Source organism: Galeopterus variegatus, unplaced genomic scaffold (assembly GCF_000696425.1).
Source record: "Galeopterus variegatus unplaced genomic scaffold, G_variegatus-3.0.2 Scaffold1996, whole genome shotgun sequence".
NCBI classification, from domain to species: domain Eukaryota; kingdom Metazoa; phylum Chordata; class Mammalia; order Dermoptera; family Cynocephalidae; genus Galeopterus; species Galeopterus variegatus.
In genome coordinates, this window is record NW_007728107.1 from 4,352 (window position 1) to 68,424 (window position 64,073).

Below are 64,073 nucleotides of genomic sequence, written 5' to 3' on the forward strand. Positions count from 1 at the left end.
AAAAAAAAAAAAAAAAAAAAAAAAAAAAAAAAAAAAAAGAAGAAAAGTAATCAATAAATAAAGGCAACTTAAGTGACATTTCAGCACAGTTCGGAACTGGCTGCAGAGGCCAAATATCAACGTCTCTGAGACCAGAAAGAAACAAGATTAAGGACATAAAAAATATTGCCTCCTTCTGCAAGACCAGAGGAGAAGGCTAGTGTGCTAAATAAAGTCAATTCCAAAGATCTAGAGTCCTGTGATAGTGGCATTGAGAGTGGTGTTGCTGGTCACCGGGGAAATAGACTGAGGGTGAAGACGGGTGGGTCTGTCGCGAGGGCTAAGGCAAGCTGCGGCGACGGGAAGAGACCGTGCAGGCAGTTTTGTGCGCAAGGAGGATGTAGGCATGTGCAGGCAGGAGGAAATACCCGCAGGCTGATATCCAAAAGAACCCCAAAAGAAACGGATTTCAGGAGTCCGGTAAACACAGGCTTCTCGGGTCGGAAATGCCAGCTTTAGGAAAAGAAGCAGTGGAGAATGAGGCAAACACCTATAACAAATTAAGTTACCTTCCTTAAGGACAAACCTGAGACTTCCTGGGGGCCTGTTAAATACCTGTGGCACAGATGAGCAGTCGACCTGTAAAAATCTCAGACGGCCATTGTGCCTCAGTTTACTCATCTGCAGAATGGGAATAATAGAACTACACATATCCCACAGAGTTATAAAGATGATTACAACGAGATAATCTATGGAAAATGCTCAGAAGAAAGCCTGGCACATAGTAAGTGCTTTATGTGTTTGCCATTATTATTCTGCCACTAATTCTGATTTAATTTTAATGTGCACCTTCTAAGGGCAAGTCCTTGGCATTTGTAGAGGACAAAAGGATTGTCCAGCATCAGGACAATGAAAGAGTAAGGTTTCAGGACCACATAATACACAATTACTTCATTTCTTTACTCCCAATTAAGGATGCTTCCGGCTTCTGCTAAGTTTGGAAAATTCGTGATGCTGGTGGTGGATGTTAGGAAGGGAAAAGATAGAGAGGGAGGGTGGTGGGAGGCACAGAGCTAAATTGAGTTTTGAAGACCTAGTCCCATATGAACCTCATTTTGACTTGAACTCTGTTCAAATAAAGTCTTCACACCTTCCTTCTTTCACTAAAATTTCCTTTTCATTTTAATTTACCCATCATTTGTAACTTTTTAAAAACTACATATGAGTGTGATCACTTTCACCTCCTATTTAATATAGCTCACCCAAAATATAACTGTGCAGGTGCCAAGATGGATTCATGGGGCATTTACTAGCCCCTTCAAAACAACTACAAGGCAGGTAAGTGGCCTCCACAGACCACGTCAATACTCCTTTTCTTTTGGGGGTTGCTGAACTCCCAGCGGAAGCTATTAACAATGAATATTTTTGCATCTCATTGAGCTGTAGATTGTAAACACCTCTCCAAGTCCCTACTGTTCTTCCCACATTTACCCCCTCTGAGCACTATGGCTAAAAGTTCCAACTAGCTAATGAGCTCTGTGATCCGTTTACTTCCTAAGGCAACAACACTAACTCTGTGAATCTTACTAGTAACACTGGGCTTGCTAGAAAAATAAAGCAGTCTAATTTTAATCCATAATCCACAGCTAAGTATGTCTAAGATGCTTAGTATTGTAGCAATTAGTACTTAAGATAATAAAGTCTTGCTGTAGCTCCTTCCTTCCAAGAAATAGCTGCTATGGGAATAGATAGGATCAACACACATTTTTTTAAAATGAACTTTTTTATTTTAGAATAGTTTTAGATTTACAGATTTATTACAAAGATAGTACAGGAAGTTCCCATACATCCCATACCCACTTTCCACTACTATTAATATCTTACATTAATATGGTGCTTTTATCACAATTGATGAACCAATATCGATACATCATTATTATTAACTAAAAGCATACTTTGGATTATTTTAGCTTTTCCCTAATGTCCTTTCCTGTTCCAGTATCCATCTAGGACACCACATTACATTTAGTCATCATGTCTCCTTAGGCTCCTCTTGGCTGTGACAGTTTCTCAGAGTTGCATTGTTTTTGTGACCTTGACAGTTTTAAGGAGTACTGATCAGGTAATTCATAGAATATCCATCAATTGGGATTTGCCTGATGTTTTTCTCATAATTAGACGGGAGTTATGGAATCTGGGGAGGAAAATTATAAAGATAACGTGCCCTTCTCGTCACATCATATCAAAGGCCCATACAATTAACAGGACATCGCTATTGATGTTGACCTGGCTGAGGTAGTTTTTGCCAGGTTCCTCCACTGTAAAGCTACTCATTTATTCCTCCCTCTCCATACTATACTCTTTGGAAGTAATTTACTAGGTTCCACCCACACTCAAAGGTTAAAGAGTTAAGCACCACCTCTTTGAAGTGAGTGTCTACATAAACTATTTGGAATCCTTCAATACAGGAAATTTGTTTATTCTCCCCATTTATTTATTTAATTCTTTTTTTTTTTTTTTTTTTTGGTGGCTGGCCAGTGTGGGGATCCGAACCCTTGACCTTGGTGTTGTAACACTGTGCTCTAGCCAACTGAGCTAACCGGCCAGCCCCATTTATTTATTTAATCATTTATTTTTATCAGTATGGACTTATGCATATTTGTTTTGTAGTTTGGGTTAAAATCCAATACTACTTCATTTATTTTGTTGCTCATGTTCTTCCAACTTTGGCCATTAATAGCTCTTTAGATCAGCTAGCTTCTATGTCCCTTTGACATACACTCATCAGGGTTTGTTCATTAGCACTTCCTTACTTTCTGGCACTGTAAGATGCTCCAGGTTCATCCTGTGTATTTCCTGCCCTGGCCCTAGAATAAGCCATTTCTCCAAGGATCCCTGGTGCCTTCTATTGGAGAATGGTATTAGAAATCAAGATCTGGGTGCTGGATGTACTCATTGCTACTGGGGTGTCATTGCTTTTAGGTCCTCTCAGCTGACAGGGATCTACATGTGTATACAAACCATGTATGTACACATACCTGTAAATATTTCTATATGTTCCCATTGTATCTATATTAAGCTAAACATGAGCTCACACTGATGTCTCCAACTCTAATCCCTTACCACATGAATCAGTCTAGCCTCTTCCCCTTGCTCCAGCTGGGCAAAACCTGGCTCCCACCATCTGTCATCCATCTATTTAACTGTTTAATTCCAGTATACAGGTATAATGGTTTCAGAATTATTACCCCATAAACCCTTGAAAAAGTGCTTTATCAACTAGAGTACAGTACTTATGTACAGTTCCTTTTGCTTTTAGTCTTACAGGCTTCACTCGTTTCTGAAATTACTTAGGTCAACACCCGATTCCCCTACCCCCTTTAGTAAGGTTACTTCATACATTTGTAGTAGATACTTTGGCACATTCTGAGTTCCATCCTGGAATCCCCCAACTTCCTAAATCGTTTTGTAAATTTGTGTACGTTAAAGTTAACTCTTTATACTGTAATGTTCTATGGGGTTTGACAAATACTTAATGTTGTATATTTACCATTACAATATCACAAAGAATAGTTTTACTGACTTAATCCTTGTGCTCCACCTGTGCAACCTTCTCCCCACTCCCCAAACATCTAACAAACCATAGTTTATCATCTTTATATAGTTTTGCCTTTTCCAGAATGTCTTGTAATTATAATTATACAATATGTACTCTTTTCAGACTGGCTTATTTCATTTAGCAATTTGCATTTAAGATTCATCTACGTCTTTGCATGCCTTGACCATTTAATTCATTTTCTCACTGAATAATATTTCACTATATAAATGTACCACAGTTTGTTTATTCACTCACCTATTGAAATACATTTTGGTTGCTTCCAATTTGGGGCAATTATGGATAAAGATGCTATAAGAGTTCACAAGCAAGTTTTTGTGCAACGTAAGCTTTCAAATCAGTTGGGTAAATACCTAATAGCGCAATTACGGAACATGGAAATACTAGGTTTAGTTTTGTGAGAAACTGGCGAACTGTCTTCCAAAGAGACTGTGTCATTTTACATTCCCACCAGCAATGAGGGAGAGTTCTTGTTGCTCTGCATCCTGGCCACCAGTTGGTATTGTCAGCTTTTTGGTTTTTAGCCTTTCTAACATGTGTGTAGTTGTATGTCATTGTTTTACTTTACAATTCCCTAATGACAAATGAAGTAGAGCATATTTTCATATGCTTATTTTCCATCTGTATATCCTCTTTGATGAAGCGTCTGTTCAGATTTTTTGCCCACTTTTTAGTTGGGTTGTTTCTTTTCCTATTATTGAGTTTTAAAGTTCTTTGTCTATGTTGTTTATATAGCCTTTTTCAGATATGTGCTTTGCAAATACTTTCCCCCAATCTGTGGTTTGTCTTTTCATTCTTTCATTTGTCATTTGCAGAACTTGAAATTTTAATTTTAATAAAATCCAACTTACCACTTTTTAAATTTATTCTCATATTTAAAACCTCTTCACCAAGCCCAGAGTTACATGGGTTTTTTCCTATTCTTTCTTTAAGAAGTTTTATAACTTTTTATATTACATTTAGGTCTACGATCCATTTTGAGTTATTTTTTGTGTAAGGTCTGTGCCTAGTTTCATTTTTTTGCATGTGGATGTCCAATTGTACCAGCACTATTTGTTGAAAAGTCTATCCTTTCTCCATTGAATTGTCTTTGCTCCTTTGTCAAAGATGAGTTGACTATATTTGTGTGGGTCTATTTCTGGATTCTCTATTCTGTTCCATTTATCTGTGTGTCTATAGTAAGTTTTAAGTAAGGTCATGTGAGTTCTCCAACTTTGTTCTTCTTTTATAATATTGTGTTGACTATTCTTGATCTTTTGCTTTTCCATATAATATTTAGAATTAGTTTGTTGATATCTACAAAACAGCTTTGTGGGGTTTTGAGTGGGATTGTGTTCAATCTATAGATGAAGTTGGGAAGAATTCACATCATAATAATTGAGTCTTCCAATCCGTGAACATGAGATATTTCTCCATTTATTTAGATCTTCCTGATTTCTTTCATCAGTGTTTTATAACTTTCTGCATACATGTTCTTTGCTTATTTTATTATATTTATCTCTAAGTATTTATGTTTCTTAGGTGCTTTTATAATTTTTTGAACATTTCAAATCCCATTTATTTATTGCTGGTATATAGGAGAACAGTTGACTTTTGCATATTGCAAACTTGCTATTCTCACTTATTAGTTTCGGGAGATTTTTGTTGATTCTTTAGGACTTTCTACATAGACAATCATGTCATCTGTGAGTAGAGACAGTTTAATTTCTTCCTTTCTACTCTGTATATCTTTTATTTCCTTTTCTCATTTCATTACATTAGTTAGAACTATGTTGAATAGGAGTGGGGAGAGAGGACACCCTTGCCTTGTTCCTGATTTTAGGGAAAAGCACCCAGTTTCTAATCATCAAGCATGATATTAGCTATAGATTTTTTTGTAGATGTTCTTTATCCAATTAAAGAAGTTCCCCTCTAGTCCTACTTTGCTGAGTTTTTGATGTTGGGTACTGATTGGAATCGGCATTGGGTTTTGCCAAATGCTTTTTTATATCAATTGATATAATCACATGATTTTTCTTCTTTGGAATGTTGATGTGGTGAATTACATTGAGTGATTGTTGAATGTTTAACCAGTCTTGCATACCTGTCAGAAGTCCGACTTGATTGTGGTATATAATTATTTATATGCATTCCTGGATTTCATTTGTTAACATTTTGTTGAGGACATTTGTTTGCATGTTCATGAGAGATATTGTTGTGTAATTTTTCTTTCTTGTAATATCCCTACCTGGTTTTGTTATTAGGGTAGTGTTGGCCTCATAGAATATGTTAGCAAGAGTCAAGTGTTACCTATTCTATTTCTTGGAAGAGATTCTGGAGAATCAGTATCATTTCTTCCTTAAATGTTTTGTACAATTCACTGGTAAAACCATCTGAGCCTGGAGATATCTTTTTTGAAGGTTTTTTTAAAAATTGAAACATAATTGATTATACATATTTGTGGGGTACAGAGTTAAATATCAATACCTGTGTGCAACGTGCAACGACCAAGTCAGGATAATTAGCATATTCATCATTACACGACATAATCATTTCTTTGTGTTGAGAACATTTGATCTCCTCTCTTCTAGTCATTTGATAACATGCAGTAAATTATTGTTAATTATAGGTGCCTAGGAGGCTGTACATCAAGAGAATTTATTTGTCCTGGCTAGCTGTTTTGTTTCCATTAACCCATTGCTGGGTATTCCCTCTCCCCCTCCCCCTTTCCCAGCTCTAGAAACCACAGTTTTGTTCTCTCCTTCTGAAAGTTCAACATATCATTATGATTGTTGTTTCATCTTTTTGTTCTTTTGTTCTTCCTTCCTTCCTTCCTTTCTTTATAGCTTCCACTTATGAATGAGGATATGTGGTGCTTGTCTCTCTGTGCCTGGCTTATTTCACTTAACGTAATTTTCTCTAAGGTCATCCATGCTGCTGCAAATGGCAGAATTTCATTCTTTTTTATAACTGAGTAGTGTTTCATTGTGTATATATACCAAATTTTCCTTATCCAGTTGTCTGTTGATGGACATTTAGGTTTAGGTTGGTTCCATATCCTGGCTATTGTAAACAGAGCTGCAGTAAACATGGGAATGCAGGTATCCCTTTGATATGATTATTTCCATTTCTTTGTGTATATACCCAGTAGTGGGATTGCTGGATTGTATGATAGTTCTACCTGTACTTGTTTGAGAAACTCCCATACCATTTTCCATAATGGATGTACTAATTTACAATCTCATCAACAGTGTATAAGGGTTCCACTTTCTCAACATCCTCACTAGCATTTGTTATTCTCTCTCTCTTTTTGATAATAGCCAGTCTAACTGGAGTGAGATGATATCTTAGTGTAGTTTTGATTTGCGTTACTCTGGTGATTAGTGGTGTTGAGCATTTTTTCATGTACTTGTCGATCATTTGTATGTCTTCTTTTGAGAAATGTCTATTCAGCTTCTTTGCCCATTTTTCAATTGGATTGTTTGCTTTTTACTATTAAGTTGTTTGAGGTCCTTGTATATTCTGGATATTAATCCCTTGTCAAATGCATAGTTTGCAAATATTTTCTCCCATTCCAGAGGTTGCCTTTTTGCTCTGTTGATTTTTTCCTTTGCTGTGAAGAAGCTTTTTAGTTTGATATAATCCCATTTGCTGATTTTTCCTTTTCTTGCCTGTGCTTTTGAGGTCTTATTCATAATGCCTTTGACCAGTCCTACATCCTGAAGTGTTTCCTGTGTGTTTTCTTTTAGGAGTTTTATAGTTTCAGGTCTTATATTTAAGTCTTTAATCCATTTTGAGTTGATTTTGGTATATGGTGAAAGGTAAGGGTCTAGTTTCATTCTACACATGGTTATCAAGTTTTCCCAGCACCATTTATTGAAAAGGTTGTCCTTTCCCCAGTGTATGTTCTTGGAACCCTTGTCAAAGCTCAGTTAACTGTAAGTATGTGGATAGATTTCTGGGTTTTCTGCTCTGTTCCATTAGTCCATGTGTTTGTTTTTAATGCCAGCACCATGCTGTTTTGGTTACTATAGCTTTGTAGTATAATTTGAAGTCAGGCAGTGTGATGCCTCTGGCTTTATTTTCTTTTTTGCTCATGATTGCTTTGGCTATTCATGATCTTTTGTTGCTCCATACGAATGTTAAGACTGATTTTTATATTTCTTTGAAGAATGTCACTGGTATTTTGATGGTGATTGCATTGAATCTGTAGATTGCTTTGGGTAGTATGGACATTTTCACAGTGTTAATTCTTCCAATCTGTGAACATGAAATGTCTTTCCATTTTTTGGTGTCCTCTTAATTTCTTTCAGCAGTTTTTGTAGTTTTCATTGTAGAAATCATTCACTTCCTTGTTTAAATTTATTCCTAGATATTTTATTGTGGGGGTAGCAATTGTAAATGGGCTTGCTTTCTTGATTTCTTTTTCTCCTAGTTCATTGTTGGTGTATAAGAATGCTATTGATTTTTGTATATTGATGTTTTTATCCTACAACTTTACTGAATTCATTTATTAGCTATAGAAATATTTTGGTGGAGTCTTTAGGTTTTTGTATATATAGGATCATGTTATCTTCAAACAGGGACAGTTTGACTTCATCTTTTCCAATTTGGATGTCCTTTATTTCTTTCTCTTGCCTGATTACTCTGGCTAGTGCTTCCAATACTGTGTGAAATACGAGTGGCAAGAGTTGTTATCCTTGTTTGTTCTTGTTCTTAAAGGAAAAGCTGAACCCATTCAGGATGGTGTTGGTGGTGGGTTTGTCATACATGACTTTTATTGTGTTGAGATACTTTATATATCTAATTTGTTGAGATTCTTTATCAAGAAGGGATGTCAACATCCCTTTTTATCAATGCTTTCTCTGCATCTATTGAGATGATCACATGGTTTTTGTCATTGATTTTTTTTTTCCCCTTTTTGTCTTTTTTCGTGACCGGTAACGGGATCGCAACCCTCGGTGTCACGCCCGCACCACGCTCAACCAGTGAGCGGACTGGTCTCTATATGGGATCCGAACCCTCGGCGGGAGCGCCGCCGTGCTCCCAAGTGCCACACTCTACTGAGTGCACCACTGGGTTGGCCCTTGTCATTGATTTTTTATATGTGGTGTATCACATTTATTGATTTGCATATGTTGAACCATACTTGCATCCCTGGGATGAATCCCACTTGTTCACGGTGTATTATCTTTTTGATGTGCTGTTGAATTCTGTTTGCTAATATTTTGTTGAAAATTTTTGCATCCATGTAGTTTTCTCTCTCTCTCTCTCTTTTTTTTTTCTTTTTTGGTTGTGTCTTTATCTGATTTTGGTATCAGGATGATGCTGGCCTCATAGAATGAGTTTGGGGAAAATGGCCTTTGTTTTGATATTTTCAAATAGTTTGAAAAGGATTGGTTTTAATTCTTCTTTAGATGTTTGGTAGAATTCAACAATGAAGCCATCTGGTCCTGTGCCTTTCTTTGTTGGAAGACTGCTGATTACTGCTTCAATCTCAGTACTCATTATTGTTCTGTTCAGGTTTTCTATTGCTTCTTGGTTCAGACTTGGTAGTTTGTATGTGTCCAGCAATTTATCCATTTCCTCCAGATTTTCAAATTTGTTGATGTATACTTGTTCATAATAGTCTCTAATGATTCTTTGTATTTCTGTGGTATTTGATTTTCATTTCTGATTTTTGTTATTTGGGTCTTCTCTCTTATTTTTTAAATTAGTCTGCCTAATGGTCTATCTATTGTGTTTATATTCTCAAAAAAACCAACTTTTTGTTTCATTGATCTTTTATTTTGTTTGCTTGCTTGGTTTTGGTCTTTATTTCATTAGGTTCTGCTCTGATCTTAATTATTTCTTTCTGTCTACTAATTTGGGGATTGGATTTTTCTTATTTTTCTAGTTTCTTTGAGGTGTAACATTAGATTGTTTATTTGAAGTCTTTTTATCTTTCCATTATTTTCATGTAAACATTTATTGCAGTAAACCTCCCTCTGTACTGCTTTTGCAGTATCCCATAGGTTTTGGTAGATGTGCTTTTATTTTCCTTTGTTTCAAGATATTTATTTTTTGATTTCCTGCTTAATTTCTTCTTTGACTGATAGTTCAATCAGGAGCATGTTGTTTAATGTCCATGCATTTGTGTAGTTTCCAAAGTTTTACTCATTGTTGATTTCTGGTTTTACTCCATTGTGGTCTAAAAAGACACTTGGAATGATTTTGATTTTTTAAAATTTGCTTAGACTTGATTTGTGACCTAATATGTGGTCTATCCTGGAGAATGTTCCATGTGCTGATGAGAATAATGTATATTCTCTAAATACTGGATGAAATGTTCTGTAGATGTCTGTCAGGTTCAATTGGTCTAAAGTTTAGTTTAAATCCTGTGTTTCTCTACTGATTTGTTGCCTATATGACCTGTCTAATACTGAGAGGAGTTTGAAGTCCCAAACTATTATTGTATTGGGGTCTATCTCTCTCTTTAGGCCTAATAATATTTGCTTTATTTACCTGAGTGCTGTTATGTTGAGTGCATATATATTTATGATTGTTATATTCTGTTGTTGGATAGATCTATTTATCATTACATAATGTTTTTCAATGCCTTTTCCTTTTTCTCCCCTTCCAGAACATCTATGATTTGGATTTTTGTGTGTTAAGGCTGTTTGGTAGCTCTCATAAATTTTCTTCATTTTTGAAAATGCTTTTTTTCCTTTTTTTATTTTTATTATTTTGTCTACCTGGGTTATTTAAAAAAGACTGTCTTCCAGATCAAAAATCTTTCTTCTACTTGCTCTAGCCTGTTCCTTAAGCTCTCAGTTGTATTTTTTATTTCACTGAATGAATCCTTCAGTTCTAGGAGTTCTGCTACATTCTTTTTAAAGGGATTTATCTCCTTGTTAAATTCCTCCTTCAAACCCTGATCTATTTTTCTTTGTTAGTGTGTTGTCTGTCTGAGTCTTCTTGTATCTCACTCAGTTTTCTTAACATTGTTGCTTGGAATTCCTTGGCAGTTATTTGAAAGGTTTCTTGCCATTTGGGGTCTGGTACTAGAGAATTATTGTATACCTTTGGGGGTGCCATATTTTCTTATTTTTTTTTATTTCTAGTATCCCTATTTTGAGGTTGGTCATCTGGTGAAGCAGTTGCTTCCTCTATTACTCTGGAGTGGCTTTTGAAGAGAGAGAGTCTCTCCTGTAGATGTGTTTTATATTGACCTTTGGGTAGGGTGTTTTAGTTTTGGTTTCAGGTAGACACAGTTGTGTAGACTATGTGTGGTTACTTCAATTGTATTCAACAACAGAGTTGTCTGTGAGTGCCTCTGTGGCTAGATACTGAGGCACTCCATGGTTCCTTGCTGAAGTGAGTGACACTATATTGGGTTGGCAATGCTGTGAGCAAGATCTTGAGTTCTTGGGAGGAGCACCTGGGTACCTTGTCACTCCTTGGCTGAGGTGAGTGCTCCTGGGTGGACTTGCTGGCTCCCCAGCTAGTGTCCTGTGACCCTGCTAGGTACACTGGGGTGTACTCGATCTCCTCAGCTTGACTGGATGACCCTGGGTGGGGTTTCTCTTTCCAGAAGCTTCCCATGCATCTCTCCCTTGGGTCAGTGCAGTCATGTGGGCTGAATGAGTAGTTCCCATCACCAGGTGTGCAGCTGCAGGGTGTATAGCTCAATTTCCCCTGTGGATTGGGCCACTGGCTTGTGGGGCTGTGCTTGCTCACCTCTTTCTGGCAGCTCTATGTGTGTCCTTCCTGGGTCAATGCAGTCATGTGGGTTCCATGTGTAGTTCCTGCCACTAGGTGTGTGGCCACAGGGGCCACTGGCTCATGGGGCTGTGTGCCTCTTTCTCCTCTCTATTTCACCATCCTGGGCTTTTGTGCTCCACAGAGATCTCCCCAGTCTCCTGCTATATTCTTATGCTTTCTCACCAATGCTGTTGTCAAAATTTAGCCCTCTGTTCATTGTTCTGGTCTTTATCTGTGGGAGGAATGTGTCCTGGTCACCTTTAGTCTGCCATCTTGTAGTTTAAAAAGTGAAAAGAAACAAGTGAATTTTATTTGAATAATGTATTTATTTAGTATGTCCCAGTTACCATTATTTCAACATACAGTTGATATAAAAAATATTAACATGATATTTTATATTCTTTTGCTCATACTAAGTCTTTGAAATATGGTATGTATTTTTTACTTACCATACATATCAATTTGAACTAGCCACACACCAAGTGCTCAGTAGTCCCATGTAACTAATGGTTACCATATGGACAGCGTGTGTCTAAGGTCTGAACCAAAGGTGTAGTTATTGTTGAGTTTTAATAATATATATTTTATTCTTTCTTAAAATATTAATGATGGAATATAGATTCACTATTTTTATTTTCTTTTTATTGATCATGCATGTTCATGGGGTACAAAGCTGACCATCACCACCTGTGTCCAAGATGTGATGGTCAGATCAATACTATCAGCATGCCCATTACCACAAATTGTAATTATTCCCCATGTCCCCAACACAACCTCTCCCTGACCTCCTGCCTCCTCCTCCTCCCCTCCCCAGGAACCCTAAGTATGTTCTCCCTCTCTTCAAGTCAAACGCACCACTGAGATTCACTGTTTTTAAAAGGAAACATTCTTGTACTTTCCCTTAAGAAAAAACCATATTGACCACTATCAGAAAATAAGCCTTGGCAATGAAAAAACAATATGTGTGAGATTATTTCTCACGTGATAAATGCAAATTAATTTTAGGAACTGTCACAAAATCTTCAAGAGGTGAATAAACCAAGCTGCATGTTGGTAACTGAGAAATTACACTTTTTTGTGATAAGGTGACTGCATCAGCTTTAAACCGAGTCAGTATGCTCAGAAAACTATAAAACCAAAGCCATCCACCAGCAAAGTGGCTTGAGTTAGTGCCATTAAGCCATTTATTGTCAGCATAAATTTACAATGTGGACTACTCATCAAATACAGAGCAATCAGCTCTGTTGAATGTTCATCCTTATCTGATGTTGGCTAAGTAAGGTTTTTACCCCTTAATTATATTAACAGCTTTCCTTTTCCAGACCTGTCTCTCCTCTGCCTCAGAAAGCCCAAACATTATACTAACAGGGCATTGACCAATGGTTCCAAAGTATTGCTTTGAATTCAGCCAGGAAGGCAAAAGATACAGACAGCAGTATTAGAAATCTGTAATTTCTGGCTCAGAGGTCCAGGAGTTCACAGGTGTCTTAGCCTCCATGAGGTTTCCCAAATCTTGCCAGCATCCAGCCAAAATCAAGAATTAGATCCTTATCTGTGTTGTGCTCACCATTATACCCCTGAGACCTAGAAGATAAGAGCATATTGTAAGTGGTTAATAAATTATAGTTGGATAGAAGGATGAGTCAATGGACAAATGCATGCATAAATGAATGAATAAAAATAATCTTTTGCCTTCTCAAGTATCTGTAGTCCTCCTGCCTGCCTAAAGGGCAGGCTCCAGGTCAAAGTCTGAAGTTGGGAGGCTTTGTCTTTGATATTCTTTCGTCTCCTTTTCTTGATGCCATTATATCCCCATAAATTCTACCTTGTGTCCCATTCCCACGTTTTCTTCCAATCCTTGGATAGGATTATTATCCATATTATGTAAACGGAAAAATAGAGGCTCAGAGAGAAACGTGTAAAAGTTCTGGATGCTAATCTTGCCTCTGACTTTATCTGACAGGATTATCTTGAACATCTCTCTTTAATATTGGGACTTATTTTTTAAACAGCATTATTGAGGTATAATTGATATGCAAAGAATTGAACATATTTAATGTGTATGATGTGATGAATTTGGACATATGCAAACACCTGTGATAACATCACCACAATCAAGGTAATAGACATATTCAAAATCTCCTGAAGTTCCTCATGTCCCTTTGGGTTTTTTTTTTTTTAGTTGTTGTTGTTGTTGTTGTGTGTGCATGTGTGTGTGTGTGCATATGTGTGTGTGTGCGTGCGTGTGTGTGTGTTAAGAACATTTGTCAGGTTAGGTCTCAGACCCTTCGGAGCCATTATACAGACTGGGTCACAGACCCCTCCTGTGCTGGCCAGGTCACCAGACCCCTCCTGTGCCAACTGGATCACCACACCCCTCACATACAGGTTGTTTTTTTTCCTTTTTGTCTTTTTTCGTGTCCGGCAACGGATCGCAACCCTCAGTGTCACCCCCGTACCGGACCGGGACCGGCAACAGGATCGCAAACCTCGGTGCTGCATCCACACCTCGCTCAGCCAGTGAGCGGGAACCGGTCTATATGTGGGATCCGAACCCTCGGCGGGAGCGCCACCGCGCTCCCAAGCGGCGCACTGTAGCAGTGCGCCACCGGGCCGGCCCCTCACATACAGGTTGTGAGCTAGATAATTGGAAAAAGATCCTGGGAGCCACCGGCAAGGTTGACATGCTTCGTTCCAGAGTGAGCTCAGCCCTCAGCTTCCTCAGCAGCAGCAGCAGCAGCAGCAGCTTACAACAGCCTTCAGCAGATCCAGCAGCAGTGTCAGTCTGATGGCCTCCTGGGGGCATCCTGGGGGGTCCTGGCAGCAACAGCTTATAGCAACAGCCTCCAGCAGCAGTATCAGCCCCCTTATGCCCCCCCCAGGGCATCCCATGGATGGGGGGCACTGTGGATGAGAGCCATTTGTCCTTTATATTCAAGTCCAATAACCCAGGAACACCTGGGTGCCCATGTGCATCCACATCTGACAATAGCCAAGGAACACCTGGGCACACGTGCACAGTTATATTTACATCAAATGCTCGGCAAGATTCTGGAACACCCCCCCCCGCGCAGGGATCCTGACCATTTACTTTCACTTTCCTTGCAATATTTAACATGAGATCTACTCTCTCAACAAAGTTTGAAGTACACAGTCCTATATTGTTAACTATAGACACTATATTCATCTAGCATAACTGAAATTTTATATGCATTGCACAACTCCCTATTTCCCTCAGGTCCTCAGACCCTCAGCCCCTGGCAACCACTGTTGCATTCTCTGCTTCTATGAGTTTGACTATTATAGATACCTCATATAAGTGAAATTATACAGTATTTGTCCTTCAGTGGTTGGCTTATTTTACTTAGCATAATGTCCTTCAGGTTCATCTATGTTGCCACAAATAGCAGGACTTCCATCTATTTTAGGGCTGATTAATATTCGATTGTGTGTATATACTGGGACTCAGATTAATGCCTTCTATTTCAACACAGCTTGGGTGACTGGCACTCACCAGCAGTGTGAATTTGGGCAAATAATTTGCCTTCTATTAGCTTCAGCTGCCTGAGCTGTGAAGTTTGAGTAAAAGTTTGATTTACCTGACAGGTTGGTTTACATGATGGATTTTTTTTAAGTGTAAGGCTCATAAACCAGCTAACACAATGCCTAGCATATAACAAATATTCAATAAACATTAACCGTTATCATTTGTTTAATCTCCCATCTGTCAAATGGTTGTCCTGCCTATGCGTAATAATACTGAAATAATGAAGAACTAACATTTATTGAGCCAGGAAATGTACAAAGCTATTTATATATGTTATCTCACCTAATTCTCACAATAATAATATCTTCATTTTATAGGCGAAGGCTCAAAATGTATAAGTAACTTGCCTAAGGTTACAATTACCAAGTGGTAGAGTTAGTATTTGAAGGTGTATCTTTCTCATTTCAAAGCATGTGCTCTTTCCACTATATTACAAAAACTCTTCTAGTACCAAAAGTCTATGACTTCTAACTATTGTTTGACTTATAAAAATTTTGGAGATTAAAAAAAATTCATCAAAGGCCAACCTGTGCATGGCTGTGCTATGACGGGTACAAGACGAGTAGGACATGGTTCTTAGCCTCCCGTATGCTGGCAGCATAAACTGAGCATTTCATTTTGGCCAGTTTTCCTCGGCCCTCTTTTCTGATATGATCCTAGAATTGAGTAGTCATTTCTCTGACTCTCTCATTTTTATAAACTGTCAGTTTAGAAAATGTGTTACTAAAGAACCACATTTTCTAAATTAACAGTGCTAACAAGAGCTGATTATTTCATCACAGTACGTTGTCAGCATCCACGCTTAGGCTTTTTAATTAGCTTGAAATTATTATTACTAAGTGACCCTTTATGTAACACAATAACAAACCATTTCAAAAACATTTGCTAACAGCCTACAATAAGTTAGATGATGTCCAAAAAAAAACCCCATAAAATACCCCTAAAAGCCCACCCATGTTTAAAGCTTGTGCTTTTTTTTTTCTTTTTAAGAAAGATTACAACTTTTAGGGGCTTCTCCCACTCTCCCATCTGTAAAAAGGTCTGTTCTATGGAACGCCTGCTGTGATACATGGTGCTCGATGTATGTGCTAATAGAAAATATAGGATGTGAGGTATGAGCTTGTTTTCTTTTTTAATTTTAAATTAATTGAGAGATTGCAGTCAATGGCTTATGGTTTGGAAGAAAACAGTCTGAGAAACTGAGCTAACTGATCCACAAAAATCCAGTAGTTACTGTTTAAATGAACAAATTTTTTTAATTGCTTTTTATACTAACATAAACTTATGGCAATTTTTCACTTGTACCCTCAAAATGAAGAGATATAAGCATAATAAAAAATAATTGGGAAATTTCTATTGAATTTGTTCTCCTTTCTTATGCTCTTGGTTTTAAAAATCAGAAAATAAAAGATTTAATCACATTGCTTTTACATTGATCAGGAAAGGTAGATATGCACAATAGGTTTTTATGTAGAAATTGTACCTGTCTACCTCTCCAATCAGAGTAACCCCAAAATTTATATTTTAAGTCAGGGCAGAAGCTTTGTTAACCCCAAAGTGTCTTTCTGTCTCAGAGTCTTTCAAAAGGCAGGTTTTTCTAAGACCTCTGCTCTTTATCCAGTCTCTCCATTATTACTTCCGTTTCTCTGCCAGCAAACAGATACTTACTTGTTGCTTAGGTTATCTGGAACCAGTCATTCTTTATAACAGAAGAGCACTAAATTGTTCTGAGATCAGTTAGGAGATGGATGACTAAAAGTTTGGGTCAGGAATGAAATTCTGCTGAAACCACTTACTGATAGAAAATAAACTACTTTCATTAACAGATACGGACACCCAAACATTAATAGATGTAGAGTCATGCTCATCACCTCAGCTTTCATCAACATTTCCACACCCAATTATTCTTAGATTATAATGTAGCTTTAAAGTTAGTGGGGAGGGCACTGGAAATCCCACTGACATAATCTCGAGGGTTCTCCTCTGTGAAAAACCATGCTTCCCTTTCCCCATCTTCTCTGCTGTTATGGTAATGTCTTTGGAGTCCAGACTAGACCACATCTATAGAACGCTAACCCCTTCGCCCACCCAAACTCTTCCGTTTTCCTGCCTTGTTCAGCATTTTCAGATTTATAGATGACCAGCTGGGTAACAGAAAAAATTACAAAAGATCTCTATAGCCTGGGTGATTGGACTGTGTCTGAAGGAATGAAATGCAACAAGAATAAATGTAAGATTCTTCACTCTGCCTCAACGAACTCAACTGTGCAGGCTTCGGGTGGAGGAATCACTGCTTTGCAGGAATATGTGTAATCAAAGGTGTGGGGGTTAATAAAAGTATGAGGTCTTAGTGTGTTTTCTTTGATCTCTGACAACTGCACTGCATGGACTTTTGACCAAAAAATCAAAAATCAAAAAAGAACTTGGAATGTGTTCAGAGAAAGATGAAGAGGAGGCGAGGAAAGAACAAGGAAAATAAAAGAAGAAGAAAATGGGCAAAGGGAAGGATTGGGGTAAAGGAAAAAGAATCATTGCAGATGATGTGTCTCTCATCTGAATTCAGGCCTCTCAGCTTCTTTCCAGGCCATCCCTGTCCTGCCAGCCCCCTCCCATGTCAAGACCTGGAAGTGTTCAGTTCAGGCAGTTTAGACAGGTGAAATAAAAAGTGAATAAAGGATAAATATCCTCAGTTGAAGAAAGCAGTCTCTAGTAACACGTGAATTCTGTCTTGTAATGTTTTCCTAAAGAAAAAAAAGGTATGAATTTTCAATTTTCTCACAGAGTATCATTCATAGAGAACCATTGCATCAACACACCAGGCTTTAATGAATCCGACTTTTTGTTCTAGGAACCTTGAAACAAAGTGTTTACACCAATAGACGAAGAGGTCTCAATCTAGGCCAGTTATCCATGTCTCAATGGTTCCTAAATAAATATTTACCTAATGTACCTATAAAGGTAATGTCAAAATATAAGTGTTTACATGCTAAATCAGGAGATGAATTTCAGTCTCTCTTGACTTCTTTTTTTTTGAACTATAAGTTTTTTAACTGCTATAAACACACTTATATTTACATCATATTGGGGTTTGGATTTAAATTGCATTACTTTGATCTCATTGTGAATTTTTAAAACTTTTAAGAAGTAGTAATGGGGGGTGGGTGTTAGTGGTATGGGGCAACAGACACTGAAATGATGCCTCACATTTTAGGGTGCATTTTTGACTTTTCGAAACACTTTCATATCCCTGCCATTTAATCATTTAAAAATCCCTGGAAATCCATAGAAAAGAGAACAGACTTTGAAAAGAATGAAATAGGGACACTAAAAAGTCAAGTGGTTTATCTTTGCTATCCCAGTTGGCTATTGGCTAACTTGGAGCCCAAATCCCTTACAATCATTCCACTACATTTCTTACAGTATGATCCTCAAAATGTTATCATGTAAAATTTTCTATAGGATAGCGGACCATGGTTAAAGAAGGACATGCTGCATGATATAATCACCTCTAGAGATTCACAATGAACATGATCATATTAAAGGTTCTGAGAAGACCTATATTAAGGAAACTTTGTCCTGTGAAATACACTGAAAAAAATTGCTCTAGATTTGTGCTGCCTTTGCAATGGGCTAGGTCTGTTCTATCCAAAGTAGTGCCAAGATAAGGCAGAACAAGTTGAACACATGAGTTTACTCTAATCCGGACATCAGGAAACATAGTATTTTATTTCCTATGCCTTAAAGTGAGTTTTTTTTGGTGTGAATCTCATTAAATGGTGTGGTTTAAATCAGTTATGGCAAATGCTAAGAGACTGTTTTAGCACATTTCAATATGTCAAATTGTACTTGGCACTTGGCCAAAGGCAGGCCAATTTTTCTGTTTTCAGAGAGGTTGGTTGGTTGGTTGGTTGTAGGAATTTAAAGACTTAGTACTTTTATGCAGTATGTTGGGATGCAGCAATTGGAAATGTTTGTGGGAAAACATCGCCTTTTCCATAGAGCAAACTTGGTATTTTTTGATGTCTAGTCATACCTTCTTTTATTTTGTTTCAGATTTCATTTTTCCTACACACATTGTTGAATATACGAAAGAAAATTTCTGTTTTCTTAGGCATATGATACACTTATTATTAGCAGGGTTTAAAAAGAACACGATTGCTATCCATTACTTTGGATACCAAAGTATAGGACCAAGGCTCTTGGAAAGCTATCTTTACTTACTGAAATCACTCAGAAGCTTTTTATTTCAAGACCTTTTTCTATAAACATTGAGGACTCTTCTAGCTGGGGAAAACTATTAAAGCTTTTCAAAATCATCTTATTGTCCAGCCAATGGCTTTTATCCCTAAAGAGTAATGGACTGCTTGTTTCTTGGGAGTCTTTCTGGAAGACATAGGGCTTAGAACCCTGTGGCCCCCAAATTACAATGCTAATTTCTTGTCACAAGTTTTCTGGGTTCCACAGAGTGTTAGCTACCTTCCCAAAGAGAAGGTCACCATCCCCTACCCTAGCAGCTGGGGGCTGGAAGTTTGGTAGAAGCAATGGACATTATCAGAGAAATAAACTACATTATCAGCTAGCTATGCTTCTGTTATCTGTAGAAACCTGGGATGTCTGATCCCTCAGGGAATCAGCAAGACCTTTTCTTACTAATGCTAAATAAACCAACCTGCCGAATGTAGGGAAGTTGCTTCTATTACAAAACCTCAGCCCTTAATTTGGCTCTTTTATTTTCCTTCCACAGTACAGAAATACTTCCAAAACCTGAAGTGGTTCTGATTAGTGGTGAAGTCAAGAAGCCTTCAGCTCCAATTAAAATGGGCTTGAAGTCATTTTGTGTAGTAATGGCTGCAGTATAAAAACAACTTAAATTTCTTTTTATTTTTGATCGTAGGTTTGGCTCTTGAATTATTCTATTCACCAGAAAATGTTGGCACAGCTTTCTGGGCTGCCTCTGAAGGAGGTGTTCACGGGCTTCCCAATTAACACCCTGTTAAGCTGCACACCTGTGGTGAAATTACTCTTGGATCACGATATTGAAGCTTTGAATCCCATGACATCTATATTATTGTCCTGAAAGTCAAACCTAAAATGGTATAAAATAATTCCTAGTGTCTTAGCGAAGGCAATGTGTTTCTTTGGTGTTCTTGCAGGAGCAGTCAAGAGTAGAGGTACACATGGGGGAGGAATTGTGGAGCAATTTATTTATTAATAACTTTATTGAGGTATAGGTCATATATCATAAAATTCACCTATTTTAAGTGTACAATTCAATGATGTTAGTATATTTAGAGTTGTGCAATCATAATCACAACCAAATTTTGGAACATTTCCATCACCCCCAAAAGAAACCAGTACCCATTAGCCATCACTTCCTGTTCTCACACCCAGCCTTAGGTAACCAACAATCTACTTTCTGTCTTATGGATTTGGTTTTCCTGGAGATTTCATATTGTATGGTTAGGACTATTGTCGGAATCCTGCCAATGTAGCCAATTGTATTGCTAGGGCTAGGGCCCACAGACCCTTCAAACCCATTGTACAGATTGGGTCACAGACCCCTCACATGCCGGGCTGTGTCACCAGACCCCTCACACACAGGTCCACGAGGTAGGTAATTGGGAAAGATCCCTGGAGCTGTTGGCAGATGACACGAGATCAGTCCTCAGCTTCCTCCTCCGCAGCAGCAGCTTACAGCAGCCTCCAGCAGCAGTGGCAGTGGCCTGCTGGAGGGTCCTGGGGGTCCTGGCAGCAACAGCTTGCAGCAGCAGCCTCCAGCAGCAGTAGTGGCCTCCCTGTAGCCCCTTTGGGACATCCTGGGGGTGGAGAGCACTGTGGATCAGAGCCATTCATCCTTTATACTCAAGTCTGATAACCCAGGACACCTGGGGGTGCAAGTCAGACAATCCAAGAACACCCAGGTGCACATGCACAATTACATTAGACAATAACCAAGGAACACCTGGGTACACATGCATATTTACATCAAATGCTCACCATAATTCTGCACCCCTTGAGGGATCATGACCATTTATCTTTACTTTCCCTATGCATGTAAATGGGATCATGCAGTATGTGGTCTTTTGTGCAGCTTCTTTCACTTACCATAATGTTTCTGAGGTTCATCCATGTTGTAGCATACATATATCAGTATTGCCTAATTGTATCACATTGTACAGGTATACCACATTTTGCTTATCCATTCATCAGTTTATGGACATTTGGGTTGTTTCCACATTTTGGCTATTATTAATAATGCTGATACGAACATTCATATATAAGACTGTATGGAACTAACCATTTATATTTAACATACCAAAAGCAAATTAAAACTCAGCTTAGACCCTCATCTTCATCCAGAACACTATTATTAGTGGAGCTGGGGGGGCTGTGACATTTGCAGAGCAAATGGCAGTTATACAAAAGTGCTGATAATCAGAACACTAATTAATGTAAAAATACATATAAATTTCCAAGGATTTTATGAAGATGTGGATTTTTATGAGAATTTTTAGGTCACACCTTTTCCATGTCCACTGGCAACAAGCTTAGCTTTTTCCAATGGCTGTAAAGAATGTTAAGAGTTAGAGTATGTGCGGGCCTGAGTTTACAGGATAGGTCTGGGACTCAGAACAAGAGTTCTGTCTTCCTTTTCTATAGCCCTCTCTGCTACTCTGGAAAAATCTTGTGTGCCACACTTCTCAGTTTCTTTGTCTTCAAAGTGGGGATAAATTATTCCCATATAGGTCCCAAGGTGGTTATGAGGTTAAACATTTTCAAGGCATTTAAAGCACCCCAAATGAAATAGTAATACACTATGCACATAAGAGCATAAAGAATTTTTGTTGGCAAAGATGAAAGGAAGGTTTAGTTAGCCTTTTGTTCTTTCTGGAAGAACCAAAAAATAGATAAAACCACAAGGTTTAATTTTGTACATTTGAATTGGCAAGAATATGATATTCATTTCTTCCAAGTCCAAAAATGTTCATGGTTCCAGTAATGCTAAGCCCTTGATTGGAGGACGAGTTTTTCTGAGTTCCCAAAAGCTTTGTTAACTGCATTCTAAAAAGGAAACCTTTTACCTTCTCATCGCAATGCAGCAACTGGTTTAGAGCAGAAAAGGAAAAAAGTTCAGTAGAAGGAAATTAACCCCATAAGCAATTAACGAGCAAGTCCTCATTGAAGGAGACACAAGGTGTTTCTGTCCTTGAGGAAGTTACTATTCTGATGGGGCTTGAAGAGAACTAAAAACACAGAAATCATGCCTTATTTCATTGTGGTATCCCACCTCTATTTTCATTCCAGAATGGTATCTGGCCTATTGAAGATAATTTTCAAAAAATGGTAAAATTTTGATTCTCGTATAGATATAAAAATGAGCACGCATTAAATTTTTTTCAACTCATAATGAACAGATCAGACAGATGTTATACTCAAGGAGAATGCAAAGAGCAGACACACACAAGGGATCTTCAGAAAGTTCACAGAAAGATTAGTATTATCTTTTAATTCTATTTTTCCACAAACTTTCAAAGTACCCTCATATATAGACCAGAAATTCTGAAATGAATGTGCAAATGGAGGCTAAACTGGCATTTTCCACAGTGGGAGAGGGAAGACAAATAAATATCTACTAGACAGGACAGAATTTGCATGTCTGTAAATAAGAATTGTTTTGCATTGCTATCAATTATCTACAGTTTAGAGAGTTGTAAAATAGCTCGCATGGAATCAGAATTGGATAACCTGGAGGAGTGTCATCTAGATCAGAGGGTCAGCAAACTAAGGCTCTCAAGCCAAATCTAGCCCCATGCCTGTTTTTGCAAATAAGGTTTTATTTGAACATGGCCATGCCTACTCATTTACATATTGTATATGGCTACTTTCACACTATAATGCTAGAGTTCAGTAGTTGTAATGGAGACACTACGGCCCTCAAAACCTAAAATACTTACTATCTTGTCTATTTACAGAAAAAGATTGCTGATCCCTTCTCTAGACAATGCATGTTTTCTATTGAGGCACAATTTTTTTCCATATAGTTTCTAGAGTGCTCAGAAAATATTTTTAAACTTAATGGACAAAATAATTGAGAATGAAATTGGTAAAGGTCTATAAGATTTTATGAAACAGTAGCACAGGAATTAGGTCTTGATGAAGATATTTGGATAAGGTCAGGGTAGAGGGGAGGAGAGGGATGGGCAGTACTAGGCAGGAACAAAGGCATGGGAGGAGATGGGATGACGCAGCCTGTTGAGGATCCAGGACAGTTGGAAGTGAAGAGTTGGACTAACTATGTGGTAGGGCTTAAGAGGTAGGTCATTTTTACACAGGTTCCCAAAGAAAGAGCTAGCTGTGACCGCAGTCTCTTTCTAAGTGTGGAACCAGCCTGTGGGAGCCCAGAGTTGCACAGGGTGGTTTGAGTGGTGCTAATCCCTCCCATGAAATATTTCATGTATCCACAAGATTGCCCCAGTGTCTGAACTTCCCAACTCTAGTCACCATGGTTGTACACTATTGAAGGCAGCTGTTCAAAGGCAAATGGCATCTGTCTTGGGAAGAATAAGTTGTATAGCCTTATTGATCATTACCACCATAGCTCCTATTAGGTGATCAATTTCCTCAAAACAGAAAGTGCACATAGAGGGAACCCCCAGTCAAAATGGTACTTTGGATTTTGGCCAGTTTTGTTCTGAGCCACAATATACTTTGGGATATAGGGAAGGGATCTCTTCAAAGCTTTCCCCATGCAGAGACCTGTAGGTGATGGGCAGCTTTGCTTCTATAGTTCCAGTGATGAGTGTGTGTGTGTGTGTGTTTTGTTTTAATAGATTTTATTCTTTAGACCAGTTCAGATTCACAGAAAAATTCAGCGGGAGGCAGAGAGTTCCCATGTACCTCCTACCCCAACACATGCACAGCCTCCCCATTATCAACATCCTGCATCAGAGTGGTGCATTTGTTACAACTGATGAATCTACATTGTCATATCATTATCACCCAAAGTCCACAGTTTACATCAGGGTTCACTCCTGGTGTTGTAAATTCTGTGGGTTTGAACAAATGTGACATGTATCAACCATTATAGTATCAGAGGGTAATTTCACTGCTGTAAAAATCCTCTGTGCTCCACCTATTCAACTCTCCCTCCCTCTAACCCCTAGCAACCACTGATCTTTCTACTGTCTCCATAGTTTTCCCTTTACTATAATGTCAAATAGTCGAAATCGCACAATATATAGCCCTTTTAGATTGGCTTTTCTCACTTAGTGATATGCATTTAACTTTCTTCCATGTCTTTTTGTGGCTTGATAGCTCCTTTCTTTTTAGAACTGAATATTCCATTGTCTGGATATACCAATTCACTTATCTATTCACCTATATGAATATGAAATAGAAGAGAGAATTCTGTGCTGGATATTTAAATTTGGGAGTCTAAAGCATGTACACGATAAATAGGTATACAGTATATGTGAAAATTATAAAGTAGAAAGTTATTTGTCCAGATACTTAAATGCACACAAATATACACTCAAGCTCACTCTGTAAAATACATAAGAGTGAGAAGTACATGTTGAGGGCTGAAAAAGCACTCAGTGAGGAAGACGAGGAAGAGTGCATGTCTGATATACTAAAACAAACAAACAAAAGACACCCATCTGTCAAAAGAAGGGACTTAGGGTACTTTATCCTACAAGGGACTCCCAACCTGGTAAGGGTCCAACAAAAGGGATTGATCCAACTGAGAGAATAAAACCATTCAACAAGTGTCTCTAGGGGAGCAGGTAGAAGGATGACTCCCACATGAGAACCATCTGAAGCACGACCCAATTGCCTGCTAATGGGCCTCTGAGCTTCAGGGAACTACCTTGGACTTGTTCTGTCATCTGTGCCTGACCCCATCTACTAGGGCCAAGTGAGAAAAAAATGTCAGGTCCGCTGCTGGCCAACCCGAACAGCCCTAGCCTCGTTCCTGTTGGTGGGCAAGCAAATGGCCCGGATTCCTCTTTCCCTCCGGTCCCCTTTGGAAGGAGATGGGGGAAGAGAGCCGTGAAGAGAGGTGAGCACAGCCGCCAGTCCCAACCAGACCATTAAAGGACACTCAGATGTGGCGGGGGTTCTGTCGAGCAGTTCCATTTATTATCACACAAGCACTTGCTTTTAAAGGCAAATGGGGAAGGGCGGTTTTTACATCCTCCAATCAACTTAAAGGTTACGAGAGCATGCATCCTGTCTCAATTCCTAGCTATTGCAATCACACAGTGTTCACGAGCGCAGAAGCACGTTATTTGGCCAATAAGGGCTAAGGCAAGGTTCCCGCAGACACTCCCACCCTGCTTCCTCCCGGTGCCATCTTAGGCTGCCACGTTAATACACCCTTGTGGGCCCATAATGGCACTGCTTGTAATGTCACTTAAGGTGGCATTAGTTTTTAAGGCCCAACAAAAAAATTGCTTTCCTTTTTCCCACAATATCTTCTTTTTTTGCTCTTGTTCTCTGGATAATGTTGATATAGGGACAAAATAAACAATTTTAAAGAAGGCCACCTCTGCTTTGTCCTTAAAGGAATTGGCAATCATTTGGCCAGAATCAAAAGGTTGTATTTTGGAGACTAAGAATTTTAAACAGTTAAAAAAAAATCTAAGTTTCAATTAGCTTAAAAGTTCAAAACCAACACATCTAAGTTCTTGCCTTTGGGGTTAGAAGCAGCTGTATTTCAGGAGAAGAATATTACTCTTTATAAAAGATGAAGGCATTCTAAGGAGTTAATCAGGTCCAAAACATTCATACTTATATATGTTCTTGAATGGCATTCTAGTAATATAACAGTAGTGATATCTAACACTTGCTAGGTATGTTCAAAGTGCCAGGTATCAATCTAAGGCTCCAGTGTCCAAATCGGTAGGCACTAGTCACATGTAGCCATTGAGTAATTATATGTGGCTTTCAGCCTAAAACTTCCTAGAAAATAAAACTAAAGAACTAGAAAAACTACTATAAATACATTTGAAACTATTTGACATTTATCATGATTGAGCTACTATAGGCAAATTAACCTATTATTGTATTAAAATTTTAGCAAACTAGACAACAGAATTAAAATGTGATAACTTTCATTGCTCTTACTTTTCAATAAAATAAATACTTGGTACATAGTCTTGACTAAAATTATAAATTAACTGCTCAAGGTTAACAAGAAATGAATTCTACTGGATATACAAAACATTTAAGTTTGTAAGAAAAAATTTTTTCCTTCATTATTTTATTGTATAGCATTTAATAACAAAGCTGTCTTAAGATTTCAAAGTTGAGAAATATACGGCAAGGTTTTTAAAGAACACTAATCAAGGTATGATTTCAAATATTAATATACACATATTCCACAATCTGAACCTAGTTAACATGAATTTCTCCCTTTCTCATTATTATTTTTTTCCTCTACAATATGGCCTTAGTAGAATAGTGGTTCTCAACTGCATGTGAGTACCCCCGGGGGGACACTGGCAATATCTGGTGTAATTTTGATTGTCATGGGAGAAGGGGTACTAATGGCATTTAGTGTATAGAGCCCAGGGATGCTGCTAACTGTCTTACAAAGCACAGGTTGGACTTACAACAAAGAAATATCCAGCCGAAATGTCAATATTGCCAAGGATAAGAAACCCTGCTGTAGAGTAGGATTCAATTTCCATTTTATGAATGGCATCTCTGCCCACTGTAATTCTGAAAACATACACTTTGCTAATTGGCAAATACTATTTAAAAGAAGATTTAATCTAATGAATATCATTATCAAAAGCAATGGTTGACTTTAAATATCAAAATAATACTTTCAGAATGATTAAACCAGAAAATCAATTTAAAAATATAGAAAATAGGATATATACCACTTAATTTCCCTTGAACCTGCTCTGCCAGTTCAATCAGTTAACATGGAAAGTTAATTAGAACTGTTTTGAAGTACCTAAGCAAATAATTTCCTTGGTACAATGTTCTGGACTATGATAAAAATTAATGATATATAGAGTACCTAGCAAATAGCTAAGTGCTGTACTAGAATTCTGAAAACGTTTATCACAACATATCAAAAATGAAGAGCTTTGCTTATTTCTTCAAATTTGTCATAACCATGTGTTTGAACAGGTTAAATTAAGTTTCATTTGCTCTGTCTCCCATTTTATAACAATCTTTCACAACTGTCTTTTACAAACAGCAGTTCATATATACAGGGTGTGTAATAAAAAATTCTAAGTTAATTGTTTTTCCACACAAGTTATAAAGTATCAATGTATCATCTGAAAGTTCTCCTAATAGGGAACCAAATTTTTTTTTAAATCACTCTTTTAAAAAAATTTTTCTTGGGCTGGCCCGGTGGCACACTCGGTAGAGTGTGGCGCTTGGGAGTGCGGCGGCGCTCCCGCCGAGGGTTCGGATCCCATATAGAGACCGGTCCGCTCACTGGTTGAGCGCAGTGTGGGTGCAACACCGAGGGTTGCAAGCCCGTTGACGGTCACGGTGCGGACGCGACACTGAGGGTTGCGATCCCATTATCGGTCACGAAAAAAGACAAAAAGGAAAAAAAAAATTTTTCTTAATTTTATTATCTTTTCAATTTTTAAAATTTATTGCATTGTTTGTTTGTTTTATCATTACTCAATGTAAACATTTTTTTGTGGCCTTTTAACAATTTCTCCGTAGCCCCCCATCCCCTCCTCCTTTCCCACCTATGGTGGCCACAAAAAAAATATCATTCTAAGTTTACTAAGTAGACAAATTTTTCAGTAATCATTCAGTTCCACATTCACATTCTGTATAGTTTCTCCTGGTCAACAAATGGATTCAAATGATTTAAGTCATCCCACAATTTAAAGAGAAAAGTCTCTGCAATAATTTGAAACCATGAAGTCATCTAAATTTCACCACTGGCTGCTTTTTTCAGAAGTTCTTCTAGTGCTTCCTTTGACACATAACAATAGCTTTTGATCTCATTGGGATCTGAATTCAAAGTTATATTCTTCATCACAAACAAAATGTAATCAGTTTCATGTTCACCCCACATACCATCAGCCTGAGCTTTCTAGTGAATTTGTGTTAGATAACTAATTTCTTCTGGAGGAACCTCTTCCAAGAGAATTCCTAACTCAGATTTCAAGTGCCTCTGGGCCACCCTGCTGACTCCACTGGCATGACTTTCTTCAAGCTCACCTGGATTGTGTAATGGATGGCTACAGCAAGTGTCAGTAAAACAACCTGGAAAGGCAATTTTAGCATCTGATCTCTGCTGTAGCAGGAGCTTATTTTCAGTGTTAAATAAGAAGATACTAAAAGCTCAATGCAATAATTCCTTCTCAACGTTTTCATTCAGGTGACAATTATTCTTGGTCTCAGCCCCAATTATATTGTCATTTTCATCAATAAGAATCCACATCTCTGCCAGGAGTTGAACCTGTTGCTCATCAAGATGGTCAGTATTTATTTCAGGCATCATTACAAAATGTCTGATCTGTACTAGAATACTCTGGCTTGGGACCAATCGATGAGCTTTTGGATAGGATTCTACCTGACTCAGTTAGAAGCTTAAAGCCTTTCTTCTGAAATCATACTTTGAGTCTCTTTAAATTTCTATGTTTCTCTGGCATATTTTTGTTTTGATTGGCTCTCAGAAGAGGCAAGGAGAAAGCTAGGAGCATGAAATCCTTTCTAGTGGAAGGAGCTGGCATAGGCTGTCCTCCCAGGGTTGGGATCTCTTTGCCAAGTGGCTATTCAAAAGGGAGAAAGGGATTTGAAACCAAAGGACAGACCCCTGATTTCCCATAGCTGTTCCCCTGACCCCAGTTAGAAAGGGCCTTAGCTAGGGGAAGGGGGAAATAGCAAAAGAAAAAGTGCTTGACCAAGCCTGACGGGCTGAATTCCTAGGAATGCCAATAATGCTTGCTTAATAAGATGCAATTAGAAATGTGGTATATTTACACAATGGAATACTTCTCTGCCATAAAAAAGAATAAAGTCCCACCATTTGCAGCAACATAGATGAAGTTACAGAAAATTATGTTAAGAGAAATAAGCCAGACACACAAAGAGAAATACTGCATGTCCTCATTCATAAGTGGGAGCTGAAAGAAAGAAAGATACAACAATCACAATAACACACTGAACTTTCAAAAGGAGAGAACAGAACTAAAGTTACCAGAGGTGGGAAGGGGGAGGGAGATGCAGGGTAGGGGAAGAACTGATAAAGGGCCATGAAAAATGATAACATTATATAATATTGAATATTCTTTTTTTTTTTTTTGTCCTTTTTGAGACTGGCCACACCACGCTCAGCCAGTGAGCGCACCGGCCATCCCTATATAGGATCCAAACCCGCGGCAGGAGCGCTGCTGCGCTCCCAGCGCCGCTGCGCTCCCAGCGCTGCACTCTCCTGAGTGCACCACGGGCTCGGCCCTAATGTTGAATATTCTAATTACCCTGATTTGAGCATCACACATTGTACATAGTATTGATATGCAACTCTGTTCCCCACAGACATGTACAATCAATTATGTTTCAATAAAAAAAATAAGATGCAACTAGAGTTAGTTAAACACATACTTTCCTTAGGGTAAACATAATGTAAAGATCACAAGATGTTTGTTCCTTAGTTTGTCCCTTAAGATAATAACTATAGATATAACATTGCTAACATAAGTGCTGAATGTTTTCCAGACCACCTGTGATCACAAGATTGCTTTGAAGCATGTGTACCCCCAGACTTGGAGGAGCCATGGAAAATACTTCTCAAGATTACCGAAGTAGTTATGCTGACCTTACTACTCACCAATCAGACACCCACACGATTCCTAAAAGTCTACCCAAATTCCTGTCCTTTAGGTATCTGTGATTTTAACCACTCAAGGAGCTTGAGGTCTTTAAGCTCCTTTAGTTGTCTTGATCTCCTTGACTGTCCATTCAAATAAATGCTGTTCTTTATCACCACGAACTTCAGCATGAGAGACTATTAAGTCATTTGACATGGCAGATCATGGACCCCTCTCCATTCAGTAACAAATTAGCAGAGAAGGGCAAAACTTCCCGAAACACTGCTTCTCCCATTTCACTCCTCTTTCTGTTCATGTCTCCAGTATTTTCCATCGTGCTCAGGTCACTAAGTTGGTTCATATGCTTGGTGTACAGCTTTGGGGGACATCCTAGATAAATATTAAATTAGTTTATCAGTAAGCACACTGTGCTGGGCACTTCACAGTGTATAAATAAGTATTAGACTAGCCCCTGCCCTCACGGTGTGTGCATGAGAGAGAAGCAAGACACAAACACATGAAAATAACACTAATAAGCGTAACAAGGGCTTTCATTAACATTATGAAATGTCTATATATTGGAACTCACCAGAGAACTAAATCTTGAGTTAAGGGCCGGCCCGGTGGCGCACTGGATAAGTGCGCCGCTTGGGAAGCGCGGCAGCGCTCCCTCCCGAGGGTTCGGATCCCACATGCAGACCAGTTCCCGCTCCCTGGCTGAGCGAGGCGCGGGAGCAGCACCAAGGGTTGCAATCCCGTTGCCGGTCCCCGGTCCGGTACGGGGGCAACACTGAGGGTTGCGATCCGTTGCCGGACACGGAAAAAGACAAAAGACAAAAAAAAAAAAAAAAAATCTTGAGTTAAGATCTTGTCAAAAGAAGAAAAACTAATATTTGAGAAAGTTCATTCATCCTCTAGATCAGTTGTTCTCAACCTCAGCTGCTTATTAGACTCACATAAGAGGCTTTTTAAAAATTCAGATGCCCAAATTCCAACCTAACCCAGAAATTTTGCTATAATTCAATTGCGGTAGAGGCTAGATATTAGTATTTTGAAACTTCTTTACTATGAAATAAAGTACAAATTTTAAAAGTGCATAAAATGAGAATGTACAATTTAAGAAATTATTATTTAATGAATACCAGTGTAACCAACATCCAGACCAAGAAGTAGAACATTCCCCACACTCAGTGAGTCTCCTTTCCATGATTCCATGGGCTCTCCAAATCATAATCTCCTCCCTTTCCCAAAAGCTCTCTTGATTTTTATGATCATTTCCTTGCTTTTCCTTGTAGATTTACCACATATACCAAAATATTGACTGTGAGTTTGATCTATCTCTAAAATTAATTTAAATGGGATTCTTTCATTTTTTGATGGCTGGCTTTTTCACTCAGCATTATGCTTGTGAGATTGATCCAATTTGTTTTATGTTGGTCATTTTCATTGCTGTGTAGAATGAATATTCCATAACTCATTTATTTACTCTACTGTTGGTGAGCATTTGCCTTGCTTCCAGTTTTGGGCTTTTATGAACATTCTTGTACATGTCTTGGTGTACTTACATATGCATTTCTCATGGATTTATATCCAGAAGTACTATTGTTGGGTTATTGGTTTATATGCTCAGCTTTAGCAAATACCACCAAACAGTTTTCCAAAGTGGTTGCATCAATTTACAGACCCATCTGCAATGTCTAAGAGTTATTTTTGTTCCATATTCTCACTGGAGCTTTATATTGTCAGCTTTTCTTAGCTTTAGGCATTCTTGTGGGCCAAATTTTAAACACAATTTTATCTTATTGTGGTTTTAATTTGTGTTTCCTTGATTACTAATGGTGTTGAGTACATTTTTATGTTTATTGGCCATTTGAATTTCTGCTTTTCTTAAGTTGTAGTTTGAATCTGTGCTCAATTTTCTATTGGGTCAACTGTCTATTTTCTATTGATTTGTAGGAGTTATTTGTGTATTCTGGGTACAAGCCTTTTGTTAATTGTATATTTTGCAAATTTCTCTTACTACTCTGTGGTTTGCCTTTATTCTCTTTTAACAGTATCTTTCAATGAACCAACTTTTTAAATTTTAACATAATCCGAGTTATCAGGGTTTTTAATGTCAATATGACTTCACTCTAATAAGGAGAGGACCATAAATATAAGGAGATATTGTTCCAAAGACTAGATGAATCAGAATTGTACTTAGCCATAGAAAAAGAGACCCCACATTATGTTCACATTTTTAAATCAAACAAAGAATAACACAAATTTCTGGTTAGAAGCCCTTATTAGAACTCATTATACAGATGCACAGGGCTCAGTCAACGAGGCACCCAGACCTGGAAATAAACCCACCCACCAGGCTAATGGTATTATATTATTTGATAATTATTTAAAATTTACGATTGTTAATGGTCTTCAAAAGTTCATGGAATAATTTTTTTTTAAGTTCATGGAAAATGCATATTATGAAATAACCGTGCATGAATTGCAAAATTTTTTTTGCACCACAATAAAGTCATACTAACTTATTATAACGTGTCTGAACAGGATCTAGTTTGAGGCACTAAGAAGAATAAAACATCAGCTTGAAAAAAGCCCCTATCAGAGCAATGTGAATTCCGCTAAAATTGAAACAAGAACAAACATCAAATACATGGTGAAGCTTGGGTGGAAGAATGCTGAAATCATTGACATTTTATGAAAAGTTCATGGGAATCATCAGTTTACAAATGGATAAATGGTTTTAAGAAGGGACAAGAGGATGTTGAAGATGAAGCCCAGAGCAGCAGATCATCCACATCCATTTGTGAGTAAAAAATTAATCTTGCCTGTGCCTTAATTGAAAGGGACTGACAATTAACAGCAGAAATATGACCAACACCATAGACATCTCATTTGGCTCAGCTTGCACAATTCCGACTGAAAAATTAGAATCGAGAAAACTTTCTGCTGGATGGGTGCCAAAACTGTTGCAGACAAGAGCAGAGCTTTCCATGGAAATTTTAAACAAGTGGGATCAAGATCCTGAAGCATTTCTTCAAAGAACTGTAACAGGAGATGAAATATGACTTTACCAGTATGATTCTGAAGACAAAGCACAATCAAAGCCATGGCTACAAAGAGGTGGAAGTGGTCCTGTCCAAGCAAAAGTGAACCAGTCAAGAACAAAGGTCATGCCAGCAGGTTTTTTGGATGCTCAAGGCATTTTGCTTGTTAACTTTCTGGAAGGTCAAAGAGCAATGACATCTGCTTATTATGAGAATATTGATAGAAAGTTAGCCAAAGCTGTAGCAGAAAAACTCCCTGGAAATCTTCACTAGAGAGTCGTTCATCACAACAATGCTCCTGCTCATTCCTGTCATTAGACAAGGGCAATTTTGTGAGAGTTTCAATGGGAAATCATTGGGCTGGTTTGGCTCATTCTGACTTCTTTTTGTTTCTCAATCTTTAAAAAGCACCCTCATTTGTCTTCAATTAATAAAGTAAAAAAAACTGCATTGACATGGTTAAATTCCCAGCACCCTCAATTCTTTGTGGATGGACTAAATGGCTGCTATCATTGCTTACAAAAGTGTCTTGAACTTATTAAAATACATGAGTAAGAGCAGATTTGTGGGACAAGATAATAAGTTTAGTTTGCATATTTTGAAGTCCAGAAGGATATATTTAATAAACAATTGAATAAATAGGCCGAGAGCTCAAGGATGAGAGCTGGGATGGAGGAACAGATTTGGGAATCACCAATTGAATTCAAAGGGGTGGATGATATTTCTTAGAAAAGTGCGTATAAATAGAAGACGACAAAAGAGCTGAACATGGCATTAACAACACTACTGAATTTTTCCAACTGGTTTACTTCTTAACAGATTTCATATCTCACATATGTAGGTCTGTTACTGAGTCGATGCTTTGGTTCTATTGCTCTATTTCTTTGCCAATATTATGCTGCATTGGTAGTAATTAGCTTCATAATAAGTTGAAATCTGGTAAAGCAAATCATTCACATTACTCTTCAAAATTTTCTTGGCTATTCTTGGCCTTTTGATCTTCAAAATAAGCTTTAAGATAAGCTTATAAAGTTCTTTTAAGAACCCCACCATTATTGGTATTTTTATTAAAATTTCATTGAAGTGATTAGTTTAGGAAAAATTGGTATTTTTATTATAGTGAGTCCTCTAATCCATGAACATATATCTCCCTGTGTGTTTAGGTTTTCTTTATTATACTTCAATAGGTGTGTACACTTTTCACCTCAATGTTCTCACATGTATTTTGAAGGGATTAATACTAGGTACCTTGTGGTTTTATTGCTATTTGTCCAGAGACTCTTTGTTTCCCCCATCCTTTTTCATTGTCTAATCGGCTATTACTGATGTTTAAGAATGCTATGAATTTTCATTGTTGATTTTGTATTTAACAGCCTTGCTGAATACTTTTACCAATTCAAGGAGCTGCATCTTTAATTTTCTCTGCAGAAAACCTACCGTCTTGCAAGTAAGGACAATTTGATGCTTTCATTCCAATTATTTTACTTCTTTTATTTTTCTTGTCTTCTTGCACTGCCAAGGACCTACAGTACAATTTTAAATTTTAAAAATTATGTTTAGATATGGCAGGGATGTTGGAATTATTAGACCAAGAAATTAAAACAACTATGATTAATAGGCTAAGGGCTCTAATGGATAAAGTAGACAGCATGCAAGGACCAATGGGCAATGTAAACAAAAAAATAAAAGTATAGACCAATATCTCTCATAAACATAGCTGCAAAAATTCTCAAAATATTACAAGTCAAATCCAGCAATGTACAAAAAGAATACAGCACTACCAAGTGGATTCTATCCTAGGTAGGCAAGTCTGGTTCAGCATTTGAAAATCAGTTAATGTAATCCACCACATCAAAAGGCTAAAGAAGAAAAATCACATGGTCATATCAATAGAAGCAGAAAAAGCATTTGTCAAAATTCAGCATGCATTTATGATTAAAAACTGTTAGTAAACTAGAAATAGAGGGGATCTTCCTTAAGTTTTTAAAGAATATCTACAAAAGCCTACAAGCTAACATCATACTTAATGGTGAGAAACTTGCAGCTTTCCCACAAAGATCAGGAACAAGGCAAGGATGCAATGAAATCCCAGTCGAAATCCCAGCAAGTTATTTTGTGAATATTGACAAACTGATTTTAAAATTTACATGAAGAGGCAAACAAATAATAATAATAGCTACACAATATTGAAAGAGAAGAAAAAAATTGGAGTACTGACACTACCGAACTTCAGGACTTACTGTAATGCTACACTAATCAAGACGCTGTGGCACTGGTGAAAGAACAGACAAATAGATCAATGGAACAGAACACAGAGATCCCAAATAAACACACATTAATATAGTAAACTGATCTTTGATGAAGGAGCAAAGACAATGCAATGGACCAGAGATAGTCTTTTCAACAAATGGGATCCACAACTGGACACCCACATGCAAAAGGAATTAATCTACAGTCAGATCTTATATGCTTCATGAAGAATTAACTGAAAATTGATCAAATACTTAAATGTTGTTTTAGTCCATTTTGTGTTGCTATAACAGAAATACCTGAGACTGGGTAATTTATAAAGGAAAGAGGTTTATTTGGCTTACGATTCTGGGACAGCTGCATCTGGCACAGGCTACAGGCTGCTTCTACTCATGGCGGAAAGTGGCAGGCAGCCGGTGGGTACAAGCAGATCACATGGCAAGAGGAAGCAAGAAAGAGAGAGAGGAGGTGCCAGGATCCTTTAAACAATCAGGTCTCGAGCGAACTAATAGAGCGAGAACTCACTCACTACCCCTCCTCCCCCAGGGAGAGCATTAATCCATTCATGAGGGATCTGCCCCCATGACTCAATCAGTTTCCAACACTGCCACATTAGGGATCAAATTTCCACATGAGTTTTGAAGGGGACAACACATCCAAACCCCATCAAATGTAAAACACAAAACTATAAAATTCCTGGAAGATAACACAGGAAAAAATCAAGATGACCTCGGGTTTGGCAGTGACTTTTTAGATACACCACTAAAAGCACATTCCATATGAGAAAGAATTGATAACCAGGACTTTACTAAAATTAAAAATTTCTGCTCTGCAAAAAGATACTGTCAAGAGAATGAAAAGACAATCCACAGTCTGGGAGAAAATATTTGCGAAAGATATATTTGATAAATAACTGCTATTCAAAATAGGCAAAGAACTCTTTTTTAATTATTATTATTATTATTATTATTATTTTTTTTTTTTTTTGTCTTTTGTCTTTTTCCGTGTGGGAACCGGTCTGTATGTGGGATCCGAACCCTCGGGCGGGAGCGCCGCCGCGCTTCCCAAGCGGCGCACTATCCAGTGCGCCACCGGGCTGGCCCTTTAATTATTATTTTTATTTATTTTTTATATTAATTTATCAATATGCAATATAGTTGATTTTCATGTCCCTTTACCAATTCCTTTTCCTCCCTCCCTCTCCCACCCCCATCAACATCATATCTGTTCACTTGTCTTAACAAGTTCAAAGAATTGTTGTGATTGTTGTGTCTTCTTCCCCCCTATTTGTTTATTTACATACATATTTATTTTTATTAGCACCCAAAAATAAGTGAGAACATGTGGTGTTTATCTTTCAGGGTCTGGCTTATTTCACTTAATATAACTTTATCTAAGTCCATCCATGTTGCTGTGAATGGTAGTATTTCATCTTTTTTATAGCAGACTAGGATTCCATTCTGTAGATATACCACATTTCCCTTATCTACTCATCTGATGATGGGTATTTAGGCTGCTTCCAACTCTTGGCTATTTTAAATAGTGCTGCAATAAACATAGGAGTATAGGTATCCCTTCGACATGATGATTTCCATTCCTTTGGGTATATTCCCAGCAGTGGAGTAGTGGGGTCATATGGTAGATCTTTTTGTAATTGTTTGAGGAACCTCCATACCATTTTCCATACCATTTTCCATACCATTTTGGAGTCCCACCAACAGTGTAGGAGGGTTCCTTTTTCCCTGCATCCTTGCCAGCATTTGTCATTCTCAGTCTTCTGGATATTAGCCATCCTAACTGGAGTGAGATGGTATCTCGAAGTGGTACTGATTTGCATTTCCCGAATGCTGAGTGATGTTGAGCATTTTTTCATATGTCTGTTGGCCATTCATATATCTTCCTTTGTGAGATGCCTATTCAGCTCCTTTGCCCAATTTTTAATTGGGTTATTCAATTTTTTGCTGTTAAGTTGTTTGAGTTCCTTGTATATTCTGGATATTAATCCTTTGTCAGATGCATATTTGGCAAATATTTTCTCCAACTCTTTTGGTTGTCTTTTTACTCTGTTAATTGATTCTTTTGCTGTGCAGAAGCTTTTTAGTCTGATATAATCCCACTTGTTTATTTTCTCTTTGGTTGCCTGTGCTTTTGGGGTCATATTCATAAAGTCTGTACCCAATCCTACTTCCTGGAGTGTTTCCCCCATGTTTTCTTTAAGGAGTTCTATTGTTTCAAGATGTATATTTAATTCTTTGATCCATTGTGAGTTGATTTTGGTATATGGTGAGAGGTATAGTTCTAGTTTCATTCTCTAGTTTCATTTTCATATGAATGTCCAATTTTCCTGGCACCATTTACTGAAGAGCAGAGGCAGTCTCTTCCCCAATGTAGTCTTGGTGCCTTTGTCAAAGATCAGATGGCTGTAGGTGCATGGGTTGACTTCTGGATTCTCTATTCTGTTCCATTGGTCTGTGTGTCTGTTTTTTTATGCCAGCACCATGTGGTTTTGGTTACTATAACTTTGTAGTATAATTTGAAGTCTGGTAGTGTTATGCCTCTGGCTTTATTTATTTTCTTGCTCAGGATTGCTTTGGCTATTCATGGTCTTTTGTTCTTCCCTATGAATGTTAGGATTGTTTTTTCTAATTCTGAGAAAATTGTCATTGGAATTTTGATGGTGATTGCATTGAATCTGTAGATCATTTTGGGTAGTATGGACATTTTCATAATTTTAATTCTTCCAATCCAAGAGCAAGGAATACCTTTCCATCTTCTTGTGTCTTCTTTAATTCCTCTCAACAGTGGTTTGTAGTTTTTGTAGTAGAGATTTTTCACATCCTTGGGTAAATTTATTCCCAGGTGTTTTATTTTTTTGGTGACTACTGTAAATGGCCTAGCTTTCTTGATTTCTTTTCCTGCTAATAAACAAACAAAATTTTAAAAATTGAAAATAAAGGAGTTAAGTGTTCTTCTCCAGTAGTTAGTAAAGGAATGACAAAAGTCTAGTTAATATGGAAGAAACAGAGACTATGGGACTAGAAAACTTTAAAAAAGTTTCCTACTGTGAAGAAGAACAGGAAGCCATAAAAACACACATTCAGGAAACAACAAGAACAAAGAAATAAAAACATGGAAAAATTTCAATGAAATAGTTGGATGATGATGAGAAATCTCTCAGAAAACAGAGCAAAAGAACAAATTTTAGAAAATGTGAGATAAAATATTAGAAACCTGTTGAGGAGGTCTCATATCTAAGTAATAAGAATTCATAAGGAAAAATGACCTAACATTACACCTTAAAGAACTAGAAAAACAACAACAATCCAATCCTAAAAGTAGTAGATGGAAAGAAATAATTAAGGTCAGAACAGAACTAAATGAAAAAATGACCCCCAAAATGATACAAAAGATCAATGAAATAAAAATTTATTTTTTAGAAAAGATAAATAAAATAGACAAAACATTAGGTAGGTTAACAAAAAAATAGAAGAGAGAAGACCCAAATAACGAAAATCAGAAATAAAAGGGAGAAACTACAACTGATGCCACAGAAATACAAAGAATCATTAACAATTATTATAAACAACTGTAGAACAACAAATAGGAAAACCTGGAGGAAATGGATAAATTTCTGAACACATACAAACAACCAAGGCTGAACCAAGTAGAAACAGAAAACCTGAACAGACCAATAACAAGGAATGAGATTGAAGCAATAATCAGCAATTTTCCAACAAAGAAAAGCCCAAGACCAGATGGCTTTACAGCAGAATTCTATCAAACCATTAAGAGAATTAATACCAATTCTCTTCAAAATACTCCAAAAAATGGAAAGGAAGCCATTCTCCCGAATTCATTCTATGAGGTCAGCATCACTCTGATATTAAAACCAGACAAAGATACAACAAAAAAAAGGAAAATTGCAGGTCAATATCCTTGATGAAAATAGACTCAAAAATCCACAACAAAATATTAGCAATAAGAATACAGCAACACATCAAAAAAAATTATACAGGTCTAGTTTCATTCTCCTATGAAGGAGATTCTCCTATTCATTCTCATATGAATGTCCAATTTTCCTGATACCATTTACTGAAGAGGGTGTCTCCTCCCCAATGTGTAGTCTTGGTGCCTTTGTCAAAGATCAGATGGCTGTAGGTGCATGGGTTGACTTCTGGATTCTCTATTCTGTTCCATTGGTCTGTGTGTCTGTTTTTATGCCAGTAGCATGCTGTTTTGGTTATGATAGCTTTGTAGTATAGTTTAAAGTCAGGTAGTGTTCTGAGTCCAGCTTCATTTTTTTTTGCTCAGGATTGCCTTGGCTATTCGTGGTCTTTTGTTCTTCCATATGAATGTTAGGATTGTTTTTTCTAATTCTGAGAAAATGTCATTGGAATTTTGATGGGGATTGCATTGAATCTGTAGATCACTTTGGGTAGTATGGGCATTTTCACAATTTTAATTCTTCCAATTCAAGAGCATGGAATATCTTTCCATCTTCTTGTGTCCTCTTTAATTTCTCTCAACAGTAGTTTGTAGTTCTCATTGTAGAGATTTTTCACATCCTTGGCTAAATTTATTCTTAGGTATTTTATTTTCTTGGTGGCTATTATAAATGGGCTAGCTTTCTTGATATCTTTTTCTGCCAGTTCATTGTTAGAATATAGAAATGATACTGATTTTTCCATGCTGATTTTTTATCCTGCAACTTTGCTGAAATTATTTGTTAACTCTAGGAGGTTTTTGTAGAATCTTTAGGTTGTTCTATATATAGGATCATATTATCTGCAAACAGGGACAGTTTGACCTCATCTTTTCTGATCTGGATGCCCTTTATTTCCTTCTCTTCTCTGATTGCTCTGGCTAGTACTTCCAACACTATGTTGAATAGGATTGGTGAGAATGAGCATCCTTGTCTTATTCCTGTTCTTAAGGGAAGAGCTTTCAATTTTTCTCCATTCAGGATGATATTGGCAGTGTGTTTGTCATATATGGCTTTTATTGTGTTGAGATACTTTCCTTCTATACTAAATTTATAGAAGGTCTTTACCATGAAAGAATGTTGAATTTTGTCAAATGCTTTTTCAGTGTCTATAGAGATGATCATATGGTTTTTGTGTTTGATTTTATTGATGTGGTGTATCACATTTATTGATTTGCATGTGGTGAACCAACCTTGTATTCCTGGGATGAATCCCACTTGATCATGGTGTATAATTTTATGTATGTGTTGCTGTATTCTGTTAACTAGTATTTTATTGAGGATTTTTGCATCTATATAGGTAAATAAAGGGAGAAATCAAGCTGTAATTATGTCTTTCCTATATGAACTATACCTCAGGGCAAAGAAACAGCGAATAAGTACAAGTTTCTATATGTAGAAGTGTTCCAACTACTTCAAACTATATTATAAATCTGTGGTAACAAAAACAGCATGGTACTGGCATAAAAACAGACATGTGGACCAATGGAACAGAATAGAGAACCCAGAAATCAACCCATGTATTTACAGCCAAATGATCTTTGACAAAGGCACCAAGAACATACATTGGGGAAAAGACTGCCTCTTCAATAAATGGTGCTGGGAAAACTGGATATCCATTCGTGGAAGAATGAAACTTGATCCGTACCTCTCACCATATACCAAAATCAACTCAAAATGGATTAGAGATTTAAATATAAGGCCTGAAAGTTTAAAAATCCTAGAAGAAAATATAGGGGAAATGCTCCAGGATTTAGGACTGGGAAATGACTTTAGGAATAACACCCCAAAAGCACAAGCAACAAAAGAAAAATAAACAAATGGGATTATATCGAACTAAAAAACTTCTGCACAGCAAAGGAAACAATCAACAGAGTGATAAGATATCCTACAGAATGGGAGAAAATATTTGCAAAATATGCATCTGACAAGGGATTAATACCCAGAATATACAAAGAGCTCAGAAAACTTCACAGCAAAAAAACAAATAATCCAATTTAAAAAAGGGCAAAGGAATTGAATAGACATTTCTCAAAGGAAGACATACAAGTGGCCAACAGGTATATGAAAAAATGCTCCGCATCACTAAGCATCAGGGAAATGCAAATCAAAACCACTTTGAGATATCACCTCACCCCAATCAGACTGGCTATTATAAAAAAGACAGAGAATAACAAATGCTGGCGAGGATGTAGACAGAGAGGAACACTCCTGCACTGTTGATGGGACTATAAATTAGGCCAGCCATTATGGAGAACAGTATGGAGGTTCCTTAAACAACTACAGATAGAACTTCCATATGATCCAGCAATCCCATTACTGGGAATGTATCCAGAGGATTGGAAAACATCAGGTAAAAGGGATACCTGCACTCTCATGTTTATTGCAGCTCTATTTACAATAGCCAGGTGATGGAACCAACCTAAATGTCCATTGATGGATGACTGGATAAGGAAATTGGGTTATATATACACCATGGAATACTACTCACCCATAAAAAGAATGAAATTCTACCATTTGCAGCAACATGGATAAGACTGGAGAAAATTATTCTTTTTTTTTTGTCCTTTTTGTGACCAGTAAGGGGATTGCAACCCTTGGCTTGGTGTCGCCCGCACCGCGCTCAACCAGTGAGCGCAGCGGCCATCTCTATACAGGATCCGAACCCGTGGTGGGAGCGCTGCTGCGCTCCCAGCGCCGCACTCTCCCGAGTGCGCCACAAGGTCGGCCCTGGAGAAAATTATTCTAAGTGAAACAACCCAGGTACAGAAAGAGAAATACCACATGTTCTCATCCATAACTGAGAGCTGAATTCATAAATAAACAAGGGAACAATAAAGAGAGACAGAGAGAAAGAAAGAAAGAAAGAAACAACAATCACAGTAATATGTTGAACATTTAGAAAATTAGAGGGGGAAAAGGGATGGGGAGAGGGGAAGGAGGGAGGCTAATGAAGCACAAAGAATGATTGAGTATTGTAATGATGAATAAGCTAACTATACTGATCTAGCCACCACACATTCTACACAATTATTGAAAATCAATGTTGTACCCCACATGTATGTATAATAAATAATAAAATATTAAAACAGACAAACAAAACCCCCCAAATGTGCTTTACACCTTTGACTAAGGTGTAAAGTCTACGTTTGCATGGTTCTATCTGTGAATTCTATATTCCCTTTCATTTATCTACATGTCTGTTTATCTTTCACAATCATATTCTTTTACATATGATATATCCTGGAGTAAATGTGACTTCAAATTTGTTCTTCATTGCATAGGCTGTTCTATGTTTACAAATCATTTTTCAGTATTTACAAAATACCTTGTTAGTATTTTGGTTGGTATTGCATTGACTATAGATCAAGTTGGAAAGAAGTTACATCTTGTAGGATGAAAAGAGAATATTTCTCCACATGTTTAGGTCATCATTGATTTGCCACCATGGTGTTTCATAGCATCTGGCTATAGATTTATATATAGATTTTTTTATATAGATTTATAGTTTGTTAGATTTATACAGAAATTTTTACTCTTTTATGCTAATGTAAATGATATTTCCTAAAATTTTAATTTCAATGATCATTGCTTGTAGAGAATAAATCAATTGATTTTGTGTAAAAAAAATAATAAAAATAAAACTTCACCATTTTATAACCCCTTTTTAATTAATGGACATAGGTAAAGAATATCAGTGGCTGTTAACAGCATAAAAAGAGAGACAGCCAGACTTTATATGCTGTCTAATGGAAATACACTACACCATCTATAATAAAATATGTGCATAAGTTTAATTAACTATTTATTTAAAATAATTGTTATTATTTTTTGTATTTAAAACAAGTATAAAATTAAAACATTAAACGAAATCAATATCAGGGAAACTGTGTTTATTGGACAGTAAAAGCAGGCTAAAGACATTCTCATGGTTGGGATAAGGGCACAGATATTGACTGACTCTAACCTTCGTTAGAAAACTTAAAGAAGAATATGTATTTTAAAATTTGAAGATAACTAATAAAGGAATACCAAATACAAGATTTAGCTTCCAAATCAGCAACTGGAAAATTTTATCTATCAAACAGAAGACATGAAAAAAGGAACAAATAATAATTGGTTAATAGAAAATACAAAATAAGTCCAAGTACATTAGTAACCAAAACAAATGAAACAGATTACACTTTTTAGAGTAGAATATTTAAAAATTCAACTATATAAGACACATCAAAAAAAAAAAAAGCAAACCCATGGAAATGTTGAAAATAAAGAAATAAAAAACATATACTGTGCAAATACTAACCACAAAAATGATGCTAAAATCATTAATATAAGTCAAATTCGAATTTGAAGTGAAAAGCATTAACTGGAATAAAGAGAGATAACTAGCAATAACATAACAAAGTGAAAATTCTACCAGAAAGATATTAGCTCTCAACTTGTATGCAACTGACAATATTGCTTCAAGGCAAATACAACAAAAATCCACAGTCACAATGGGAGATTTCAAAACATCTCTATCATAAATTGTTAGATCAAGCAGACAAAAAAATTATTAAAGATATAGAATGTGTAGTGTTGCATGATAAATATTTGGTCTTTGTCTCCATTTCCTGACATACAGCTCCTATAACCTTTGGAATCTCTGGAGTGATGAGGATCTTTTGTACAGTAATGAGATGACTGGTGGCTGGCTATGGCCCCTAGATAGCTTCAGGATGGGGGCTACTCACTTGAAAGACCAGGGCATAATTAGAGGGTTGGGACTTTCAGCTACCACCCCGCCACCTCCTGGGAGAGGACAGAGGCTAAAGGTTAAGTTGATTACCAATGGCCAATGATGCAATCAATCATGGCTATGTAGTGAAGCTTCCATAAAAACCCAAAAGGACTGGGTTCAGAGAGCTTCAGGATAGCTGTACACATGCAGGTTCCTGGAGGGTGGTGCACCCAGGAAGTACATGACAGCTTTGTGCCCCTCCCACATACCTTGCCCTCTGCATCTTTTACATCTGGCCATTCATCTATATCTTTTGTAACATCCCTTATAATAAACTGGTTACTCTGTTTCCCTGAGTTCAAACTAGAAGAGGGGGTTGTGGGAACCTGGATTTATAGCTGGTCCCTCAGAAGCATAGATCACAGCCTGTGCTTGCTACTGGCATCTCAAGCCTTGTGGGACCGAGCCCTTAGACTGTGGGATCTGACTCTATCTCTGGGTAAATAGCATCAGAATTGAATTTAATTAGAGGACACTCAGCTGGAGTCTGCTGGAGAATCTGGTGTCAGTGTGCTGTGTTGAGTGTGAAAGTAGAGAGTAGAAAGGAAAGATTGTTTTCTTCCTGTATATCAGATTATTATATAAAAATAATTTCCTGTGGAGTAAAATTCTGTTTCAGTAGTTCACTTTGTGGGTTGTCTTTCCTAGTATTAGATTACTTCTTGCATTTTGGAATCTTGGTTTGTAGCCTCATCTTCTTTCTTTCTCTTACTCATCTCTGCACTCTCCCCTTTATTTTGGCAGTTTTGTAGTTGTCTGCTCTTGTCCCTCTGGGCTCCCTGTTCAAAGTTCAGTCTAATAATGACATTTTGTGGTTCATATTTCACAGTGATCTTGGGGACATGGCAGATCCAGTCAAACCCAGCAGGTGGCTTAGTTCAATCCCAGGTTTCAAGGTTGTGTGTCTGTCCTTTTACCTTTCTGGCCCTGCAGCTTGATTCTAGTTCAAACTCCAGGCAACATTTGGGGTAATCTCTTTAGGCTCCTTTCAGAGGGAATTAGTTCGGATCTAGTTCCCCTGGTCTCTGGCTTCACATTAGGAACCTGCCTCTGCTTCCTTGCCTTGTATGAATCACTTCAGTCTCCTTGGCCATACAAAAACTAATTTCTGGCCACCACTGGCTATGCTTGGGCCCTGAATTCAGCAAGCCCACAGCCTCAGCCTACCTCTAGTTCATGTATAGATATCTCCTGTATTTGATCTCAACTTTTTATTTTTACTTTTTATATCATTGCTATGTATTTGGATCAGAGAGGATTTTTAAAGCAAGGAGTCACTAAGGAATGTTAATCAGAAGTCCATTTGATTCTGATTCTTTTCATCATTTAACCTGGATTTAACATCTACTGTGGCTGCTTATGATTGTCTCAGCCCAGATCACATGCCTGTGTGAAAACTTCAAGGGAGCCTAAAATGTATCTGTCATTTGCAACTCCTATAGGGAGAGGTAGCTCTGCCTCCCACCGAAAACTCATAATTTGGTGATTTCCCAAACTTGGAAATGATATTCAGATTTAGGGCTGCCAAACAAAATAAGTTATCTACTATAGCATATACTCTGTAAACCTATGAAGAGATATCCTCTATGTGAGCATTATATACATTTCTGCCTTTCTGTACTAAACCACATAAATACTCAAATATCAACAAGCTGAAGTTTAATCTCCATGCAGTGCAGAGCTGCAGGCCCTACTACATGATCAGCATGACCACACAAAGCAGAGCTTCTTGTTAAAACCCTGACTGTAATTCACAATGGCCTGATTTTATACTTTATAGTAACTTAATCTGCATTGGTTGGAACTCTAAAGGCCCATCTGTTCTAACAGAAGACTTTGTCAATTTTGTTTTTATGGCACTACTGTACTTTCAGGTTTTTGTGATATTTGTAGTTTGAGCTGAAAATAATGAGAAAAGTAATCTATAAAAAGGTTTGTGACACCATCAACTTTTTAGCAGTTACCATGCAATCACAGATGCCAGGGACATTTAATGATTTAATTATAATGAACTTGAGGCTCTCTTTCCAGCTTCAAAAATTGTAGACTTTTGTTATCATAGTTAATAAGGAAAAAAAAAAAAGAATAGGGTTTCCAGATTTCCTTTCCCTTTCTATCTGAAAAAAGATTTGCTTTGCCTATACCCACTGGAAAAGATTACCACTCCCTTGGGTTCTATGAGAATTCCCCTTTATAACTTTTGTATTTAAAATGAAGGTGTCCTAGGAGCCTTCTCTTGAACCTTTGTCAATGGCTCTGTACCTCTTCTTCATATGCCAAATGTGAATAAATATAAGTGCCTCTACTCTTTCACAAGAACTATATCTCTCTCTGCAAAGGTCAAAGCTTGCAGATTCTCTGGCAAGACTTTGGAGCATCATTAAAATTCCAACATGATATTTGGTTTGCTTCTCACGCTAATTCTCATTAAAAATTAAGGTAATATCTGACTCCATTTGGGGACACTGTGACCATTTTAAAGCATTTCACCTTAGAAGATAACTCATCTGTAAACATTATTTATAAATAATGTCTCTGCAGTATGCCTGATTACTGCTCTAGCATATTGGGAAATTCTGTCTTCTTGACCCCTGTTTTAGGGATGCCCTAGAACATGATTATAAATTCTCTGTGCATTCACCAGATGAGAGATTTTATTGATTGAAATTTGGTGACAATTTATCACCTCTTTCTCTGAATATTTGCCCCTTATTTCTTACCATCTGATGTCTCTACTTAGATATATTTTTACCACCTCAAGCTGGATTTTGGTTAAGACTAAGTTGTTTTTACCCTGAATACGATTGGTAGCATTTTGACTGGAAGAGGTAAGGGTGTAGTGAGAGGCAAACAGGCCTGGGAGTCAAGCTTAGGAGTGAAGTAAGAAATGCATGCCCTTCACCCAGGAAAAGCAATTAAACATGCATTTATTTGCTAGCCTTGTGTCCTCAAAGAAAAGGCCGTTGAATTAGCTACTAGCATGTTTGTGATCTTCTCCATGGTACCTGGCATGCTGGGAATGTTCAGAAAAGGTCATGCTTAGCTTCTCTTTTATATTCTTTAGTGTTAAATTCAAGGTTAAATGAAAATGTAACAAATATAACAAAGCCCAGTGAGCCTATACTAGACTATTGTGGTTAAAGTGAAAAACTGCACTGAAATTATGTGCTTGGAGAAAAACACTCCTCAGATTTTTTAAGGAATTGAAACACAGAAATATCTTAGAAATTTTCTAAATAGTTGTACCTATAATGGAATAAACAAATTAAATTATTTAGTTAGTTAACCCCTCACCTCTTTATGGATATATTTCTTTTGAAAATAATATGAACATAAATGATTGCTCTTTTTATAAGAAAGGTGTGTTGTCATCTGGCATCAAAGTCAAAAAGAACATTATTGTACCACTAATATCAAGTTTCTTGGCTTCTCATATTTAAAGCAGTGATTACTGAAAGTTTACATCAGACTTAAGTCCAAGCAAAATAATCTAAACACTCCACTTGTCTTTTTGCCCAGTGTTCTCAGAATTAAAATTAAGCTATTTTCTTTGGGAAGAAAGGAATAGGTTTGCATCATGAGATTAACCCCTTTTCCAGGAGAAGACCCTGGTTGCACCACAGTAAAAACAAGTACCCCAAACAAATGAAGAAAATAGGCTAGACCTCAAATCCAAAGTTAATGTCAGTGCACAAAAGTAATGGCCAGACAAAAGTAGCATTGGAAAGTAATTTTCAACATAACAGAGAATGAAAACAAATGGTCACCCTTGGATCACACACTCATGTCACACTGCTGCCACAAACCAGAAATAAGCTTGGGAAAGAACGATACTTTTTGGGAACCAAACCAGGGGTGGTCTAGAGAAGGTTGGGTGAACAGCTCTTCTTTAAGGAACACATACGAAGAGTGGAGAAAGAAGAGGTGGATAAGGAGTGGGACTAGGAATAAAATGTTGTAATTTGACAACTCCCTCAAATTTTTTGTATCCATCAAACTTTTTGTATCCATTCATCGATTGATGGGCATTTAGGTTGATTCCATCTCTTGGCTATTGTGAATGGTGTTGCAATGAACATGAGAGTGCAGGTGCCTTTTTGATATATTGATTTCATTTCTTTGGGGTATATATCTGGTAGTGAGATAGCTGGGTCAAGGTAGATCTATTTTTATTTCTCTGAGGAACTTCCATACTCTTTTCCACAATAGCTGTACCAATTTACATTCCCACCAACAATGTGGGAGGGTTCCCTTTTCTCCACATCCTCGCCAGCATTTGTTATTTTCTGTCTTGTTGATAATAGCTATCCAAACCTGGGTGAGATGATTTCTCATTGTGGTTTTAATTTGCATCTCCCTGATGATTAGTGATGTTGAGCATTTTTTCATGTGCTTGTTCGCCATTTGTATGTTATCTTTTTTTTTTTTTTTTTGTCTTTTGTCTTTTTCCGTGTCCGGCAATGGATCGCAACCCTCAGTGTTGCCCCCGTACCGGACCGGGGACCGGCAACGGGATCGCAACCCTTGGTGTTGCTCCCGCGCCTCGCTCAGCCAGTGAGCGGGAACCGGTCTGTATGTGGGATCCGAACCCTCGGGCGGGAGCGCTGCCGCGCTTCCCAAGCGGTGCACTTATCCAGTGCGCCACCAGGCCGGCCCGTATGTTATCTTTTGACAAATATCTATGCAGGTCCTTTGTACATTTTTTAATTGGGTTACTTCATTTTTTGCTGTTGAGTTGTTTGAGCTCCTTACATATTCTGGATATTAGCCCCTTGACTGATGTGTAGTTGGAAAATATTTTCTCCCATTCTGTAGGATGTCTCTTCACTTTGTGGATATTGTCCTGTGCTGTGCAGAAGCTTTTTAGTTTGATGTAGTCCCGTTTGTCTATTTTTGCTTTAGTTACCTGTGCCTTTGTAGTCTTGTTCAAAACAGCACTGCCCACTCCCATTTTGTGTAGCGTTTCCCCTGTTTTCTTCTAGTAGTTTCATAGTTTTGGGTCTTAAATTTAGGTCTTTAACCCATTTTGAGTTGATTTTTGTGTGTGGTGAGAGACAAGCATCTAGTTTCAGTCTTCTGCATGTGTATATCCAGTTTTCCCAGAACCATTTATTGAAGAGGCTGTCCTTTCCTCACTGTACATTCTTGGCACCTTTGTCAAAAATTAGTTGGCTGTAAGTGGGTGGGTTTGTATCTGGACTCTCTATTCTATTCCATTGGTCAGTTTGTCTGTTTTTATGCCAGTACCATGCTGTTTTGGTTACTATAGCTTTATAGTATATTTTGAAGTCAGGAAGTGTGATGCCTCCAACTTTGTTCTTTTTATTTAAGATTGCTTTTGCTATATGGGGTCTTTTGTGGTTCCATACAAATTTTAAGATTGTTTTTTTATTTCTGTCATTGGTATTTTGATAGGGACTGCATTGAATGTGTAGATTGTTTTGGGTAATATGGACATGTTGATGATGTTAATTCTTCCAACCCATGAACATGGGATATCTTTCCATTTATTTGTGTCCTCTTCAGTTTCTTTCACCATTGTTTTATGGTTTTCATTGTAGAGGTCCTTCACCTCCTTGGTTAAATTTACTCCTAGTTATTTCACTTTTTTGGTAGCTGTTATGAATGTGATTACTTTATTTCTTCTTCAACTATTTTATTATTGGTGTATAGGACAGTTATTGATTTTTGTGTGCCAATCTTATATCCTGCCACTATACTGAATTTATTAGTTCTAGTAATTTTTGGGCAGAGCCTTTAGGGTTTTCTATGTATATGATCATGTCATCTGCAAGTAGGGATAGTTTGACTTCCTGCTTTCTGATTTGGATGCCTTTATTGCTTTCTCTTGCCTTATTGCACTGGCTAGAACTTCCCGTATTGTGTTGAGTAAGAGTGGGGAAAGTGAGCATCCTTGTCTAGCTCCAGATCTCAGAGGAAAAACCTCCAATTTTTATCCATTCAGTATGATATTAGCTGTGTATTTGTCATATATGGCCTTTATTGTGTTGAGGTGCATTCCTTGCATACCTCATTTGTTGAATGTTTTTATCATGAAGTGGTGTTGTACTTTATCAAATGCTTTTTCTGCATCTATTGAAATGATCATATTTTTCCCCCCTCATTCTGTTGATATGATATATCACGTTTATTGACTTGCACATGTTGAGCCATCCTTGCATCCCTGGGATGAATCCCACTTGATCATGATGAATGATCTTTTTAATGTGTTGTTAGATTCTGTTTGCTAGCATTTTGTTGAGGATCTTCACATCTGCATTCATTAGTATATTGGTCTGTATTTTTCCTTTTTTGTTATGTCTTTTTCCAGTTTAGTAGAATTCATTCTAGAAGAATGAGTTTGAAAGTATTCCCTCCTCTTCAATTTTTTGGAAGAATTTAAGAATAATTGGTAATCGGTATTAGTTCTTCTTTAGATGTTTGGTAGAATTCATGTGACCCTGGGATTTTCCTTGTTGGGACACTTTTTACTACTGCTTCAATCTCATTACTTGTTATTTGTCTGTTTAGGTTTTCTAGTTCTTCATAGTTCAACCTTGGTAAGTTGTATGTGTTTGGGATTCACCCATTTCTTTTAAGTTTTCCAGTTTGTTTGCATATAGTATTCATAGTACTCTCTTATGATCCTTTGTATTTCTGTGGTATCAATTGTAATTGTGTCCTCTTTCATTTCTGATTTTATTTGAGTCCTCTCTTTTATTCTTTGTTAGTCTAGCTAAATCTTTATTAATTTTGTTTACTTTTTGAGAAACCAACTCATTGTTTCATTGATCTTTTGTATTCTTTTGAAATTTCTTATTCATTTATTTCTGCTCTGGTCTTTGTTATTTCTCTCTTTCTACTGATTTTAGAGTTTGGTTTGTTCTTGTTTTTCTAGTTTTTTGAGGCGTAATGTTAGGTTGTTTATTTGAAGTCTTTCATCTTTTTCTATTGAAACATAATTGACTATACATATTTGTGGGGTACATTTATTGCTATAAACGTCCCTCTTAGAACTGCTTTTTTTTTTCAACCGGTAAGGGGATTGTAACCCTTGGCTTGGTGTCATCCACACTGCGCTCAGCCAGTGAGCGCACTGGCCATCCCTATATAGGATCCGAACCTGCTGCCTCAGCGCTATCAGCTCCACACTCTCCTGAGTGAGCCACTGGGCCGGCCCTCTCTTAGAACTGTTTTTGCTGTATTCCATAGGTTCTGTTGTGTTGTGTTTTCATTTTCATTTGTCTCCAGGAATGTCTTATTTTCCTTTTTGATTTCTTCTTTGACCCGTCTGCTGTTTAGTAGCATGTTGTTTAATTTCCATGTATTCATATGGTTTCCAGTGTCCCTTTTATTGTTGATTTCCAGTTTTATTCTATTGTGGTCAGACAAGGTAGTTGATATGATTTCAATTTTTTAAAATTTATTGAGTCTTGTTTTGTGACCTAACATATTATCTATTCTAGAAAATGTCCCATGTGCTGCTGAGAAGAATGTGTATTCTGTAGCTATTGGATGAAATGCTCTATATATGTCTGTTAGGTCCAATTGGCCTGGAGTAGAGATTAATTCTGATGTTTCCTGGTTTATTCTTGTCTAGATGATCTGTCCTTTGCTGAAAGTTGGTGTAAAATCCCCAACTATTACTGTGTTGGAGTCTACTTCTCCTGTTAGGTCTAATTGTAATTGCTTTATATAACTGGGTGCTCTGGAGTTGGGTCCATATATATTTAGAATTGTTATATCCTCTTGTTATCATTCTATAATGACCTTCCTTATCTTTTTTTACTTTTGTTAGCCTAAAGTCTATTTTATCTGATATAAGTATAGCTGTTCCTACTCTTTTTTGGTTTCCATTTGCATGAAATGTCTTTTTCTATCTTTTCACTTTCAGTCAGTGTGTCTTGGTAGGTGAAGTGAGATTCTTGTAGGCAACATATTGTTGGTTCTTGTTTTATGATCCATTGAGCCACTCTGTGTCTTTTAATTGGGACATTTAATTTACTTTTTTCTTGTTGTTTTGTTGATCCTTTTTCTCTTTTTTCTGGTCTTACTGTCTTCCTTTATGACTGAGTGGTTTGCTCTAGCATTGTATTTTGCCTTCTCTCTATTTATTTTTAGTATATCTCATAAGTTTTTGTGTTATGGTCACTTTTAGGCTTATAAAAAACATGTTATAACAGATTATTTTAGACTAATAACAATTTAACTTTGATATATAAGAAAAAGAACAAATGAAAGCCAACTCTATGCTTTGGCATCATTCTCCCCCACTTTTTGACATTTTGTTGTTTCAAGTTACATCTTTAACATTTCCTTTATCTTATATGGTTATTGTACATGCCGTTGTCTTGTTATGTTTGTCTTTTAGTCTTCATACTAAGGATGTAAGCTGTTTGTTCACCACCTTTATGACACTGCAGTATTCTGAGGTTATCTGTGAACTTACTTTACTAATGAGCTATATATCTTCAAACGTTTTCATGCTGCTCCCTAGCATCATCTTCTCTTCTTTCAAATTGAAGAACTCCCTTTAGCATTTCTTGTAAGGCAGGTCTGGTGCTGATGAATTCCCTTAGCTTTAGTTTGTCTGGGAAAGACTTTATTTCTCTTTCATATTTGAAGGTTAATTTTGCTGGGTAGAGAACTCTTGGCTGATTTTTTCTTCAGCACTCTTAATATGTCATCCCATTCTCTTCTGGTTTGTAGGGTTCTTACTGAGAAATCCACTGAGAGACCTACTATGGCTCCATTGAATGTTATGTGTTTCTTTTCTCTTGCTGTTTTCAGTATCCTTCCTTTGTCTTTGGTTTTTGATAATTTGATTAGGATGTGCCTTAGAGTGTTTCTGTTTGGATTGAATTTGACTGGCAACCTCCAGTTTCCTGTACCTAGATGCTGTCATCTTTCTGCATACTTGGGAAATTTTCAGCCATTAGCTCCTACATCTTTTTCTACATCTTTCTACATCTTTTTTCTTCTTCTTCTTCTTCTCCTCCTTTGGGTATGCCAATTATGTGGAGATTATTTCACTTCAGGGAGTCCCATATTTGCTGTATTTCTGTTTCATTTTTTCTTATTCTTTTTTCCTTTTGCTCCTCTGATTTGGTAATTTCATATGTTTTATCTCTGAGCTCACTGATTTTTTCTTCAGTTTGATTAACTCTGCTGTTGGAGTTTTCTGTCAAGTTTTTCATTTCAGATAATGCACTCTTTGTTTCTAGAATTTCTATTTGGATTTTTAAAAATGATTCTATTTCTTCATCAGATATTTTTGTGCTCCTACATTGCTTTCTGGGTATCATTTAATTTTCTATGGGTATTTCTTTGTGACTCTTTGAACATCCTTAAGAGGGTTATTCTGAATTCTTTGTCAGACATTTCATAAATCCACTTTTCCTCTGGGTCCATTGCTTGTGCTTGGTTTGTTCCCTTTGATGGTGTCGTATTTCTGCGTTCTTTCTCAATCTTTGTGTCTTTACATTGATTTGTGGGCATTTGAGGAGTCTCCTACCTCTTCTAGGTTTTATAGGTATCCTTTGGTAGTGTTAGACCTTTATTGGTTAATATCAGAGCTTTGTCTGTGATGTGTGTGTATGTGTTTTCAGTTTTGTGTTGGATTTTTAGCTACCACCACCACTTAAACTCTGCAATGGAGTTAAATTGTTGTCCTTTGGTTACTTCCAAAATTGGGGTAACTTCCTGTGGGGACCAGCACTTGAGTCCTGTGAGCTAAATTGCTGTTTTGGTGCTGATTCTCTGGGGAAGGTTTTTTGTGTGGCTCAGGTTTTAATTGTTGGCCTTTTAATCACTTCTGGGTCTTGTTAAGTCACATACACCTGGGCTATGTGGAAATTATGGCCCAGGACTGAGTCTTTCCAGCAAACTGTGCCCCCTCAGTTCTATCTCCCTGACCAGTCTCCACTGAGTGGGCCTGTGCTGACTGGAGGGTAGATCAGCTAGCTACACTGCACACTGATGTTCCTCTGACAAGGCCAGCCTCCCTGCTGCACTCCAAACTCTTCCCGTGGTGTGGGCCATGTATAGGTTCCTTTTGATGACTCACCAGCCTCTGGGTGGTTCCTTTCTTCTATCAGCTATGGCCCTTTGCTCCTATGTCAGCCCACAGGAACCTTGTCAGTGGTCCTGCTGGCTTGGGAGCTGGAGTTGTGTGTTCTGAGGCACTCTTCTCCCCTGCACACTCCAAACAGCTTCATGCAAAGGGATTAGCTGCAGCTTTTGTCAGCTCTTGTTCCTTGTGTGTTGCAGCTTCTTCCTGCCTCTCATAGAACTAGCCCTGTAGTGACCAGGGCTTGAAATGGCAGGAGCAATTTCTTCCTCTTGCTGTGGCTTCTCCCACTTTCATGGACTCAGCGGGTCTCCTCTATTTTTCCTGAGCTCCAGTGGTCCCAGGTTGGCAATCTTAGCTTTTTAATAGTTGTAAATTGGTCAGTTGTTGGAGAGAATGATGCTGGGGACCATCTATTCTGCCATCTTGATGATGTCAACTCACTACAAATGCATTTTCCTAAGTGAAGGAAGCCAGCCTCAAAAAGTTATGTAAGTTATAATTTTATTTCCATGACATTATGGAAAAGGCAAAACCATAGGGATGGAAAACAGATAAGTGGTTACCATGGGTAACTATAAAGAGGCAAAAGGAGGTAATATTTTGAGGTGAGTGTACTGCTCTGTATTTTGATAGTGATGGTCGTTTCACAACTGTATGCATTTGTCAAAAGTTATAGAACTATATGCTAAAAAAAAAAGAGATTAGCTTACTGTGTGCAAATAACAAAATTAAACAAACGGCAACAGATGCTCCTCCTATAAATGCCTCCTGCACCACAGAAACAAGGTTTAGCATTTTTAGATACCCAGATTAGAGTGGCCTGGGAGACTTAGGTCTTTACTTTAAAAAAAAAGGTTGAAAAGTGCCGCATCATTTTTTATCAGTTCATATGATCCAGAAACAAATTAATAATTTCAGAAGCATTCTCTTTCTCAGATAGTCCTAAGTATGAGTATTAAGGCATGAATTATACTGGCCAGGGAAAACTTCATAGTTCCTCCATAGTGTCTCTTGTATTTTATGAGAACAATCTGTAAGACATTTGGAACTGTACCATCTGAAAAATATTGCTTCAAATAAGCCCCCTTATACAGTTTTGTAAATGAAGGGACCACTTGGAGAAAATGGTATGGTTTGTAGTAACACACATGTAGCTGAAAAGATAATTGCATTTAAAGTCTGTTGAATTTGCACATAGTGCAGAATTTTTTTAAGAAAAGGATCATGCTATCATTTAGTCAGTCTTGCAGCAATTCTCCACGTCACTGTAGAACTACTAATAAAGAGTGATATCCTCATGGAAACTACGCACCACACAGACACACTCACATATTACCAGCACACACAGGCAAACGTGTACACACCCACCCACACACCCTTGCACACAATTCATCCACATGCATGCACACATGTAAATACATAGTGAAAGATAAGTGTATGCTCATACATAAACATGAAAATGCATAAGCACACCCCATCATTCACATTCTTTTTTTCCCTCAAAAACTTAGATCACCTATCACAGTCCAGAGTGTAAGAATCCAGAATGTAAAAACCACAATGAGATACCATTTCATACCTACTAGGATGCCTATATTAAAAAAAAAAAAGCATCTAACAAGTGTTGACATGGATGTGGAGAAATGGGAGCCTTTGTACATTGCTGGTAGGAACATAAAATGCAGCACAGTGGAAAACAGTTTGGTGGTTCCTCATTAAGTTTAAAATAGAATTACCATATGATCCAGAAATTCCACTCCTAGGTATATACCCAAGAGATTTGAAAACAGGTGCTTAAACAAAAACTTGCACATGAATGTTCATAGCAGCATTACTCACAATAGCCAAAGATGGAAACAACCCAAGTGTCCATCAAGTGATGAATAGATAAACAAGTGTAATATATCCATACAATGGAATATTATTCAGCCATAAAAAGGAGTTTTACTGCAATAATAAAAAAAAGTAAGTGAAGTATCGATGCATGCTTCAGGGATGAATGTTGAAAACATTACACTGTGTGAAAGAAGCCAGACACAAAAGGCCACAAATTGTATGATTTCATATATATGAAATGTCTAGAATACACAAATTCATAGAAACGGAAAGTGTAGTTGGTTTCCAGAGGCTGGGGAGAAGGGTGTGACTGTTTAATGGGTACAGAGTCTCCTTTTGTGGTGATGAAAATATTCTGGAATTAGATAATGATGATGGTGCACATTATGATTATAGTAAAAGCCACTGAATTGTTCACCCTTAAATGGTTAAAATGGTGAATTTACTTCAATAAAAAAATAAGCCTGGGTTGACTGTTATTTTATTTCAGCATTTGTAAAATATTGTGTGTCACTTATGTCTGGCCTCCATGATTTCTGAAGAGAAATCCACTATTAGTCAAATTTTGTTGTTCTATTATAGGTGATGCATTGTTTCTGGCCACTTTCAAGAATCTTTCTTCTTAGTTTTCAGAAGTTTGATTATGATATGTCTCAGCATGGATTTCTTTGGATTTATATTGTTTGGGATTCACTCAGTTTATTGAATCTGTATGTTTATGTCTGTCACCGATTGGGGAAATTTTCAGCCATTATCATTTCATATATTTTTTATTTTAACATTTATTTAAAATTTTCAACCATTATCATTATATATATATATTAATTTATTTTAACATTTACCTGCTCATATGTACATACATGCATATATGGCACAATGTTTCACTTAGGGTAGATAGCATAGCTTTTGTACTGGTTAGTCCATCGCTTCTCCTCCCTCCCAGCCCACTTCCCATCCTAGCCTCTGGTAAGCATTATTTTACTCTCTATTTCCGTGAAAAACACTTTTTAAATAAAGATTCCATGTATGAGTGATATCAGGAGGTATTTGTCTTTCTGTGCCTGACTGACTTCACTTAACATGATGGTTTCCAGTTCCATCCATGTTGCTACAAATGATAGGATAGCATTTCTTTTAATAGCTGAATAGTATTCCATTGTGTATATATATATATACCACAGTATTTTTTTAATCCATTCATCCATTGACAGGCATTTAGGATGATTCCATCTCTTGGTTATTGTGAATAGCATTTTGATGAACATGGGAGTGCAGGTGTCTTTTCAATGTATTGATTTTGTTTCCTTTGAGTATATACCCAGTAGTGGGATAGCTGGGCCTTAGGGTAGATCTATTTTTATTTCTCTGAGGAACCTCCATACTGTTTTCTGCAATCAGCCATATTTTTTATAATATTTTTTCAGCCTTAATTTTCTTCTCCTCCCCTCTTGAGATTCCAATGACATAGATGTTAGATCTTTTGTTATTGTTACACAGATTTTTGAGCATTAATTGTTTTTCCAATCTATTTTCTCTCTGTTATTCATATTTGATCATTTTTATCCAGGTTCATGGATTATTTCCTGTGTCTTCTCTGCTATCGAGCCCTTCTAGTGAATTTTTTATTTTGGCAAATGTATTTTTCAGTTGTAAAATTTCTACTTTTAAAAATATTTTTTATTTCTTTGCTGAGATTTTCTATTTTCTTCATTATTTAAGATATGTTCCTAAGTGCTTGTTGAAGCATATTTATGATAGTTACTTTTAAAATCCTTGTTAGATAACTCCAATATCTGTGTCACCTTGGTTTTTGCATCTTTTCATTGTCTTTTCTGTTTCAAGTTGAGATTTTCTGGTTCTTGATTTTTTTATTATATTCTGACCATTTTGGGTATTATGAGACTTAGATTTATATTTGTATCTCATTATTTACTATTGCCAGGCTGGGATAATAGTGAGAGTTTTCTTCATCCAAACAGCCCCTGTAGATGTCTACTGGCCAGGAAGCAGGGTCACTTCATCACTGCTATGATTGGATGGTAGACTGGCCCTGCTCCCATAAATCATCTGCAGATATTCACGGGTGGAGAGGCAGAGCTGCTTCATTATTGGTGTGGTTCTACTCTCATACATGGTGTCTCTAGACCGTTGCCAGCCAAGAAGCAGAGAAGTGTCATTACCAGAGCCAGTGTGGTAACCAGTATAGACAGGCTCAATTCTCAGACACAGCCTCTGTTGATGTCCACCACCCAAGAAACAGAGCCACCTTGTTGCTTGGTGGGGTGGTGGATAGTCTCCATTCTCATACTAAACCTTTCTAGTTGCCCACAGGCCAGGATTGGGAGCCACCTCATTGCCAGCACTGGTAGACAGTGCTAGTTCTAATATGCAATATTCACTCTAATATACGATATTCAGTCTCCATTTCACTTATCAAGGGTGTTTAGGAGTGATAAGGGGAGAAGACTAGGGTGAAATATGTTTATACCATGTTTTCCTGATCCTCCATAAATTTTAATATGTTTTAATTTTCATCAGTTAAAAATATTTTCTAATTTCCCTTGTGATTTCTTCTTTAACCCATGCATTCTTTAGAAGACTGTTGTCTAATGTTCAAATATTCTGGATTTCTCAAATTCTTTGTTGTTGATTTCTAATTTAATTCTTTTGTGGTCAAAGAACATTCTTAGTATCATTTCAATCCTGTTAAATTTATTTGAATTGTTTTATGGTCTAGCATATGGTCTATACTGGAGAATGTTCCACATGTACTTTACAAGAATATGTAGTCTGTTCTGCTTGGATAAATTGCTCTAAAGATGCTAGTTAGGTCAAGTTGGTTCATAGTGTTATTCAAGTCTTCTGTATCCTTTCTGAATTGCTGGCTACTTCTCTTATCCATCATGGAAAGTGGAATATTGAAATCTCCAACTATGATTGTTGAATAGTGTATTTTGCCCTTCAGTTCTGTCAGTTTTTGCTTCATGTATTTTGGTGCATTGTTGTTAGTTGTGTATGTTTATAATTGTTATATTTTTCTGATGAATTTACTCTTTAATCATTGCAAAATATTCCTCTTTGTCTCTAAAAGCAATTTTTGTTTTATGTTATCTGATATTAATATGGTCACTCCAACTCTCTTTATATGGTTACTCTTTATGTGGTATATCTTTTTCCATTCATCTTTTTACTTCCAATTTATTTGTATCATTGAATCTAAAATGTGTCTCCGGTAGACAGCACATAGTTATGGTTGTTTTTTATTTTTGTTTTTCTTTAAATCTGGACTGACAATCTCTACTTTCTGATTGGAGGGTTTAAACAATTTACATTTAATATTATTACTGATATGGTTTGGTTTATATCTGCCATTTTTCTATCTGTTTTGTACATTTCCCATGTTTTGAGGGCATTTCTTTTTACCTCTTTTAATGCCTTATTTGTTAAATAGATATGTTCTAGTGTACTATTATAACATTTTAGGTTTGTTTTTTTTTTTGAGGTATTTTCTTAATGGTTGCTCTAGGGGTTACAATATAGATCTTCTCACCCTCTCTTTCAGTTAATACTAACTCAAATAAAATATAAAAACTTAGCCTCTATAGTGCTTTATTCACTCCCCCCTCCATGCCTTTTTTGGTGTACATATTATATTTTTATATGCTCTGTTAAAATAATTAAATTGGAGGTCATTAGACTGAGGTGGCTTTAATGCCATGGATTCCTACATAAGCAAACTGAAACCCAACTCAGAATTTAAAAGAAATCAAAACTGAAGCTCAGCCAATCACAGGCAGCTGACTGATTATTAGCTATATTGTCTCAAACTTTCCCACAGGGATTGTCCAAGTAAGGGAAATACTCAGACATTAACCAATCAAATAATTTCTTTGCTCGGCTTTTCATTCACTCTGTAAACACCTTCCCCTCATGCCCCTTTGACAGAGCTCCACACCACTTCCGGTTTGGCACTGGTTCATGAATCACTGTCTGCTCAAATAAACTCCTTAAAATTTTAATGTGCCAAAGTTTATTTTTTAACAGTTGTAAACCTAAAAATACAATTTTATAATTTTGTTTTTGAATTCTGTTTTAAATTAGTTAAGAGAAGAAAGGTCACATTTTTCTGTTTCTTTTCATGTCTCATGATTTCTTGTTGAAAAATGTATTTCATAAAATAGTGTATTGTAGCAAATCTAAATTCTGATTCCTTTACCCCTACCCAGGGTGGATGTTGCTTTTCTGTTGTTATTTGTTTCGTCTCTTGCAAGGACTAATTCTGTGGAGTCTGGTCTTCCCACAGTGTGTAGCTGTTGATTTTTCTGCTAAATTGTTTTGTTTTGTTTTGTTTTGTTTTTAATTTTTAAGGCTGGCCTCCTAGGAGTCACCCCTGGTTCAGCATGGCAGCATAGTTTAGTGATCAGCCAATTACTGGGCATACACTGAGGCAGTAAGATTTCTACCTTTTGCTGAGGGATCTGTGTGTTGCTTGGGAAAAGAATTCGAAATTCAGTTACAGGTCTGTCACAGCTTTGCCTTTCTGCACTTGTAAAGTGCCTCATTTATTCAGGGATGAGCAGCTCACTAAGGCTCTCTCCAGTCTCTCCTGAGCTTGAGCACGGTGCTGTACGTGTACAGTCTCCCAGACTTCCAGGGATACCTGATAGCTTATCAAGGCTCACTCTGCTTGTCTTATTCCCTGGGCCTCACAGTTAAATTTCTTGCTACTGTGCTGTTTGGTTGCTTCTCCCAACCAGTATTACGACCTCAGGCTAGCTGTGATGCTAGCAGTCCCTGACTATTTGCGGATGATCGCTATTGTTTTTCAAAATGCCCCTCAGCATAGGTTTTACTGTGTTCTGATGCAAATCAAATAAAACTCCCTCAATAGAGCTGAGAAGATATAGGAGCAGCCCAGAGCTAAAATGTCATAGACTCACACTGGTCTTAGAAAGGTTCGATAGTTTTTCTTGAATAAATGCTTCTCAATTTGATGCCTGGCTTTAGTCAGTTTCCAGAATCCTAATAAGGTTGTTTTTGTTTATTTTATCCAGTTTTATCATTGCCTTTGACGGAAGGATTTACTGATCTCTTCACTCCACCATTCTGGAAGCCCTGCCCCCTGGTCAGTCCAGTTTTATTCCTAAATAAGATATTAATGTGTTGAGCATCCAATGTAACACAAGTTTCTGATTCTATCATTCTTTCCCCTTTCACATATTTGATAATATATAAATAAATAGGTTAATGTGAGCTAAATGGGATGATGGAGCCAGAAACTCAGGTGAGGCAGTACCACAAAACCCAACAATATATGAACAAATAAGAAAAGCATATTTATGCTCATGTCCAGCTAATGTATTTATACCTGAAAAGTTTTCCAAGTATTCTTCAGTACTGTGGATCCAATTTCTTGATTTACAAAATCCATACTGATAATCAGGTGCACTCTAAGTCATTTTGAACAGAATTTAGTAATACTTAGATGTGTGTGGACATCGTTCTCTGTAAGGAATCACACAAAGCTCAGAGCAGTTGCTACTGCTGTATTTTGTCCTTCCTCTGGGAGTTTCTGAATATTAGCTCTTAATTCTGGATTGTTACCTTATGCTTAGAGTGAATTTAGCAGAATTATATAATGTTGTCAGTGTGAAGTCCACCGTCTTGTTACTTAATTGTGCCACACTCTTTCTGGTTATTGACCCCAAATTATTGTAGCATTATTTTGAGGAAAGGAGTGATTCTAGAGAATAGCCCATTTTACCTAAACCTTAGTTTATATAAATAATAACTTAGGATTTGACGATTAACTAGCTCAGATATGGGCTAGATGCACAAGAAATCTGGGAGCTCTTGTTTCTGATGTCTTTCTGTTTGGAAAGCTCTTTCCTTCCCACCAGCCTTTAAACTCAGCTAGAGAAAAAATGACATTTCCAAGAAAATATCCTGGTACTTTATTGTTCAGCATTAAGCCCTCCTTCCCTTATATTACCAAAAGAGTTTGTTAATGGGCTATTAGAAAGCATTGCTTTTTTTCCTTCTCCCTGGACTCTCTCCTCCCCAGATTTACTCCTCATGGTAGAGAAATTGCTTAATATAGTTGGTAAGTTTGGGGAAAACTAACTAGGCATCTTCAGTTCAGCTCTGCCTGTTTTCTCCTTGAGAGCAATCCTGCTTTCAGGGAACAGAAGTTCTCCTCTGAAACTCAGTGGCAGAGTTTTCACCCCCTTTTGCCTGTGACAGAATAATTTAGTCTGCCTAATTAGTCTACTATAGTCTCCAATTTAGCCTTTATTGGGAATAAAGTTGGTAATTAGGCTTCCAAACCATTCTTTCATATTTTTTCCAAGGTGTGGAAAGGAAGAGGGGCTATTTATCTGACCCTCTTGTAGACCCAAGCAAAGATTTTAATACCTCATATCTCAGGTGGCCTTTTTCTATGACTATGATAGTTGTTACCAAGGCACACTTTCCTCTAGAACTTTGCTACTTAGAGAATGGTGCACGGGCCAGGTGTACTGGTATCACGTGCAATCTTCTTAGAAATGCAAAATATCAGTCCTGACTCCAGACTTAAGGAATTAGAGTCTGCATTTTAATGAGATCCCCATTGCAGATCCAGGTGCACATTAACATTTGAGAAGCGCTACCCTAGTTGTTTCATCCCTTAGAGAACAGGTGTGCACCCTAGTCATTTTTTTTTATCTCTTTCAGCACTTAATACACTTCTTGTGCCACGAAGTTCTAATAATTTAACTGAATTTATATAAACAAATTCTAAAAACTGAAAATTCACTCATTCTTTAGTTTCAATTATCTTATTGTGATAAAATTCACTTAACATAAAATTCATCATTTTAACCATTTTTAAATATACAATTCAGTGGTGTTTAGTATGTTTACATTATTGTAAGACTACCTCCACTATTTAATTCCAGAACATTTCCATCATCCCAGAAAGAAACCCTGTATCTTCCAATATCTTCTTCCCCCCACCTCCTGGTAACCACTATCTTACTTTTTATCTCTATGGATTTGCCTATTCTGTACACTTCATATAAATGGAGTAATACATTATGTGGTCTTCCTTTTGTGGCTTCTTTTACTTAGCATAATGTTTTCAAGGTTCATCCATGGGACTTTATTCCTTTGTATGGCTGAAATAACATACCGTTTTTATGATATGCTACATTTTATTTATCCATTCATCAGTGGGTGGACATTTTAGTTGTTTCCACTTTTTGGCTATTATGAATATTGATACTATGAAAGATTTGTGTACAGATTTTTGTGAGAACATCTGCTTTTAATTCTCTTGGGTATATTCCTGGGAGTGGAATTGCAAGTTCCTGTGTTAACACCATGTTTAACTTTGAGAAACTGCACCAACAGCATCTGCACCATTGTACAAATTCCTACCAGCAAAGTATAAAGATTACAATTTTTCTTTTCTTTTTTTTTTTTTTTTTGTCTTTTTTCTGTGTCCGGCAACGGATCGCAACCCTCGGCGTTGCTCCCGCGCCTCGCTCAGCCAGTGAGCGGGAACTGGTCTGTATGTGGGATCCGAACCCTCGGGCGGGAGCGCCGCCGTGCTTCCCAAGCGGCGCACTATCCAGTGCACCACCGGGCCGGCCCTACAATTTTTCTATATCCTTGTTAACAATTGTTATTTTCCATTTTTAAAAATTATACCCATTCTAGAGGGTGTGAAGTGCTACCTCATTGTGGTTTTGGTTTGGATTTGCCTAATGACTAATAATGTTGAGCATCTTTCTATGTGCTTATTGGCTATAGCTTCTTTGGAGATATGTTTATTATAATCCTTTGCCCATTTTTTAACTATGTAACTTGTCTATCATTGAGTTGTAAGAGTTCTTTACATATTCTGAATACTAAACCCTTAGCAGAAATACGAATTTCAAATAGTCTATCCCATTCTGTAGGTTGTCTTTTCACTCATTGAATGGATCCTTTGATGCACAAATTTTTTAATTTTGATGAAAAATTATCTTATTTCTTTTGTTGCTTGTGCTTTTGGTGTCATATTTAGGCAATCATTGCTTAAGCCAAGGTCATAAAGATTTACATCTTTGTTTCCTTCTAAGAGTTTTATATTTTTAGTGCTACATTTAAGTCTTTGATCCATTTTGAGTTAGTTTTTGTATAGGGTGTGATATAGGAGTCCAACTTCATTCTTTGCATGTGGGTATCCAGTTGTCTAGCACCATTTCTTGAAAAAATGATTCTTTCCCCCATTGAATGGTCTTGACACCCTTACTGAAAATCAATTGACCACAGAGGCATGGATTTATTTCTGGATTTTCAATTCCATTGCATATATATACATAGGGGATATTATTCTGTAGCTGTTTTTTTTTTTTTTTTTTTTTTTTTTTTTTGTCAATATACAATGTATATGATTATTATGGCCCTTCACCGACACC

At 37.1% G+C, this 64,073-nt stretch overlaps 1 pseudogene; it reads right to left on the minus strand.

The window, feature by feature from the left end:
• Positions 1–27,666: 27,666 nt before the first annotated feature.
• Positions 27,667–28,377, minus strand: LOC103596351 (annotated as a pseudogene).
• Between the last annotated feature and the right edge of the window lie 35,696 nt (positions 28,378–64,073).